The sequence below is a fragment of the Nuphar pumila genome, chromosome 1 (assembly GCF_984573655.1).
Source record: "Nuphar pumila chromosome 1, dmNupPumi1.hap1.1, whole genome shotgun sequence".
Taxonomy (NCBI): Eukaryota; Viridiplantae; Streptophyta; class Magnoliopsida; order Nymphaeales; family Nymphaeaceae; genus Nuphar; species Nuphar pumila.
Window position 1 is genome coordinate 148624397 of NC_143249.1, and position 72089 is coordinate 148696485.

The 72089-nt window shown below is 37.6% G+C and overlaps 1 pseudogene; it reads left to right on the forward strand.

Annotated features, from left to right (window-relative positions):
• Nucleotides 1–261: 261 nt before the first annotated feature.
• Nucleotides 262–44375, forward strand: LOC149849213 (cell division protein FtsZ homolog 1, chloroplastic pseudogene; annotated as a pseudogene).
• The last annotated feature ends 27714 nt before the right edge of the window (nt 44376–72089 follow it).

Here is a 72089-nt window from a genome sequence, read left to right on the forward strand (position 1 = left end):
CTACCATGCTCATAACATTAAACTTATAAAAAAATGATAAAAATTTATCATAGGGTGGTAGAAAAACTGTTTAATGTATGCTATTAGTGAGAGGAGATCTGATCCATAGATTGGATGAATCCTATTCTCTCATATAGCAAAAACATGGAATGTATAGAAAAGTAAACAACCATATAACCATTTTTTTTTCTTTTTCGTTTGATAAGATGGAGAGATCTTACCTTGAGGGTTACTTGGAAGGGCCGATGGAGTGCTGAGGCAATGGGAGTGAAAGTGTTTGAAGGAATGCTGGAGGTAAGCTACAACTGGGCGTCACCAAGGAAGGGGTTGCACTTGCTGTGGCTGAAGGAGAGGAGCTTCACTTGCTGCACCGGCTGGAGCTTGAAGACTGCTTTGATATGGAGGTAGTAGCGGCAGCAAGGAGATGTGGCAGTGATGGTTGGCTGTTGTCCAAGTGAAGGAGGCTGTGTTGCTGCAATGAGAGAGAGAGAGAGAGAGAGAGAGAGAGAGAGAGAGATGGGTTAGGAGGCAGCCGTATGGCCTTCCTCCTTCTTTTCCATAAAATCAAAACTTAGCCTCTCCTGTCCCTCCACTTAGGTCTTAATAGCTTAATGAAAAAAAGAATCTCCCAACAGCCTACGTGAATGGGAAAGGGAAGTGCGTGAATGGCTCTCTTGGGCAGCCATAGGTTTCCTCTTTTTTTGTTTTTTGGACTTAGGGCTTAATAGCCTTTTGCCCTAAGTTTTCTAGGTTTAATTTTTCTAGGAATGAGAGAGTGAAATCATCTTTTACGTGAATGGTTGGCAGCCATACGGCTGTGGAGGGAAATGGCAAGGGAGTAAGGAAGAAAGGGGAAAGAAGGAAAGAAGAGGAAGAAGAAAAAGAAAGAAAAGGGGAAAAAGAAAGGAAAGAAAGAAAAGGAGGGAAAAAGGAAAAGGGAAAGAAAAAATGAGAAAAAAAATGGAAAGTGGGGCTGGAGGCTTGAGTGACCACCTTGTGGGTCCCACCTCCTCTCTAAAAAAAAATAAAAATAAAAAATAAATAAAAATCAATAAAAACAAAAAATAAACAAATAAAAAGAAGCATCTTTTTTTTTTTTTAATAAAATAAAAATGCAAATGAATGGGCCATCTCAGAGCGGGTCCAAATTTTGATTTTTGAAATTCATTTTGAAGATTAGAGGGGTAAAATAGTCTTTTTAGAAAAATTTTAGACGAAACGAGCTATTTTTGGCAGTTTTTGAAATGAGCTCGGATTTTGAAGTTCAATACCTCGTTGCGAAGAAAATTCAATGTAGAATTTGAAAATTTAATTTTGAAAGAAATCCAGATTGTTTTTCTTGAGAAAATATTTCCAAACGAAACGAGCTATTTTTTGCAGTTTTTTGAAACGAGCTCCGATTTTGAAGTTCAATACCCCGTTGCGAAGCAAATCCAATGTAGAATTTAAAAATATAATTTTGAAAGAAATCCAGATTGTTTTTCTTGAGAAAATGCTTCCAAATCTATTTTTAGACAAAACGAGCTATTTTTGGTAGTTTTTGAAATGAGCTCGGATTTTGAAGTTCAATACCCCGTTGCGAAGCAAATCCAATGTAGAATTTAAAAATTTGATTTTGAAAGAAATCCAGATTATTTTTCTTGAGAAAATATTTCCAAATTTAGACTCCTGGGGTGAAAATGTCAATTTTGGAAACCTGAGGTTTGAAATTGATTTCTGAAAACTTTTAAAACTCAATCTGGATTGAAATTTATAAAGCTGGAGTTCTGGACTTCGAAAATGAAATGAAATGTGATGAAATGTTATGAAATGCTGAGAAATGATATGAAATGATGAGAAATGACATGAAATGCTATGCAAAATGCTAACCCTGAATGAAGAATTTTGGATGTTAGACCCCGATTGACACTTGTACCAGTTCAAAAAGTGTTAAAATTGACAAAATTTGCAAAAATGGTTGAAGAAATGATTTTCGAGCTCTGCCAAGCTAGAGTAACGCTGAAAACTAGGGTTTGAGCTGGATTCAACTGAAATGAACTAGATTGAGCTGGGTTTTAGAGTTTTAGAACTCAAATGAACTCAACAAACACTGACTCAACTGACCTTTCCAACTGAATTTTCAAGAAAAGCTGCCATTTTTAGAGAAATGGTATGGAATGGTCATTGGAATGAAGTGAATTACGAACCTGAACTGGGTTTGAGCTAAAACAAAGGTCAGTAATACTGAGATGAACTAAAATCAAGTCTCAAACACTAACTCAACTGACTGAACTCGGCTCAATTTCAGCTGAAAGAGCTGAAATGGACTAAAATGGGCTCCTAGACAATTGGAAATGGTTTTGAACTGAAATTGGAGCACTTGAACTTCTGGTGAGCTCAAGTTAGACTCTGGGGAACATGACTGACTGGGAATGACTGACTTTGAGACAATTGGCTTGGATTCGAGTGAGAAATGAGCTCATTTTTGAAGAAATGATCCCATTTTGGCAGGAATGGTCAGAAATGAAAATGGTCTGTTCATTGTGAGCTCAGATGAGCTTGAGATGACTGATATTCTAACTGTCTTGAACTGACCAATGAGCTTGGTTGACTCCGACTGACTGGGGTCCGGGATGACCTAGGGGTAAAATGGTAATTTTCCTAATGAAAATGGGTAAAATGGTGCTTTTCTGAAACTGACTCGGGGTTTGACTTCTACACTGACCTAACAGGGTTGGCACTGAACAAGGAGGATTGTTTGAGAATGAGTGAGGAAAATTTGGGGTGTTTACAGATGCCCCTCTTTGCTACTAAGCCGGCTTAAAGACGAGCTTAGTGGCAAAGAAAAACACTCCAAATTTGGGCTATAAAAATGCCCCAGTTAGAAGGATCTGACTGGATATGAAGAGATTTAGCCCTGATGAAAAATGGTAGATATGAAATGGAGAATGAAGAGGAAAGAATTTACTTCAAAAGAAGTGATATTCAGGTTTTGCCCTTAATCTAGATGGGACAGGAAATACCTCGTGTAGAAACGAAGCTCAGGTTTGACCCTTAACCTGACCGGGAAATGAAATACCTCATCAAAGGAGGCTCAGGTTTGTACCCTTATCCTGATTGGGCAGAAAATGAAATACCTCATCAAAGGAGGCTCAGGTTTGTACCCTTATCCTGATTGGGTAGAAAATGAAATACCTCATCAAAGGAGGCTCAGGTTTGTACCCTTATCCTGATTGGGTAGAAAATGAAATACCTCATCAAAGGAGGCTCAGGTTTGTACCCTTATCCTGATTGGGTAGAAAATGAAATACCTCATCAAAGGAGGCTCAGGTTTGTACCCTTATCCTGATTGGGCGGAAAATGAAATACCTCATCAAAGGAGGCTCAGGTTTGTACCCTTATCCTGATTGGGTAGAAAATGAAATACCTCATCAAAGGAGGCTCAGGTTTGTACCCTTATCCTGATTGGGTAGAAAATGAAATACCTCATCAAAGGAGGCTCAGGTTTGTACCCTTATCCTGATTGGGTAGAAAATGAAATACCTCATCAAAGGAGGCTCAGGTTTGTACCCTTATTCTGATTGGGCGGAAAATGAAATACCTCATCAAAGGAGGCTCAGGTTTGTACCCTTATCCTGATTGGGTAGAAAATGAAATACCTCATCAAAGGAGGCTCAGGTTTGTACCCTTATCCTGATTGGGTAGAAAATGAAATACCTCATCAAAGGAGGCTCAGGTTTGTACCCTTATCCTGATTAGGCGGAATATGAAATACCTCATCAAAGGAGGCTCAAGTTTGTACCCTTATCCTGATTGGGAAGGAAAATGAAATACCTCATCAAAGGAGGCTCAGGTTTGTACCCTTATCCTGATTGGGCGGAAAATGAAATACCTCATCAAAGGAGGCTCAGGTTTGTACCCTTATCCTGATTGGGCAGAAAATGAAATACCTCATCAAAGGAGGCTCAGGTTTATACCCTTATCCTGATTGGGCAGAAAATGAAATACCTCATCAAATGAGGCTCAGGTTTGTACCCTTATCCTGATTGGGAAGAAAATGGAAATGGTAAGTTGGATGGTGAATAAGACAATTTTCTTGAAGAGGAATAAGGTGACTCTTTCAACAACACGAAAGATGAATTCTTTCGACAACGCGAAAGATAACAAGGCGATCCAAAGGAACAAGGCGATTCTTTCAACAACGCGAAAGATGACAAGGCGATCCAGAGGAGCAAGGCGATCCTTTTGACAACGCAAAAGATGAATTCTTTCGACAACGCGAAAGATGACAAGGCGATCCATAGGAGCAAGGCGATTCTTTCAACAACGCGAAAGCCGACAAGGCGATCCAAAGGAATAAGGCGATTCTTTTGACAACGCAAAAGATGAATTCTTTCGACAACGCGAAAGATGGAAAAAGGTGATCCAAAGGAGCAAGGCGATTCTTTCAACAACGCGAAAGATGATAAGGCGATCCAAAGGAGTAAGGCGATTCTTTTGACAACGCAAAAGATGAATTCTTTTGACAACGCAAAAGATGAAAAAAGGCGATCCAAAGAAACAAGGCGATTCTTTCAACAACGCGAAAGATGACAAGGCGATCCAAAGGAGTAAGGCGATTCTTTTGACAACGCAAAAGATGAATTCTTTCGACAACGCGAAAGATGGAAAAAGGCGATCCAAAGGAACAAGGCGATTCTTTCAACAACGCGAAAGACGACAAGGCGATCCAAAGGAGTAAGGCGATTCTTTTGACAACGTAAAAGATGAATTCTTTCGACAACGCGAAAGATGGAAAAAGGCGATCCAAAGGAGCAAGGCGATTCTTTCAACAACGCGAAAGACGACAAGGCGATCCAAAGGAGTAAGGCGATTCTTTTGACAACGCAAAAGATGAATTTTTTCGACAACGCGAAAGATGGAAAAAGGCAATCCAAAGGAGCAAGGCGATTCTTTCAACAACGCGAAAGATGATAAGTCGATCCAAAGGAGCAAGGCGATTCTTTTGACAACGCAAAAGATGAATTCTTTCGACAACGCGAAAGATGGAAAAAGGCGATCCAAAGGAGCAAGGCGATTCTTTCAACAACGCGAAAGATGACAAGGCGATCCAAAGGAGTAAGGCGATTCTTTTGACAACGCAAAAGATGAATTCTTTCGACAACGCGAAAGATGGAAAAAGGCGATCCAAAGGAACAAGGCGATTCTTTCAACAACGCGAAAGACGACAAGGCGATCCAAAGGAGTAAGGCGATTCTTTTGACAACGCAAAAGATGAATTCTTTCGACAACGCGAAAGATGGAAAAAGGCGATCCAAAGGAACAAGGCGATTCTTTCAACAACGCGAAAGCCGACAAGGCGATCCAAAGGAATAAGGCGATTCTTTTGACAACGCAAAAGATGAATTCTTTCGACAACGCGAAAGATGGAAAAAGGCGATCCAAAGGAGCAAGGCGATTCTTTCAACAACGCGAAAGACGACAAGGCGATCCAAAGGAGTAAGGCGATTCTTTTGACAACGCAAAAGATGAATTTTTTTGACAACGCGAAAGATGGAAAAAGGCAATCCAAAGGAGCAAGGCGATTCTTTCAACAACGCGAAAGATGATAAGGCGATCCAAAGAAGCAAGGCGATTCTTTTGACAACGCAAAAGATGAATTCTTTCAACAACGCGAAAGATGATAAAGGTTACTCTCTCAAGGAGGTAAAAGGTGATATCAGGATGTGTCAAGATAGACATCGAGCTCTTCACTTCATGTGAAGATAGTAAGAAAATATTGCCAAAATGTTAAAAATTGTTTGTTGATTCAAAATGCTTGAAATTGATGTATATTGGTATGAAAATCTTTCCTCTTTTCTACCTGAAGTATTACCTCCGACTGGGCTTAACTCCGTAGAATCAAGATTCGAATTCAAATTGCTTGCAATTGGCTTTCTTTCAAGGAAGCTATCAATTTCCTTGACATGAGCAGAAAAGAGAGTATTCTTGATATTGTGAGAGCAATTGGTGAAAGAATATTGATAATAGAATTTCACAAAATTAAAGAAGATTCTTTGGCAAATTTGGCAGTCTGATATCCTGGGATTCTTTTCTCATGATGATCTTTCTGCCCACTTTTTTTCTTTATTGGCAGAATTAGAGCTCTCTTGGGTTTTTTGGAGATTACATCATCCTTCATTTTGGAGATGTCTTGACTTTTCTCTCTTTTTTTTTTTTTGGAAGGGTACGTCACAAACTCCTTCATCTTGGAGATGTTCCGATCCTTCTTTTTCTCTCAGGGATTATATCGACGGTTATTGGCTCATTGGTTGGAAATCTCTTGATGATAGCGGAAATTAAATATCCTTTAGGGTTTGTCGGGAGGCTCATCGCAGTCGCCTTCATCTTGACGGTGCTCTGAACTTTCCCTGGAAGGATCCGTCACAAACTCCGTCATCTTGGAGATGATTCAAATCTTCTTTGGCCCCGGGGGTCTACTCGCCTAATTCGCCTTCATCTTGACGACAGTTGAGAGATCCCTTTTGCAGATATTTAATTGCAGCTTTAGGTGATTGAGGAGATATAGGGATTGAATGGATTTTCCTGTATCACCCAGGATATTTCGACTGGTTTATTTTCCAAGAATGATCTTTAAAAATGTGCCATTGACTGCGATCAATACCGATCACTTATGGCTTTGCAACAATATTGAATTTCCTTTGCTGGCCATATCGGGGATTTATTCTTCATCCTTTTGGTTGGCCAATAGAAAGAATTTGAATTTTGAATCCTTCTTTGCGAAAGCTTTGTCCTTTCGAAAGTAATACTGAAGGTATTCTGAAGTAATGTTTTTGTACAATAAAAATTTTGAAATCAACAAATATTTAATGACAAATTGGCAAAATGTTCTTGAAATCCTTGGTGAGAGCGAGCATCTGAAGTACAACGCAACGCACCCATGACAAAAAATTTTTCTCCTTTCCCCAAAGGAGAAGATTCAGAAATTGGAAATAGGAATTACTCCTCTCTTCCCTGAAGAGGAGGTGTTTGCAAAACGAACTTTCGAAGAGAAATTAAGCTTTCGTCAAAACTTCCTAACATTAGGCTTCTCTTATGGAAAGGGGGCCAGAATTGGTGAGGTTGGTAAATTGGTCATGAAGGAACGAGTTCATCACACTCTCCCTGAAAAGAGGGTCCTTCATGATGAAATGGCCTAGTTTGAAATTGCGGTCACAAGGAAAGCGAGCTTCCGTCGAAGCTCTCCCTGAATTAAGGGTTCCTTGTATGAAATTGGAAATTTGTTTTGCAAACGGTTCACATAGACACGAGTCCCTTCAAACTCTCCCTGAAAAGGGGCTAGGTGAACAAAGGATAGCATGCGAAAAGAACGAGCTCCCTTGAACTCTCCCTGTACAAAGGGTCTCTCGCAAGAGGAAATGATTGGAATTGGTATAAAATTGGAATTTGGAAAATTTGAAATTTTGAAATTTGAAATTTGAAATTGGAAATTGGAAATTGGAAATTGGAAATTGATAATTGGAAATTGGAAATTAGAAATTGGAAATTGGAAATTGGAAATTGGAAATTGATTGGCTAAAAAGGTCAAAATTGTGAATTGGTTTACTGAGAATGACATGGGTTCTATAGGGATTCCTCCTAAGAACGACATTGGTTTTATTGAGAACGGCATTGGTTTCGCAGGGGTTCGACCTGGGTTCAATAGGGATTCAGCCTAAGAACGACATTGGTTCAATTGAGAACGACATTGGTTCACTAGGAACGACATGGGTTCGATAGGTATTCAGCCTACAAACAACATTGGTTTAATTAAGAACGACATTGGTTCACTAGGAACGACATTGGTTCGATAGGTATTCAGCCTACGAACGACATTGGTTCATTTGGAACACTATCAGTTCAATGAAGAACGACTATCAGTTCACTTGGAACACTATCAGTTCAATGAAGAACGACTATCAGTTCAATGAAGAACGAGGACTATTATATAGACTTGGATTGCTTCTATGAACGGTTTCAGGATTATCCCCTTATCCTGAACGGGGATAGAAATTGGATGACTTGGCGGTCGAAATTGAGAATTTTGGTAATTTGAAAATTGGAAATTGGATGACCCGGAGGTCGAAATTAAAGAATTATGGAAAATGATTCAGGTTTATCCCTTAACCAGAAGGGGAAGTTCAGATTTATCCCTTAACCTGAAAGGGAAATTCAGGTTTATCCCTTAACCTGAAGGGGAAGTGAATTTGATGCAAATGAATGTAAATGGATGCAAATGAATGCATGTAAATGTAAATGAATGCAAATGTATGCAAAATGATGTAAATGAATGCACATGTATGCAAAATGAGAGATTTGTTTGATCCTGCCTGCATACAGAATGTTTTGAAGAAAAATTTTCAAAATAATGCCCCAGTGTAACTGGGAAAGAAGGATTTGACCATTATTGAGGAAAATATATTGAGGAATTACAAAGGATGGAATAGAAGATTTAAGTATAGAAAATTTTCACATGTTGAGCATTGATGGGGTCTGATAATTCCACACCATCGGCATTGATGAGCAGATATGAATTGTGAGGTAATGCTTCCTCGACAATATAGGGCCCTTCCCAATTCGATGACCATTTGCCACCCGGGCGGTGCTTGAGATAGGTCGTTGATCTGATCACTAGATCATTGACTCAGAATTTCCTTTGAATGACAAATTTTGCATATTGCCTGGCTATCTTCTGACGATATGATTGAGCATGCTCTACTGCTCTGAGTCTTCTTTCATTGAGCAAATCAAGTTGTACCAGTCGCTGCTGCTAATACTGATCAAGCGATAACTCCAGCAGTGATGCGAAATTCAAGGTAGGTTTCTGAACATGTAGAGGCAGCACTACTTCAGTTCCGTAGACAAGTTCTGACGGAGTAGCATTAGTTGGAGTACAAATGGTGGTTCTGTATGCCCATAATGCATCATGGATCTTCTCATGCCAATTATGGCCTGTTTCCAAGGTTCGCTCCAGGATTCGAATCAGAATCTTATTGGTGGCCTCTGCCTGACCATTCCTTTGAGGATAATAAGGAGCGGAGAAACGATGCTGAATTCTGAACTTTAAGTCAAATGTCCTCATTCTCTTATTCTTGAAATGACTCTCATTGTCTGACACGATATCGTGCGGTATGCCGAAACAACAATATTCTTGTGGATGAATAAGACCATGTGTCGACCTTCTATTGTGCGTAGAGTGATAGCTTCGACCCATTTAGTAAAATATTCTGTTGCGGCAAGAAAATATTTGTAGCTGTTTGAAGCAGAAGTGATGGGGCCCACAACATCAAAGATCCACATAGAAAACAGCCATGGAGAGATAACAGATTGCAAATATGTTGCTGACGCATGAACGAAAGGTGCATGTATCTGGCATAGAGCACACTTCTTCACAAAATGGTAGTGATCTTGTTGCATAGTCTTCCAATAATATCCTGCCTAGATGATTTGCTTGATAAGAGTTTGGTAGCCGACGTGACCACCGCAAATGCCTTAGTATACCTCATGCGTGACTTCTTTGGCTTCATCTTCGTCTAGGCATTTGGAACATTCAGAACTGAATCCACGATGATAGAGGACATCGGCGAGAATAAAATATCGGGCAGACATGCACTGAATCGCTCGTTGCTCTTACCAGTGATACTCTGAGAGAAGGAGACATATGTCTTCTCCTTGATGGGAGCCTTTCTGAAACTGTCTTCAGCTTGCTCAGACATCATCCTAATCATCATTTTCTTGAACATCTGATATGTAGCAGGATCAATGTCATACCTATCATTCAGACTCTGTCTTCTGGCAGATCTTGGAGAATCCATTTCTTCTTGTCTGCTTCTAAAATCACTGATGCCCTGATACAGTGGTGTCTTCTTGCTTGATTTGATCTGAACCACTTGGGAATACTGATGCTCTCTACAGAATGGATGATTAAATTTTGATGATGAAGATTCAGGATAGAAATGAATATAGAAAAAATATTTGATGAGAATTTGGTAGACAATTGGAAGAACATCCCATTACTAGGAATTGGGTCGCCGCTGGAGTCACGACAATTATGTTGTCATTCTTTGCAAGAAGAACGAACAACTGCAAATATGCCTTGTCACCTAGGTGAGGTCGTCAAACCATGATAGAATGAAAATTGAAGGATTTTTTTTTTTATTGAAGGAAAAATATGATTGCATCAATAGTGGACTTGGGAAAGAGGGGGCGGACAGACAATTTGCCACCACTCCTTATAACTGGCAGAGACACGAGGACCGAAAAAATTGGAAGAGTAACAAAAGAGTCCCAGCCATATCTGGCAGAATGGTATGCTCCGGACCACTATGCTGATGTAAGGTCGAACTCTGGCACGACTCCTGATAACAGCCGCATCTCTATGTGCTTCTGTCTCTGAGAAAATTGTCGAACACACCGCTCCGGATGATAGTAAGCACAGAAGAATAGACCAAGCAACTTGAATCTCTTGCCATATGCATAGGTGTATCTGGGAGGCGATAATTCTCGATCAAAATAGTCCCACACCACTTCTTCTTCTTGCAGATAATCAATCATGAATCGGTACCGCGCAATTGGAAGAAGTTCCTTGCCATTGTATCTGAACGAACTAGCTCTGGCCGGTAGATGCTGAAAGAACCAAGACTAAAGAGCATAAGTACATCCCTCGACTAAGATGGACTCTCCAAGTGTGAAGCGGGTCAGTCCTCTGTATAGAAAAGCAAGCGCGGCCATGGCTATCGAAAGACGGCTGGTCTGTCGACTTCCCCATCTCCTCATAAGCTGAACTATTCTGACATCCATATAGTTTTGTCCGTTTGGAAAGAAAGCAAGTCCCACAGTGCACAAAACCATCGCATGCTGAATTCTCTCTCGAGCTGTTCTGGACAGCGAGCTGGCTTTTGCGAATTCTCCATACTGTCGGTAGATCTCGATCAGGCTCACGTACTCATTCCTGTTTTCTTCAATCAGTGGCCAAGACTTGCGCCCTGTCATGCGAGCTACGACATCTTTGGGGTCCAGACCCTTGACATTGATCAGAAACTGCTGCTCTAACGGATCTCCAGGCTGACCGGCTGGCTCAGGTAGTCCCATAATCTCTGAAAATTCACCCATCAGTAGTGTCATCTCGCCCCACGGGAACCAGAACGTGCAAGTGCACGGATTCCACCGCTCTGCCAGTGCATGAATCAGATTGTCGTTGACTGTCAACTTTCCCACTGCAGATGCCAATTCCAACCCACAATCGCTCAAGTGGTCCGGAAACATACGAGAGAAATTTTTGAACCAGACATAGTACCACCGGGGGAAGAAGGGTCCGGTGCTAAGAGATCGATGCTCAGGAAGACTTTGTCGCACCTCATAGGAGATGTGACCCTCAGGAAAAACAGAATCGAGCTGACTGGATGCCATTGGACTGAAAGACAAGAAGACTGGAATTAGACTTTGGAAAAATATAAGAAACTTGAAAATTGCAGGCAGGATAAAATGAAAGCTGGAAATTCGAAGTCCAGAGGAACGAAAGAATGGAAAATTTCCTGGAGTTTTGAAGGAAAAGGTGGATAATTTAGAAAAATCGTCCAGGGTTTTTGAGAAAAAGGAGATATTTCATAAAAGATGAAAAATGAGGTATTTTGGAAAATTGTTTGGTATTTTGGAAAACTTGGGAAAAATATGAGAAAATAAGGCGAAAATGAATATCATATATTCAATTACAAACAATTATGCACATACAACAATCCCTAGGAAGCCAACTCTAAATGCATTGATTTTGAAAGAGCTTTAGGACCCTAATCCTGACTCTAGGCTTAGATCAACTGTGTCCAATCATGCTATGCCGATATACTCGAGCCAAGGCTCGATGTACGTGGCATAAAACTCATCTCCGGGTCTAGGCTTGTGTTTTCCCAACATCCTTGAGCGCCTGCCGATATACGTTGGACTATGGCCCTTGGTACGTGGCAGGGGGGCGTTAGCCCAAATAAGTGGCCCAGTTGTGAGGCTCTGTCCCGAACTATGGTTCTGGAAGAGATCCCAGCAACGTGAAGACCGGGTAGACATAGGTGGGGTGGTTTTTGAAATATGATCACATGCAGGCAAACAGAGGGCTCTAAGTCCTAAAGAGATAGAATTTTGAAAACTTTTGAAGAAGCAAACATTGTTTTCATACAAGTCCTAGATTGAGGAGTGTTGTATTTCAGACCTAAGTCTATGTGAGCATGCATAATTCTCCTCAATATGGTCCTACCAAACCATGCCTAGTCTATATGCAATCCATGTCAGCTGGGTTCAAGTCTAGGCTCCTAGGTTCACATGATATCAGAAATTAAAAGCTGACATTCCATAGAGCCTAATTTTGATAATTGAGCTAAGTTAAAGCACATACTTGATCAGGCGAAGACAGGTCCCATCACGGTCGCCAAACCTGTTATCATCGCAAAATTTTTCCCCTCCCTTGCGAGAGAGAAACGAATTTCGCGAGTCAAACTCGACCAAAGCTTTGAAATTGGTTTTAAAAATTACTCGCCTCCGTTTTGAAAATTTGCGGGAAAATTCCGTAGAATGGGATCCGCCTGTCGGTACGAGGTTCAACCGTTCCTGGCGCCTTTACCAGGGGTAATTGAACCAAGGATCAATTACGTGCTTTAATTTGACTCAAATAGCTAAATTATGCTCTATTTTCCTAGAATGCACAAAGAATCAGACTTGTGCTATGAAATTTTGATAATAATGCAAGTTTGAGAAAATATGATGTTTGCTTTGGAAAATTGAATTATGCTTGGAAAATAATTGAAAGAGTACTTGAAAATTGAATTCCTGGGAAAATCATTGAAGTTCATTGGAAATCAAAAATTTGCATTGGAAAATGAATACTCAGGAAAACTTGTATTTTGGAAAATCGATTTTGAGATTTAAATTGCTTTTCTGAGAAAATGGATTTGAGAATTCTGAGAAAATCTAAGAAATTCATTGGAAAAGGACTTTTGAAATGGAAAATGAATTCTCAAGAAAACTGGAAAATCTGAGAAAATCGATTTATGAAAACTTGGGATTTTGAAATTTGAGAATGTTAAAGCATAGGAAAATCTTGATTTGAACTTGGCAAATGCTTTGAAATGTCATTTGAAAACTTAGGATTTTGAGAAAATCAGATCCTGAGAAAGACTTGGAAATTCTTGAGAAAATAGATTTTTTTTTAATTGAAATTGGAAAAAGAATTTGAGAATAATGCAATTTGAATAATATGAATGAATGGATATGAATTTGAAAAGGGAATTTCATTAAGGAATTGGGAAATCCTTTTAAAACTTTGAAAAATGCAGTGCATTTTGAAGTTAGCCTAAGTGTGTAGGCTGAATGTGGCTAATACGAAGATCATAAATCTTGGTTTTCTTCGTATTCTGACTATGGCCATAAATACGAATCCCACCGAGTTTATAAACTCCATAAGAGCTTGTGCACGTGCCATTCGTGTAAACCATAGTGAATTTGAAATAATGTGCATGAATCATACATCACATATTGAAATTTGCATAAATTAAACTATATGCAATGCAACCCTATTCTAAGCAGAAATGTAACTCTTATTCCAAATATTACATTGATTTTTACATGGAATTGAAATAAAATAAATAAAATCTAAGTCTTCTTCTTGAATGTTCCTGCAAAACTAGAAAACAAGGTTAGCACAAAAATGTAGGTTTTTCTGAATTTATCCGAAAATATGGGAAATTATCGGATATTATTCAGATATAAACCCAAAATCATACCCCCTTTGATATAAACATGATGAATAATGAATAAATTTCGAAAATAAACTTGAAAATTCGAAATTGGGGTCAAAATGACCAAAATACCCCTGATGACCTTGAAATCAGGGTTTTCTGAAAGAATTTTTGTAAATTTTGGAAATTTGAAAATCAAATGAAATAAATCAAACATAATATGATGAAATATGATGATATGCATGAAATTTTGGGAGAATTAGAAATTGAAATTTCGAAATTTAGGTCAAAATGACCAAAATACCCCCAATAACAAGACTATGGCCTTGAAACCAGGGTTTTCTGAAATAAATTTTGCAAAATTGAAAAATATGAAATGCAAAGGAGATTAAAATTAACCCTAATATGATTCTACATGCTTATGTACATGATAAAAACCTTAAAATGACGAAAATATCCCAAAATATCAAATTTAGCCTGATTTTCGCTTGATTTTCGCTTCTGAATTTAAAGATAAACTAACACATGGAGCAAATGAACTTGAAATTAAACCAAATTTGGCATGGACACCCAAAATAACCCTAAAAACAGAATGAAGCTCGAAAATCTAATTTTTTGTATTTTTAAATATGGAAATTCAAATAAAAACCCTAAATTTCATGATTTTTGCCTAAAATATTGATTCTAAAGGGGATTTAGGATATCAAACTTCCATAAAAATTTCCCAAATTTTATGGGATGACAGATGACAGTAAGTCAAAGATTTTTTCCTTTTACACTTTCTGGTTTTGACCTATGGTCGGAGCTGTACCACTCCGGCAAGTCGGATCGGAATCCGGCGACTCTAGTAAATGAAGGAAACAGACAGGTTTCGGTAGAAAATGTGAGAAAAATGGAATAAGGATGGGAAAATGGCTGAAATTATGGGAAAATGTCCCTGAAAAATAGAGGAATATTTGATATTTTTACAGAATTGGGATTCGGGTTACGGTTTGGAAAAGGGCATGCTGTTATCAGAGACCTAAATCTCTGGAATTTCTGGACATTGGAATCTGTTAGACAGAAAGATAAAGTCCGGGAAAAATAATGAAACAGATCCAAAAATTCCCAAATTTTTGGAAATTGCAGAACATTATGTTAGGAAAAACTTTCATGTTGAAAGTTTTTTCAGACAGGCTATAGATTGAACAGACTCGATGTATTAGGGTATGTCTGTACCCTGACACAGGAAAATCAAAATTTTCCCAGGGGTCTGGGAAATCCGATTTTTGACAGAGGTCAAAACTTATTGGAAAAAGCTCAAAATTTCCAGATCATTAGTAGATTCAATCCTGAATCCACTGTGATTTTTGGAGAGCAATCCAAATCTCCCACAAGGGTGGTGTTGGAGGTTCTTTTCTGCTAAAGCAGAAATTGGAAATTCGGGAGGGTTCAAAAACCCGATCCAGTGTTTTATTTTTTTTATGGGGTTATAAAACCTGAATGAACCTGAGTTTTTTTACTGGGAATCAAAAACACATAGATGCATCTACCAAAAAAATATTCAAGATTTATTGACAAGAATTTAAGCATGAAATAATGAATGGACTAGACATATGACTGAAATTTATAAGATTGATAAAGAAATCTAAATAAACTAGCCTAAGTATGCAAAATGAAATCAACTACCATGCTCATAACATTAAACTTATAAAAAAATGATAAAAATTTATCATAGGGTGGTAGAAAAACTGTTTAATGTATGCTATTAGTGAGAGGGGATCTGATCCATAGATTGGATGAATCCTATTCTCTCATATAGCAAAAACATGGAATGTATAGAAAAGTAAACAACCATATAACCATTTTTTTTCTTTTTCGTTTGATAAGATGGAGAGATCTTACCTTGAGGGTTACTTGGAAGGGCCGATGGAGTGCTGAGGCAATGGGAGTGAAAGTGTTTGAAGGAATGCTGGAGGTAAGCTACAACTGGGCGTCACCAAGGAAGGGGTTGCACTTGCTGTGGCTGAAGGAGAGGAGCTTCACTTGCTGCACCGGCTGGAGCTTGAAGACTGCTTTGATATGGAGGTAGTAGCTGCAGCAAGGAGATGTGGCAGTGATGGTTGGCTGTTGTCCAAGTGAAGGAGGCTGTGTTGCTGCAATGAGAGAGAGAGAGAGAGAGAGAGAGAGAGAGAGAGAGAGATGGGTTAGGAGGCAGCCGTATGGCCTTCCTCCTTCTTTTCCATAAAATCAAAACTTAGCCTCTCCTGTCCCTCCACTTAGGTCTTAATAGCTTAATGAAAAAAAGAATCTCCCAACAGCCTACGTGAATGGGAAAGGGAAGTGCGTGAATGGCTCTCTTGGGCAGCCATAGGTTTCCTCTTTTTTTGTTTTTTGGACTTAGGGCTTAATAGCCTTTTGCCCTAAGTTTTCTAGGTTTAATTTTTCTAGGAATGAGAGAGTGAAATCATCTTTTACGTGAATGGTTGGCAGCCATACGGCTGTGGAGGGAAATGGCAAGGGAGTAAGGAAGAAAGGGGAAAGAAGGAAAGAAGAGGAAGAAGAAAAAGAAAGAAAAGGGGAAAAAGAAAGGAAAGAAAGAAAAGGAGGGAAAAAGGAAAAGGGAAAGAAAAAATGAGAAAAAAAATGGAAAGTGGGGCTGGAGGCTTGAGTGACCACCTTGTGGGTCCCACCTCCTCTCTAAAAAAAAATAAAAATAAAAAATAAATAAAAATCAATAAAAACAAAAAATAAACAAATAAAAAGAAGCATCTTTTTTTTTTTTTAATAAAATAAAAATGCAAATGAATGGGCCATCTCAGAGCGGGTCCAAATTTTGATTTTTGAAATTCATTTTGAAGATTAGAGGGGTAAAATAGTCTTTTTAGAAAAATTTTAGACGAAACGAGCTATTTTTGGCAGTTTTTGAAATGAGCTCGGATTTTGAAGTTCAATACCTCGTTGCGAAGAAAATTCAATGTAGAATTTGAAAATTTAATTTTGAAAGAAATCCAGATTGTTTTTCTTGAGAAAATATTTCCAAACGAAACGAGCTATTTTTTGCAGTTTTTTGAAACGAGCTCCGATTTTGAAGTTCAATACCCCGTTGCGAAGCAAATCCAATGTAGAATTTAAAAATATAATTTTGAAAGAAATCCAGATTGTTTTTCTTGAGAAAATGCTTCCAAATCTATTTTTAGACAAAACGAGCTATTTTTGGTAGTTTTTGAAATGAGCTCGGATTTTGAAGTTCAATACCCCGTTGCGAAGCAAATCCAATGTAGAATTTAAAATTTTGATTTTGAAAGAAATCCAGATTATTTTTCTTGAGAAAATATTTCCAAATTTAGACTCCTGGGGTGAAAATGTCAATTTTGGAAACCTGAGGTTTGAAATTGATTTCTGAAAACTTTTAAAACTCAATCTGGATTGAAATTTATAAAGCTGGAGTTCTGGACTTCGAAAATGAAATGAAATGTGATGAAATGTTATGAAATGCTGAGAAATGATATGAAATGATGAGAAATGACATGAAATGCTATGCAAAATGCTAACCCTGAATGAAGAATTTTGGATGTTAGACCCCGATTGACACTTGTACCAGTTCAAAAAGTGTTAAAATTGACAAAATTTGCAAAAATGGTTGAAGAAATGATTTTCGAGCTCTGCCAAGCTAGAGTAACGCTGAAAACTAGGGTTTGAGCTGGATTCAACTGAAATGAACTAGATTGAGCTGGGTTTTAGAGTTTTAGAACTCAAATGAACTCAACAAACACTGACTCAACTGACCTTTCCAACTGAATTTTCAAGAAAAGCTGCCATTTTTAGAGAAATGGTATGGAATGGTCATTGGAATGAAGTGAATTACGAACCTGAACTGGGTTTGAGCTAAAACAAAGGTCAGTAATACTGAGATGAACTAAAATCAAGTCTCAAACACTAACTCAACTGACTGAACTCGGCTCAATTTCAGCTGAAAGAGCTGAAATGGACTAAAATGGGCTCCTAGACAATTGGAAATGGTTTTGAATTGAAATTGGAGCACTTGAACTTCTGGTGAGCTCAAGTTAGACTCTGGGGAACATGACTGACTGGGAATGACTGACTTTGAGACAATTGGCTTGGATTCGAGTGAGAAATGAGCTCATTTTTGAAGAAATGATCCCATTTTGGCAGGAATGGTCAGAAATGAAAATGGTCTGTTCATTGTGAGCTCAGATGAGCTTGAGATGACTGATATTCTAACTGTCTTGAACTGACCAATGAGCTTGGTTGACTCCGACTGACTGGGGTCCGGGATGACCTAGGGGTAAAATGGTAATTTTCCTAATGAAAATGGGTAAAATGGTGCTTTTCTGAAACTGACTCGGGGTTTGACTCCTACACTGACCTAACAGGGTTGGCACTGAACAAGGAGGATTGTTTGAGAATGAGTGAGGAAAATTTGGGGTGTTTACAACTGCCTTGGTGCAGGCACAACTAGTTTTGGCTTGGGCGGTACTTCCGCTCTCTCAAGCGAATCTTGTGGATAAATCAGTGATGTCGGTCCACTTGCCCATTCAGTATCATTATGACTCGGGGAGTCCGAGATCATAACGGGATAATAGGAGTTGTATCCCTCTCCTTGGCCATTCAGGCTCGGCGTTTGTGAAGTCGCTCTGTTCCCCCATATAATAGCACTATGATTTGAGGAATCCGAAATCATAATGGGATTATAGAAGGAGTTGTTGCATCCCTCATCCCGACAGTGCAAGTTAGGCGTACATGATGCCTGTTGATAGCCTTGCGATTGACCAAATTCCTCAAGGAAGTTTAAGTCAAATTCTACCAGAGATGGTAGTTCATCTGAAGTTGCTGGGGTACGGCTACTCCCCCTACTCGAGTAATGTGGTCCACTAACACGCGAGGTCTCATCTCTAAGACCTAGTGATCCCCGTCGACCTATATCGGCGGTATGTTTCATTTGGCATTCGTTGGTGGAATGCCCCTCTTTGCCACAAAACTGACAGTCTTGTACCTCATATGAGCACACCCACTCATCGTGCATAATCCCGCAATGATAGCAGTAGCCTCGTGAGGCGTGAGTTGCCATCTATACAAAGATGCACTCAAATCAGTAACTTTTATGAAGAATTATACTTACAATGTGATACAGTGAACAAGACGGATCTCAAACCAGGTTTCTCAGATTCTTGCTCTGATACCAATTCTGTAACGCCCCGGATTTCCAAAACAAAGTTAAGTTACAGTTTTCATGATTTTTTTTTTCTTTGCAGCGGAACTTACAAAAGCTTTTAGCAGCGGAATCAGACAATAATGAGTCGTCGGTTTTAGAAAACTTCGAGCACGTTGCAGGTATGTGGCCAAACAACTCATTGACCACCAAAGTGTTCCATTTTATCGAAAACCACATGTTTATTACAACACTACTGCGACAAGCTCAAGATCATAGGTTGGATAGTTTTTCTCATGAATTCTCAACTGACGGGATGCATAGGTGATTACTTTCCCATGCTGCATCAACACGCAACCCAGACCTGTTCCCGAGGCATCGGTATAAGCAACGAAGCCTCATTGGCCAGAGGGTAAGGTAAGGACAGGGGTAGTGGTAAGCCTCTGTTTGAGAACCTCAAAGCACTCCATACACTGGTCAGTCCATTCGAACTTGACTCCCTTTTTCAACAATTTCGTCATCGGTATGGCGATTCGGGAGAAGTCTTGTATGAACTTCCGATAATATCCAGCAAGTCCAAGGAAGCTGCGGACCTCAGTGATATTTTCTTGCTGCTTCCAGTCTATCACAGCTTTGACCTTCACAGGATTTACTACGATTCCATCTTTTGAGATCACATGACCAAGGAACATTACTTTGTCTAGCCAGAATTTACATTTTGAAAACTTGGCATAAAGCTGATTATCTTGAAGGGTTTTCAAGACGATTCTCAAGTGCTCCTTGTGTTGTTCCTTATTCTCTGAATATACGATAATGTCATCGATGAAGACGATGACAAAAGTGTCTAAGTATGGCTTGAACACTCGGTTCATCAGGTCCATAAAGACAACAGGCGCATTAGTAAGTCTGAAGGGCATTACTACGAACTCATAATGGTCATATCTCGTTCTGAAGGCAGTCCTAGGTATATCCTCTTCCTTAACTCTGAGCTGATGGTACCCAGACCTAAGGTCGATCTTAGAGAACACTCTCGTCGTTCTGAGCTGATCAAATAAGTCCTCAATCCGAGGCAACAAATACTTATTTTTAACGGTTGTCTGGTTAAGCATCCGATAATCGATGCATAACCGAAGGGATCCATCCTTCTTCTTTACAAACAGCACCGGGGCTCCCCAAGGTGACATTCTTGGTCGGATGAACCCTTGTTCCATCAGTTCTTCTAACTGACACTTCAACTCACTGATTTCAGCTGACGCCATACAATAAGGGGCTTTGGATATTGGTGCAGTCCTAGGTAAGGATTGAATTCCAAATTCAACCTCACGAAGTGGTGGAAGTCCTGGCAATTCCTCAGGAAACACTTCGGGAAACTCCCGAACCACTTTCAAACTCTCAAGGGATGGGATATTTGTACCTTCAGCTGAAAGGCTAAGTAGTAAGGCTACACATCCCTTCCTAAGGTATTTCTGTACCTTAAGAGCTGATATAAGCTGCTTTTGTGGAACTAACTTGGATATCTTGTATTCTATCTTAGGCATTCCCGGTCGTGATAGAATCACCCTGCCCTCTCGGCATAAGACTCTGGCATGGTTTTGGGCTAACCAATTCATTCCCAGAATAACAACATATTGTACCATATCAATTAAGATGGCATTAGTAGGCAAGTGTTGCCCAGCTATCTCTATATCCAAATTTTGATGCAATGGATACATTTGGTGCGTGAACCCAACGGGTTGTATACTTCGATCATTTTATCCACCGGTTGTACCGAAGCGTGGAGTTGTTCGGTAAAATCATCGAAGATAAAGGTATGAGTAGCACCATAATCAAACAAGACGTAAGTAGCATGTCCATTAAAAGGTACGGTGCCTTCAATGAGGTCACCGATTTTGACTTGTTCAGTCGTTACACCGTATACACGACCTGCAACAGGCCTTTGTTCTACTCTAGGTGGGGGTCGTTGGACTTGCGTTTGTTGTGGTATTTGTTGAGAGGGTTCGGCAGATCCGGCATTCCTCCTTTGCTCATCAGCAAGCTTCTTTCTGCACTGTCTTGCATTGTGGCCCACTTTGCCACAGTAGAAGCAACCACCTGTGTCACGTGGACATGGTCCTCTAACGTGATTTACATGGTAGTTTGGGCAGTTTGGGTTGGACTGCAAATTATTTGGAGCCATGTTCTGCCTTGGCCTCACGACCTGTTGAGTAACATTCCCACCTTGGAACCTTTTCTTTTTAAAGGGTTGTCGTGAACTCTGGCCACTTGGGAACGTTCTCTTCTTGTTCCCACCATCAACTACGGGCCTCTTTGCTATGATCACTTTTGATCGTTCTCAATCCACTTGAATTTTTGAAGCTGCTGCCACAACAGTTTGAAAAGTTTGGGGCATGCTGGTGATAACCCGTGATCTTAGCCCTTCTCGCAGTCCGTTGATGTACTTGTCGGCCCTTTCTTGGTCGGTCTCAAATAACCGAGAGCAGTACCGCTCAAGATTTTAAAATTTGGTGGTATAGTCAATCAAACTCATGCCACCTTGCTCCAATTCCAGAAACTCCATTTTCTTCTTGTTTCTGGAGTGTAACGGGAAGTAATTATCCATGAAAGCTCTCCAGAAGTCAGTTCAAGGAATGACTTCAACTTCCGAGAACTGGATAATCTTACTGGTATCCCACCACTTCCGTGCATTGTCTTTCAGCCTGTATGTGCCAAAGTTAGTCTTCTTTTCTTCTGGTACTCCCAGTACCAGAAAGGCACGTTCTATCTGACAGTGTACTAGGATCGAGGCAACGAGCACTAGAGGGGGGGTGAATAGTGCTTTTAAAAAAAAATCTGCGGAATATTAAAGGATTTTGCAATTTGAAAAGCAATCACACAAAGAACACAAGATTTTATCCTGGTTCGGTCTATCCCGACCTACATCCAGTCCCCAAGCAAAACCCGCTTGAGATTTCCACTATCAACCTTGTTAACTACAAGATCACACAGACTAAAACCGATCTCACTTTCAGTAACAATCCTACTGAAAGCAAACAACTCCTTTAAACCAAGGAGTCATTCTTTTTACAGAAAATAAGTAACAACTTACTATACAACCTATGAGCCTTTCTTTTGAATGCAAATGAGATGCAATTGGCTTTTGAGGTTGTTGAAATACTCTACTCACGAGTTCACTATCTCTCAAAGGGATTTGAGTGAAAAATTGAAGTGAAAATATCAAGTGAGTGAGAAAACAAATACTTGAATGAATAGGAGTGAAAAGCAAAAAGTAAATGATTCAAATCTATTGAATTCTTATTCTTTTGAGTGTAAAATGCACTCATATTTATAGTTAAAAAAATTCCATACGTTGAGAGTATGAAAGGGTGTCAAAACAGTCCATTTTAAACGATCAAAACGTTTGAAAAATGAAAAAGACAAGCCTTTTTGAAGTTTCAGGAAAACGACAAAATTAGTCGACTGAAACAGTAGTTAGTCGACTAATAGTTAGTTATTAGTAGACTGACAGTTTTCGTCGGTCGACTGATCTGTTAATCGAGCCATTTGAAAATCTGAACTTTTGAAACTTAGTCGACTAGAGAAAAATTAGTCGACTGATAATATCATCAGTAGACTGAAAAACCTTTCAGTCGACTACTGCTAAAATCTTCTGAAAAATAAACATTTTGTCCGGTCGACTGATAAAAGCATTAGTTGACTACTGCTAATTTTTCCAGAAAACACATGTTCTGTTCAGTCGACTGATAAAACCATTAGTCGACTGCTGCTAATTTTCCACAAAACAGACATTCTGTCCAGTCGACTGATAAAACCTTCGGTCAACTAATTTGACAAAAATGACTTTTTAGAAAATATGGCGCGAAAGGATTAGTCGACTGGTAAGTCTATTGGTCGACTAATAAACACAAAAATTTAAGAAAAGAATTTTCTAAAAAGTTTTTCATGAGGGGTTCTTTTAGAAAAGTTTTTCTAAAGACTTTTAGGTAAAATGCAACCTAAATATGCACTCTAAGTAAGGCTCTTACAAGAATCTAAGATTTTTTAATGAATTAAACATTTGCACACTAGTCTTCAAAGATTCTTCATCGAATTCTTTAATTTCTTCATAGCCTTAGCTGAAATGCAGTTGATTCCACTTGCTCATCATCAAAACCTTGTACTTGAACTATCATGTATGGGTTTATTGTCGTAACAATCTCCCCCTTTTTGATGATGACAAACTTAATCAAAGATGAAACATTTAGATGCATAGATGGAGATTTTACTCCCCCTATCAATATGCTGCAAAACATTAAAAGTTAGTACTTTCAAAGCACATATATCACATATTGATTGGTTTGCATTTCCATTCATCATTACTTCATGCCTTCATTCAAAGCTTACTTTTTCTCTTAATTTCGCATTTCTTTTGCAAGATCTCCTGCAATTTCAATTTAATGCTATCTTTTATCTTTTTCTCCCCCTTTGTCAGAATAAAAAAGAGTAAGGGCAAAAATAGCATAGGCAAAATAGAGATACAAGTTTAAAATATTACAACTCATAAAGTATGAAAGTTTAGACAACAAAGATCAGAAAAGTGAGTTGAGCAAATCCTTGATTGAAGTAATCTCTTTCTGAATCGAAGATAGTTGTTGAGTCACATCTTCACGAAAAGTGTGTTGATGCAGCTCCAAAGCTTCCAGTCTCTGCATAACTTCATCATTGTCTTGACTTGTAGAAAATTTCTTTCTTTTTGCTTGAGATGAAGGTGTCACAAAAGATGGTGAGGGTTCAGAAATTGATGGTTCAGTAGGATCAGATGGTTCAGTTTGATCAACATTTAAAGGAGGCAGATATTTAATTTTCATTCTTTTAAAAATTGTTTGATCAAAGAACTCCTTTTGCTCAATATATTTTTCATTTGTTAAAGGAACTTTGAAATGTCTGAAAATACGAGTTAGAAGACAACCATAAAGAAGAAATGGTTTTTGTTTCCACAAATTTGTAAAATACACATTGGCCTAATTTACAGAAATATTTCTAAATAAAACATAAAGAGCCGTAGATAGATCTGTGGAATAGTAATCAAAAGAACCAGTTTTAGGTAGAACATTGTGGGCAAGGATTCGTCCAGCAATGCGTGCACGAGTTTGAAGATTAGTATTTTTGAAAGGAGGGCAGTGAGGTGCACCTGGAAGAAGAACTTGTTCAAAAATTCTTTCATCATTTACTTCAACAATGTTGAAAAGAGTGTCTGAAGGTGGAATTTCTAGAATTTCTCCAAGCACTTTAGAATCAAACTCGATTTCAACATCACGAACAAGAGAAAAAAGAACTCCAGTTTCATGATTAATTTGTAAATTCGTGTAAAACAAGTGAATCAGAAAAGGATAGTGAAGGGTATCTGCACACGCATAAAAAAGATGTGAAATTCCAGGAAATAATTCTCTTATGTTGTAACGAGAAAATAGGTGAAACAGTACATTTCGGCCTGGTAAAATAGGTAGTATAGAAATTGATCCAAAAGTATCATATAAGAAAGGATTTGGGAGTAATCTGAGTGAAAAACCATGTCTTGAAGAAGGTGTAGGAGGAGGAGAACCTAAACCTTTTGCAGATGCATACTTCGTATGAGGCATGATTAAAAACAGATTTACCAAAAAAATGTCGGCTTCCAAATGACGTCCGGTCAGAGGAAAATGCTGTCCGGCGTTCAGAAACGAAGGAAGATACGGTGGCTGACGGCGAGTGTGAAGGCTGCCACAAGGGGATTCCGGCAATGGCTGAAGATACATCGTCACGACAAGAGTGTTCCAGCATTTTTTGAAGATGCGCCAGTTACTGCAAGAGGATTCCGACGTTTTAAGATCACGACCAGAAGATTCCAGCGTCTCCTTGTCACGGCGAGAAAATCCTGGCGAAGATTGAACGTCACTCTGAGGGTTTTTCGGAAGAGAGAGAGAAAAGAGACCAAAAAGGGGTTTTCATTTTAAGGGTTTTGTTCCTTTAAAATAAAAAACAAAAAGGTGTGAAAATGAAACGATGCCTATTTTTTTTTAAAAAAAATGGGTGTTAAAAAAAATCCAAGGGGTATCGAGTCCCTTCATTTAAAATAAAAATAAATAAATAAATTTTAGTCGACTAAAACTTTATCGGTTGACTAAGAATGTGCGACTCATTATAAAAACATCAGTCGACTAGAAATATATCGGTTGACTAATATGGTGCGATACATTCTGAAAATTTTAAAGCATCGGTCGACTAAATTTTTATCGGTCGACTAATATAGTGCGATTTTGAGATATTGTTCAAAAATTAGCATTTTTATAAATCCAAAAACGAGCAAATACCTAGTTCTCTCCTAATTCTCATAAAATCTTCATTTTTAAGAGGTTTAGTGAAAATATCGGCATGTTGTTCTTTAGTGGAAATAAAATTTAATGAAATATCTCCTTTTAACACATGATCTCTTAAGAAATGATGTCTAACTTCAATATGCTTAGTTCTTGAGTGTTGAACAGGATTTTTTGAAAGACTTATAACACTAGTGTTATCACAATAAATAGTTGTTGTGGAGTAATTCAAACCAAAATCTTTTAAGGTTTGTTTCATCCATAGTACTTGTGAATACTCTAAACTAGCTGCTATATATTCTGCTTCAGTTGTTGAGAGTGACACTGAATTTTGCTTTTTACTAAACCAAGAGACTAAAGAATTTCGTAAGAAATGACAAGTTCCACTAGTACTCTTGCGATCATATTTACTTCCTGCAAAATCTGCATCACTATATGAAACTAAATCAAAGGAAGATGATTTTGGGTAAAACAAACCGAAATCTGAAGTATCTTTCAAATAACGAAGAATTTGTTTTACGGCATTTAAATAAGATTCCTTTGGATTATCTTGAAATCTTTCACACATACAAACACTAAACATAATATCAGGTCGACTAGCAGTTAAGTATAATAGAGATCTGATCATACCTCTGTAGAGCTTAGTATCTACACTTTTACCATTTTCATCTTTATCAAGAGAAGTAGTTGTACTCATAGGATTCCTTCTTGATTTCGATTAGTCCATCCCAAATCTCTTGAGAAGTTCTTTTGTATACTTAGCCTGATTGATGAAGATTCCTTCTTCAGTTTGCTTTATTTGAAGTCCAAGGAAGTAGTTTAATTCGCCCATCAAGCTCATTTCAAACTCTTCCTGCATAGATTTAGCAAATTCTTTACAAAGAGAATCATTAGTAGAACCAAATATTATGTCATCAACATAAATTTGCACAATAAGAATATCTGAGTTAAGATTTTTAATAAATAAAGTGGAGTCTACCCGACCAATGGAAAAACCAGATTGTTCTAGAAAATTTCAGTCTTTCATACCATGCTCTTGGTGCTTGTTTGAGTCCATACAAAGCTCTTTTCAATTTGTAGACTTTTTCTGGATATTTCTCATTTTCAAAGCATGGAGGTTGCTCTATATAAACTTCTTCATTGATGTGTCCATTTAAGAATGCACTCTTAACATCAATTTGATATAACTTGAAGTTCATGTAACTAGCAAAAGCAAGCATCATTCGAATTGACTCTAATCGAGCCACTGGTGCATAGGTTTCATCAAAATCTATGCCTTCTTCTTGATTATAGCCTTGTGCTACTAGCCTTGCTTTGTTACGAATGACTTCACCATTTTCGTCCAACTTATTTCGGAAGACCCATCTTGTTCCAATTACTGGATGATCCTTTGGTCTATCAACTAGATCCCAAACATCATTCATAGTAAATTGGTTAAGTTCGTCAGACATGGCCAAAAGCCAAAATTCATCATCACAAGCCTCATTGATATTCTTTGGTTCTAATTTAGATATGAAAGCAACATTTGCAATATATTTTTCTAATTGCCTTCTAGTTTGGACACCACTCTTTATTTCACCAATAACTTGTTCATGTGGATGATTAGGAATTTCTTTCCAAACCGGTTGAAGAGGAATATTTTCTTGAGAAGTACTCTCTATCAAGGGTTCTTCTTGAAGTATTACTTCTTCTCCTTCGCTTAGAGGTATAATCTGCTCACAATTCTCATCAAATGCAACATGTAAAGATTCTTCAATATAAGATGTTCTTTTATTGAAAATACGATAAGCTTTACTTCTAGAAGAATATCCAAGAAATATTGATTCATCTGATTTTGAATCAAACTTATCAAGATTATCTTTGGTATTTAACAAGAAACATTTACTACCAAAATTTTTGAAATATGAGATCTTTGGTATACGATCATAATACAATTCAAAACATGTTTTATGTAAAATTGGTCTAATAAGAACACGGTTCAAAACATAACATGTTGTATTTATTGCTTCAGCCCAAAAGTATTTTGGTAAATTTTTATCTTGAAGCATGGTTCTAGCACATTCTTGCAAAGTTCTATTCTTTCTTTCAACAACTCCATTTTGTGGAGCCGCTCTAGGAAAAGCAGAGTTGTGAGATATACCATGTAAATCACAAAACTTTAGAAAAGATTCATTTTCAAATTCACCACCATGATCACTATGAATTTTAATTATAGATGTAAATTTTTCATTTGTAATTCTTTTACAAAGTTTAGAAAATTCCGAAAAAGCATCATTTTTTCTTTTTAGAAAAATCACCCATGTAAACCGAGAATAATCATCTACTATAACAAAAGCATACTTGCTACCATTCAAACTTTGAATTCTAGATGGTCCAAATAGATCTAAATGTAAAAGTTCAAGAGGACGTTTTGTTGAAACTATATCTTTTGCTTTAAAAGAACTCTTGATTTGTTTACCCCTTTGGCAAGCATCACATAAGTGAGCTTTCTTATATGGTATTCTAGGTAGGCCTCTAACAAGATCATTCTTGGATAACTTTGAAATAATTTTAAAGTTAACATGTCCAAGTCTCTTGTGCCATAACCATTGAATTTCATTTGAAACAATAAGACATTTTTCATTAAAAGTGGGTAATTCATCTAGATATAGTTCATACACATTGTTCCTTCTTTTACCTTTAAAAATGATCTTTTTAGATTGAAAAACAGAAATTAAGCATAAATCATTTTCAAAAGAAACATGAAAACCTTTATCACATAATTGACTAATAGATAATAAATTATGCATTAAACCATCTACTAAAAGAACATTTTCTATCAAGGGAAATTTTGGATTACCAATATTACCAATACCTATTACTTATCCCTTGTCATTGTCACCAAAGGTGACGGTTCCTCCATCCTTATTTTGAAGGGTGGAAAACAACTCCGACCTTCCAGTCATATGTTTGGAACAACCGTTGTCCAATATCCATTTGCTCCTTATGTTGTGTACCTACAACAAAATTAGAAAACAGAGCATTTGACCCATTTCTATTTTCGGGTCCATGAGAGTTAGTCTTAGGAACCCATATCCATTTGGATTTTGGTTTTCTTTGATAATAAATATTCTTTCTATAAAAGAATTTATCATGTCTAGAATAATCATGTCTAGGCTTATAAGTATTATAGTTTCCATGTTTAGATGCATTTCTATTAGAACTAGAAAGTTTAGTTCTACTAACAAATGGTTGAGAATAATGTCTTTGATTTTTCACCACATAGTTTGGTCTATTTTGAGTATCAAAGAAGCTATATCCCAATCCTGTTTTATTAACCGAGCATCTTTGAGAACCAAGAAGTTTTTCTAGATTCTTTTGACCATTTGTGAATTTGGTCACTATGGAAAGAAGATCATTTGAATTTTCTTTTAGACTATATTTCTTTATGTAAGAGATTGGTTCTAACTCCAATTTCTTTTATCTCAAATGCTTGGCAAGAGTTTTCCTTCTTGAGATCTTCTATCTCTTGAAGTAACACTTTATTTTGAGAGTCAAGAGTTAAATTTTCAGTTTTTAACTCTTTATTTTTAGAACTTAGACTCTTAAATTTATCATATAAATCATTGAATGCTTCTAACAAGTCATCATAGTCAATTTGACTTACCGAATCTTTTTGTGCTACAAAGCACATGTTGGAGACTTCTTCATTTGATTCTTCATCGGAAGAAGAGTCACTATCATCCCAACATGCTTGAAATGCCTTTTTCTTCTTGAATTAGTCCTTGGGCTTGATTTTGAGAAGAGGACAATCTTTCTTGATGTGTCCTGCCTTTTTGCAGTTAAAGCACTTGACTTCATTGGGATTGGAAGAATCTGCTTTCTTTATCTTTCTTTGAAATCTTCCCTTTTTGATGAATCTTATGAATTGACTTGTGATGAGGGCAATATCTTCATCTTCATCTTCTTCTGAATTTTCTGAGTCAGAAGTAACCTTAAAAGCAAGAGATTTCGTCTTAGGCTCTTCTTCTTGTCTGTCTTGAAGTTAGACTTCATATGCCATAAGGTTACCAACCAAATCTTCAAGAGTGAGAGTGTTAAGATCATTTGCTTCTTCAATAGCAGTGGTTTTTCTATTCCATTCAGGAGTTAAACACCTTAGAATCTTTCTGACTAAATCCACTTGTGAATATTCTTTTCCAAGGGATTTCAAAGTGTTAGTTATATCGGTCATTCTAGTTACCATGTCCGATATAGATTTATTTTGCTTCATTTTGAACAATTCAAATTTATGAACTAAAGAAGCAATTTTAGATTCCTTTACCTTTGACCTACCTTCGTGAGTCACAAGAAGAGTATGCCAGATTTCATTTGCTGTAGAGCATTGAGAGATGTGATTGAACTCTACCTTGTCAATGGCACAATATAATGCATTCATCGCCTTGGCATTCAGTGAAGCGGTTTTCTTTTCTTCATCGGTCCATCGACTGAAATCAGTTGATGGATTTTGGTACTTATCTGAAACAACTCTCCAAATATCGAGATCCATGGATTGCAAGAATATTGTCATTCTCACTTTCCAATATCCATAGTTTGTTCCGTCAAAGAGAGGAGGACGAACAGAGGAGCATCCTTCTTTGTGCTGAGATGTTGTAGTTGCCATGCTAGATGATGATTAAATCAGAATAATAGCAAACCTGCTCTGATACAAAATAAAAGTGTACTAGGATCGAGGCAACGAGCACTAGAGGGGGGGTGAATAGTGCTTTTAAAAAAAATCTGCGGAATATTAAAGGATTTTGCAATTTGAAAAGCAATCACACAAAGAACACAAGATTTTATCCTGGTTCGGTCTATCCCGACCTACATCCAGTCCCCAAGCAAAACCCGCTTGAGATTTCCACTATCAACCTTGTTAACTACAAGATCACACAGACTAAAACCGATCTCACTTTCAGTAACAATCCTACTGAAAGCAAACAACTCCTTTAAACCAAGGAGTCATTCTTTTTACAGAAAATAAGTAACAACTTACTATACAACCTATGAGCCTTTCTTTTGAATGCAAATGAGATGCAATTGGCTTTTGAGGTTGTTGAAATACTCTACTCACGAATTCACTATCTCTCAAAGGGATTTGAGTGAAAAATTGAAGTGAAAATATCAAGTGAGTGAGAAAACAAATACTTGAATGAATAGGAGTGAAAAGCAAAAAGTAAATGATTCAAATCTATTGAATTCTTATTCTTTTGAGTGTAAAATGCACTCATATTTATAGTTAAAAAAATTCCATACGTTGAGAGTATGAAAGGGTGTCAAAACAGTCCATTTTGAACGATCAAAACGTTTGAAAAATGAAAAAGACAAGCCTTTTTGAAGTTTCAGGAAAACGACAAAATTAGTCGACTGAAACAGTAGTTAGTCGACTAATAGTTAGTTATTAGTAGACTGACAGTTTTCGTCGGTCGACTGATCTGTTAATCGAGCCGTTTGAAAATTTGAACTTTTGAAACTTAGTCGACTAGAGAAAAATTAGTCGACTGATAATATCATCAGTAGACTGAAAAACCTTTCAGTCGACTACTGCTAAAATCTTCTGAAAAACAAACATTTTGTCCGGTCGACTGATAAAAGCATTAGTTGACTACTGCTAATTTTTCCAGAAAACACATGTTCTGTTCAGTCGACTGATAAAACCATTAGTCGAATGCTGCTAATTTTCCACAAAACAGACATTCTGTCCAGTCGACTGATAAAACCTTTGGTCGACTAATTTGACAAAAATGACTTTTTAGAAAATATGGCGCGAAAGGATTAGTCGACTGGTAAGTCTATTGGTCGACTAATAAACACGAAAATTTAAGAAAAGAATTTTCTAAAAAGTTTTTCATGAGGGGTTCTTTTAGAAAAGTTTTTCTAAAGACTTTTAGGTAAAATGCAACCTAAATATGCACTCTAAGTAAGGCTCTTACAAGAATCTAAGATTTTTTAATGAATTAAACATTTGCACACTAGTCTTCAAAGATTCTTCATCGAATTCTTTAATTTCTTCATAGCCTTAGCTGAAATGCAGTTGATTCCACTTGCTCATCATCAAAACCTTGTACTTGAACTATCATGTATGGGTTTATTGTCGTAACACTATCTCTTCGACCCAACTCTCTGCCAGTTCAGGATCGGCTCTACCGGCGAAGACTGGTGGATCGAGCTTGAGGAATTTTTCATAGGTTATTCTTCCAAGGTTCTCGTTTCGAGATACGACTGGTTCTGACCTTGTTTCACGGATGGCAGTAACCAGATTGTTGAGCGTTTCTAGCAGGAATCCTTGAGTATGGGACTCCTCGCTCGGCATGGTTCTCCTCGTCGTAGGAGCCATTTATCTATCACATACAAGCAACGTGATTTAGTTTCTCAATGTATATACTTAAGCAAAGCTTTATTTACTTAATATACATTATATTTACACAAGCATCGCCTTAAACAAAACGTCATGTCGCACTGGCAGACTTTAGGCGTTTGAGAAACTATATACATGAGTCTATTGACTCAAAAAACATTATCAGTCTCTCATAAGAATTGAATTTCTTTCTTGACCCAAACAACCTGAAGTATCGTTTACTTCCACACTCCCTTGGTGCAGGCACACCTAGTTTTGGCTTGGGCGGTACTTCCGCACTCTCAAGCGAATCTTGTGGATAAATCAGTGATGTCGGTCCACTTGCCCATTCAGTATCATTATGACTCGAGGAGTCTGAGATCATAACGGGATAATAGGAGTTGTATCCCTCTCCTTGGCCATTCAGGCTCGGCGTTTGTGAAGCCACTCCGTTTCCCCGTATAATAGCACTATGATTCAAGGAATCCAAAATCTTAATGGGATTATAGAAGAAGTTGTTGCATCCCTCATCCCGACTGTGCAAGTTAGGCGTACATGATGCCTGTTGATAGCCTTGCGATTGACCGAATCCCTGAAGGAAGTTCAAGTCAAATTCTACCAGAGATGGTAGTTCATCTGAAGTTGCTGGGGTACGGCTACTCCCCGTACTGGAGTAATGTGGTCCACTAACACGCGAGGTCTCATCTCTAAGACCAAGCGAGCCCCGCCGACCCATATCGACGGTATGTTTCATTTGGCATTCGTTGGTGGAATGCCCCTCTTTGCCACAAAACTGACAGTCTTGAACCTCATATGAGCACACCCACTCATCGTGCATAATCCCGCAATGATAGCAGTAGCCTCGTGAGTCGTGAGTTTCCATCTATACAAAGATGCACTCAAATCAGTAACTTTTATGAAGAATTATACTTACAGTGCAATACAGTGAACAAGACGGATCTCGAACCAGGTTTCTCAGACTCTTGCTCTAATACCAATTCTGTAACGCCCCAGATTTCTAAAACAAAGCTAAGTTACAATTTTCATGAATTTCTTTTTTTTTTCTTTACAGCAGAACTTACAAAAGCTTTTAGCATCGGAATCAGACGATAATGAGTCGTCGGTTTTAGAAAACTCCGAGCATGTTGCAGGTATGTGGCCAAACAACTCATTGACCACCAAAGTGTTCCATTTTATCGAAAATCACATGTTTATTACAACATCACTGCTTAGAAAAGCAGTATAGGTTCAATAAAAGGAAGCAGTACAACTCTATCTAGAGAAACCCTGGAACTCGATGCCGCCTTGCTCCGCATATCGCCACGCAGGTACAACACCTGAAATCCCCATTAAACGGGGTCAGAACCACTGATGGTCTGGTAAGCAAGCAAACATACGTCCATTCAACCCAAGCACATACAATGACCACTTAGGGTCGCAGTTCGTAATAACGACGCTCAAGCCTCCAAGACTTAGCGTCTATCGCAAGAGCCTCCTTAGGGCTATGAGTTGAACGTCCACGCGAGTCTTCATGACTTCGCATAAGCCTCTTCAGGGTTGTGAGTTGGAATAACCACTCAAGTCTCTACGACTTAGCCTTGACCTCTTCAAGGTCACGAATGGATGTCTAGCTCAAGCCTTTCTGCTTGGCACATCCGTATCCTACGAATCTAAGGACAGCTCTCCGAGCTTCGCTTAGTCGTACAGATATCATTTGTGTTCTTTCCCAATCGGTCCAGTAGTATATCGACCATGACACCTTCACAAAGGTTATGCAGGACTGACTCAACAACGTCCATACATGCATACATTCAAAGTATCGTTGTACCTAAGCTAATGCTTTGTTTCGATAATTGCACCTCCCCATGGGCTTAGGGGACTTATATCTGGGCGACAACGTGACGATCTGGGAGTTGATGATTTTATGTATTTTAGATACCCCAGAGGCCTGTTGACCCCATCCCCTTAGTAGGACGGTACAACATACCAGAAGAGATCTTTACTAGGTATTCAAATGCATTCTGCCATTGTAGTAGTTCGCTTCAATCCTTAGATAATTAAGGATAACCACGACCTCCATACCTCTGAGTGACAGAGGCCATCAATGAACTCTATCAGGTTCGGGTGAAATATATGTCACTGAAGGCTGCGCCATCACCGTCTTCATCGGTGAGAAATTCTGAAAGGGGTTTGCCGGTCTTACAATTACTTGACGAACATTGCATGCCTATATGGCAGCCTTTGAGAAGTATGTACCCGACCCGAATCAACCACACGGCTTTCACCGTGGAACAAAGGTTTTATTCATATGCATGCTTAACTCTGCTCTCGACACTTCGGCCTTGACGAGCACTTCACATCTTTCGGTGAAAACAACACACTCCGGCTCAGCGGCCCTTACGAGTCTGGTTGTCTGATAATTCTCAATGAGCATGCACATGACTCGATCTCTACGGATCAGCTACTCGGCGTATCTTTACGCAATGAGCTCAGGACCTCGTTAAGGTGCTACCACTACTTTGGCGCAACGACTCTTACAAGTATGGTGCCCTTACAGGTATCTGGGAGACGAGTCATTCTGACATCGTTCCAACAAACGACATCGTTATGCCACTTAACTGGTTCTGGTAGCTCTTCTGGCAACCATTCTGTCAGCACCTCCTCTGCTCTAAGGGCAGTGGTGTGATGATCCTTTCTACATTGTAGAAGGCGTTCCATGAACTGGGTAGCACTTCTGCTACGTTCTTTCTGAGCTATTCTTAGCTCCTTCAAGAATTTCAGCAGCACTTTCTCTCTTTAACGGGGAAAGCGTGCGTTTCTTTTATCCATTTCAACGCCATCTCCCCTCTTTGGTGGGAAATCGCTACGCTTAACTCGGGAAATGGATGTGCATCGTTGTGCGTACTTTGCATCCATCAAGGTTGCAAGAACCCTGGGTCATAGCCAGGCCATACGTAATTGACTTAGTCTTTACGTAAAGAGCATTTTGCCAAAAAGCGAAGCCTTTCCAATAGGGGCTTCATTCGTCAAGCAGAATCTTGAACGAGGAGCGGTAAGGGGATCGCATTGGCGATTTGGAGTGGATCTCCATTTGAACGCTCATTTACGCGCCATATATTTAGTATAAGCAGAAGCCTATGCTTTATACAACGGCGGCGTAAAGAAATGCATATACTATTGTTCAGGGTGTGTAACTGAATGAAATATTCTACATATATATTTGCACAAAGCAGGAGCCTTGGTGTGATTCAACATGACGGCGTAAGTAAATGCATAATCGGAAGTGCAGTAATTGGAAATTGCAGAAAGCAGGGAGCCTTGGCATCATACGACACGACGACAAAGGTAAATTACATAGCCTGTGCGATATAGGACGCGTCGGCAAAACCAGTAGATATACACCTAGATCTGTATCCAACAATAGTTACGAGGCGAGCGAGTGAACACCGAAGTGTCCTACAGGGCTCAACCAAGAACTAGGGCGAGATACTATTTTGAAGAACGCATATACTGCGCATTTGAACATATATATTCGACGATAGTTACGAGGCGAGCGCGTGAACACCGAAGCGTCCTAGAGGGCTCAACCAGGAACTAAAGCAAGATACTACTTCAGAAAGTATATGCTATATACAAACAATCAAATACTTGAGAGAGAGGGATTAATAAAGCGAACTTACTTCAATTCGTGGAAGAAACGACTCCGGAATGCTTTGATGCTTCGAACGAGGCTCGACTTTGAAAAGGATCAACTTTGAACTTCAGACAAAAAAGGACTTGGACTTTGACTTTGAACCAAACTAGGTTCAAGTCAAGTCAACTAGGTTTGGACTTAGGTCAGGTAGGTTCAGACCTAGGTCAGGTGGGTTAGGACTAGGTCAGGCAGGCTCAGGCTAAGTCAGGCAGACTCAGACCAAGTGGGCTAGGTAGGGGAGGTTTGGAAAAAGGAGAAGAGAGAGAAGGTAAAGGGGGGGTTGGCGATTTTTTCTAAAGGGGGGGCTCCTCCATTTATAAGGGAGGTTGCTTAGGGGCTAAGCAACCCATTTGACCCTTTTGCCCTTTGGCTTTTTCAGAAATCCAGCTTGATCTTATCCATTTGACTGTTTGATCTTATCCAGAAGGAATATTCCCTGGAAGGTGCTAGAAGGTCCTGGGATATTCTAAAATATTCTAGAATATTTTCTGAGAAATATTTTTGTGGGTCCCACCAATATTTTCGCGGGTTCTGCAAAAAACTTGAGTTTTTGGCATTTTTTTTCGAAAATTTCTGAGTAGGCCATTATCTTCGTATTAATGTAACTAGAAAGTTGGCTCGTAGAAATCTTTTGATTTCGATCAGGTAGGAAGTTATGACCTCCAGAGTGTTTGAGCATATATTCGTGAAGATACGAATATCCTAAGTATATTTGGATCGCAGGAATCGGTTCAATTCGCTTTACGGTAAAAACATTTTTTTTCACTGGAAAAATGCCTCAAGAATTTATTCAGAGTTGAACTAAAAAATTGCGGGTCTTACACATCTTTTAAAAGTTTCAAGAAAAATGATAAAATTAGTAGACTGGAACAGTAGTTAGTCGACTGATAATTAACTATTAGTAGACTGACAGTTATCGTCGGTCAACTAATGTGTTTATCAAGCTGTTTAAAAATCTGAAGTTTTGAAACTTAGTCGACTAGAGAAAAAAATAGTTGACTGGTAATATCATCAGTAGACTGAAAAACCTTTCAGTCGACTGCTGCTAAATTTTTCTGAAAATACATGTTTTGTCCGGTCGACTGATAAAATCATTAGTCGACTGCTGCTAAATTTTCAGAAAACAGACATTCTGTCTGGTCGACTGATAAAACCTTCGGTTGACTAATTTGACAAAAATGACATTTTGTTTAGAAAATTTGGCATGAAACGATTAGTCGACTGGTGAGTCTATTGGTCGACTAATAAACACGAAAAATTAAATAAAGAGTTTTTTAAAAAGATTTTTATGAAGGGTTCTTTTAGAAAAGTTTTTCTAAAGACTTTTTAGGTGAAATGCAACCGAAATATGCACTCTAAGTAAGGCTCTTACAAGAATCTAAGACTTTTAATGAATTTAACATTTGCACACTAGTCTTCAAAGATTCTTCATCGAATTCTTCAATTCTTGTCATCTTTCTTCATTGCCTTAGCTGAAATGCAGTTGATTCACTTGTTCATCATCAAAACCTTGTACTTGAAGTATCATGTACGACTTCATTGTCGTAACAAAATACCCTAATTAGAAGAATTTGATTGGGTATGAAAGAATTTGCTCTGATGATAATGGTAGATATGAAATGGAGAATGGAAAGAAAATTCACCTCATCGAGATGAGGCTCAGGCTTAGCCCTTACCCTGGATGGGATGAAAAATACCTCACGGAAGAACGAAGCTCAGGTTTGACCCTTAACCTGAAGGGGGCGAAAAATGCCTCATGAAAGAATGAGGTTCAGGTTTGACCCTTATCCTGAGAGGGGGAAAAATACCTTGTGGAAGAACGAGGTTCAGGTTTGACCCTTTTCCTGAGAGGGAGACAAAAACAAAATCCTCAAATGAAGAAACCATGATGGAACCTTCGAATTTTGCATAATAAATCCGAGAAGGGTTTTCAAGAGGAAGAAAATGGGGTTCCCTAAAGCTTGAAAAGGGGTTGATCTTGGGTGTCTCATTGTTGAGACTAAATGACTTTTAAAACAGATGACCTTTTGCAAAAATGATTCAGGTTTAACCCTTACCCTGAACAAGAATTGTCTATGGTGGGACAATGGGGATACACAGGGAAGTGTGTGAATCTGAGAGCCCAGGCGCTCAAATCAAAACAAGAAGGAAAGGATATTGAGAACTCCCGTTATCAAGTCCTAAATAGGGATAACAACAACGTCAGGATATATCAAAATAGACATCAAGCTCTCACTTCATATCAGGATAGCTTGAAAATATTGCCAATATAATAAAATTTGTAGTTGATTGAAAATAATTGAAATGTAAGCACATTTGTTTAAAAGATATTCCCTCTTCTACCTAGAGTATTGCCCCCAACTGGGTGTTAACTCTGTAGAATCCAGAATCAAAATCAAATTTATTGCTGTTGAGTTTCTTCAAGGAAGCTATCCATTTTCTTGATATGAAAAGAAAGGAATTTATTCTCAATATCATAAAAGCGACTTATGAAAGGATATTGATAAAAGAATTTCACATAAATAAAGACAATTCTTGGCAGATTTGGCAATTTGATATCTGGGGTTTACCCATGATGATCTTTTTGCACCATTTTGAAACATAGAAATTGAGCTTTCCTGAGGTTTGGCAAGAATTTCATCCCATCAACCTTCAACTTGGTAATATTCTGATTTTCTCTGAAAGAACACGTCACATACTCCTTCAACTTGGAGATGATTTGAGTCTTCTTTGGTCTAAGGAATTATATTAATGTTGTCTCTTTAATTGAAATCTCTTGATGATCTTTTAAACTCTTTTGAGACATGAAAAGTAAGTTCTCTTGGGATTTAACAAGAATTTCATCACATCAGCCTTCATCTTGGCAATGTTGTGATTTTTCCTGGAAGAGCGCATCACATACTCCTTCAACTCGGAGATGATTCGAGTCTTCTTTAGTCCCAATAATTATATTGATAAAATTGTCTCATTGGATTAAAAATATCTTTATGATAAAATTGATCAAATATCGTTAAGGGATTGTCGGGAGGTTTATCGCATCAGCCTTCAACTTGACGATGATTTAAACTTTTCCTTGAAGGGCGCATCACATACTCCTTCAACTTGGAGATGATCCGAGTCTCCTTTGGCCCTGAGGATCTAACTCATCCATCAGTCTTCAACTTGACAATGACTGAGAGATCCCTTTTGCAGATAGTTGATTGTAGCTTGATTAATTGGAAAGATATTGAAATTGAGATTGAATGAATTCTTTTATATAGCCCAAGATATTTTCATTGCCTTATCACCAGAAGAATAGTCTTTGAAAATGTGTCATAGCTATGATCAATATCAGTTCATTTATTGCTTTTCAATGTCATTGAATTTTTCATGACAAATTGGCAAAATATTCTTGAAATCCTTGGTAAAAGAAATTGTTTGATGTCTAAATGACACATCTGTGGCTAGATTCTCCTCTTCTTTCCCCAAAGGAGAGACTCAGGCTTGACCCTTACCAGAACGGGTAAAAAGAAATACTCCTCTCTTCCTAGAAGAGGAGGTATTTGCAAAATAAACTTTCGAAGAGAAATAAAGTTTTTGTCAAAACTCCCTATCTCTAGGCTTCTTTTATAGAAAGGTGGTTGATAACAAAGGTCGAGGAAAATATCATAGAGGAGCGAATCCATCACACTCTCTTTGAAAAAGGTCCCTCGATGACGGGATGGCCTAGCAAAAAATATTAGGGGGCCAAAAGGAGAACGAGCTTCTGTCGAAGCTCTCCCTAGAAAAAGGGGGTTCCTTGTATGATAATAAAAAATGCTTTGCAAACTGTTCGCAAAACACAAGTCCCTTCAAACTCTCCCTAAAAAGGGGTTCAACGAACCAACAAAAGTTGCATGCGAAAAGAACGATCTCCCTCAAACTCTTCCTGGAAAAAGGGTCCCTCGCAAGAGAAATAATTAATAATTGATTTTGAGCCAATTGACAGGCAATTTCGACACAAAGGTCGAATCTTGAAAGACCATGATTGGCTGATGCAACCCGAAGGTTGGAAAATAATGATTGACTTTTATAGAATTGATAACCCAAAGGTTTGCTTGATAAAAATTGATGACCAGAGGTCTGACTGACAAAATGATGAAATGGGCAACTTGCAGGTCTGATTGATAAAAAATGATGATAAAAATTGATTGATAAAAATTTGGTTGATAAAAATTGATTGACTCGAAGGTCTAAAAATGATTGATTTTGACAAAATTGGTGACCATAGGTTTGATTGATAGACTGGTGTGAACACCCCAAATTTTTCAAAATCTTTTAAATATCCCCCTTTTGCCCCTGATTTCATTTTCTGAGCAATTGAGTCACTTTTTAATCTAAATTCTATTTTATTTCTCAAGTTTTCTGAAATTAAATCTCTTACACAATTTCAGATCCGGATCCAGATAAAAGATCCAAACCTGAGCTTCGTCGTCCAAATTTTAAATTTAATTCTCGAAATTACCAGAATAACTTTTTGAAAAGCTCTGACAAGTTCGTCCGGAATCCGTTTGGATCCATCGTGTTATATTCCTCGATTCGAGGTTTAAAACTCGAATAATTTCGCAAAACTTGGGTCCAAACCCATTTTTCTGAAGAAATTTTCTCAAAATAGCCTTGAAAACCTTCTCTTTGTAAATATTTCTCAAAAATACAAAAAAAATAGTTTTAATTCTTGTTTTTCCATAAATTTTAGGATTTTTCCAAAAATACAAAAAAATGTAGAAATACCGAGAAAAGAACAAAGAAAAAAATTGAATCAAAATAATGAAGGAAATTACAAAAAAATAGTTTTCTAAAAAAAACCCGTTTTTAGGAAAAAATCTTTAAGAAGCCCCTTTTTGAAAATTTTACCCTGAATGTTTTTAAAAGGGCGAGTTAGGGTTTCAAGGGTCGGGAATCACCCCTCTTTCACGAAGCTTCCACCGCACTCTCGAACCACCATGGCCGACCCCCCCATGTGCAACCGCTCCAATCCTCTCCTTCCATCATTGATTTCCAACGGCCCCTTCCTCAACCCTCAATCTGCAACCGAAACTCCCTTTCTCCTCTTTAAGAGAAGCACGAAGGGGAAGGATTCGGGGACCGCCTCTCACCCCCACACCTTCCTTCACCTTCAGCGATCCGTTATCACCCCACCATCCTTCTATGTATACACTTTCCTTTTCTTCTTCTTCTCCTCCACTTTCCCATTCCTCTGTCGTCCCCTGTTATTGTGCAAAGAAATCCAATCTTGCGATAGCAATATCCGGAGAGAAGACCCCTCCCATCTCAACCATTGCCGATCAATGGTAAGTGATCCCCTTTCTCCTTTTTTTCTGTTAAATTTCTTTGTATTGTTTTTTTACTCCATTGACGCGCCCTTGGGTTGTGTTGGGTTGCTTACAGCAACACCAACTCTTCTCTTGTGCTACAGTAAACGGAATCTACATTCCGATATATTTTGTTTTTGTTTCTTTCTCCTGTGCAACGTATTCTAATTTACAACTTATTTTACTTCATTTATGATGTTTTTCTTTTTTTATGTGTTGTTGTTTTGATTTTCTGTTTTGCTCTGATTTCATGTTTAACTTCTTATTTTGGATGGCGTTCTGATATCTCATCTTCCGATGACTCGACATTCAGTGTCTGTGTTATTACTATTTCTCATTTTACAGCATTCCGGTACAAATTTTCTTTTTTTGATGCTCATGTTACATAATTGGTTTCTGTCTACCATGATTTGAAAAGTATGCATGCAGTAGAGGCTGGTCTGCTTCACAGGAAAATAAGATCATATAAACAATCATAATTTTCTCTGATCCACGATTTGTGTTAAAAAAAAAGAAGAAGAGAAGATAAATTTAATGGTCGTGAAATCTGAGGGACTCCACTTTCTGGGAATTTTGTTGTGAATGCTCATCCCCCACCGTGAGGGCCAAGTCGTTTGACATCCAAGATAGCCCTATCAAATTGAACATATTTTGTACAAAGTCGCCCTGTCCCTCAGCACACCCAGTCTACCTTACCATTGCAGAAGTCCTCCATTGATCCCACATCTCCCTACATATGTAGTATTGGCTTGAGGTATGTATACTGAATGTGCTATCATCGTGCCTAATTCTTTATGACAAATATATGTTAATTCTACATGCATGATTGCAGTGGCCACACATTCCTTGTTAATTCATTCTAAGGATGGCTTGTTGATGTCCCTCATAGCATCTGTGCCGATTCAATGATAACAAAGAACTCCGTATATTTCCAGATTGAATAAAAAAATGCTTTCTATTTAGTACTTATCAGTTTTTGGGCATGAATCTTTTTAGGACAGTAAATGGCGTGCCTCTTTTGGATGCTGGGCACATAACCAATTTTGTTTTGAAGGAATCTAAAATTTGAATAGGAATGATTGCATGATTATCTCTTGTTGTTTCATTTCAGTTTATTGAATATCTTTCCTTTGTTATTCTAAGGTAAGAAGCTGGATTTTATCAGTAATGATCATAAACTATTCACAACTTTCTACTAGGACATACACTCTTTCCCTGTAACACTATCTTTGGTCACTAACTCAATAAATTGCAGCAGGTTATCTATAGTGCAGTGGGTAGAAGATGTTGCCTACAGGTCGATTACGATATATTTACTATTTCTAGCATACCATTAGGTCAATATATTTTGATATTCTTTATTTACATTACACCACTCCCACTTATTTGGCATCCCTGGTAACCCATCCACTGATGTTATTATTTTACTGGGCGTTCCTCCCAACCATGTGACTGTTATTACATGTTAGCTGCTTCCTCATTCATCTTAAGAATAACTGTTTGTTGCAAGAAATAATCAGGATCGATTTGGTCCCACGGGTGGTTCATCGTACATTGGTTAAAGCCCTCATAACATGCTCACCATATCTTTTGGAAGATGGCTAAAGCTTAAAAAGGCTATAATTGTTGATGCTATTGGAGGATCTGATCTTGCAAAAAAAATGTCAGGCTCACTCAGCAAGACAGTAACTATAGAGCTTGGGAATTCAATAAATCATATTCACAATGACCCTACTTGGATACGACGTATGTTTCAATTACTGTGGTTGATAAATTGTATTCCAGCAATGGTGCTCGTGTTCATGGTTCTGACAGCATTCATGGCTCCCTCTCTTGTTCAGTCCGGTTTCCACAGTCATTGCATGCCAAGAGTTTGAATCATCTCTTGGAGAAGATAAGCTCAAAATAGATGTTTCATGTTATTCAACTATCTACCTTTTGAAAACCTTCAATAGTAATTCATATGTTTGATTTTATTGATTTGTTCAGCAATTTATCAGTTTCACCTTTCATTACATGACATACTTAGATACTTCAATAAGGGATATAAAAGATTATTTTTCTCAGCATCAAGAAATTAGGAACTGCTAATACCAACTGCTTCATTTTTCTGTCATTGGGGAGTTTTAGATGGAATATGGCTTCCACTGGGCCCCTTTCATAATTTAATGACTTTATGATTTGCTTCTAAGTGGCTCTGGTGTGTGAGTCAAAAGATAAACCCCGCCAAAAAGGAAATGACAACAGAGAGTGTTGGGTTCATGAATATGTTATTTCTGGATATCTGAATTTAACCATTTCATGTTATTGCATATTGCAGAGAAACCTTCATAGGATTCAGAAGTGGGATGCTCAATGTATCACCTATCGGGAGAATTTGAAATCAAGAGAAAAGAGTAGATCAAAAGGAGCATCCATCCGTTGTTGGTAACCCAAGCCTTCATCTGTATGAGATGGACATTCCAGCCAACCCTTCTAGCCCTTTGCCAAACCATGAAGTTTCTTGAAAAGCCTGCTATTGAGAGAGCTCTCCTGTATCCTTTATTTGTTAACATTCCTTGCCCAGTGTGCGATTGTTAAATACATTGAAGAAGATCCAAATTTCCATATTATTAAAAAGAACATTTGTTTGGTGATATTACATTTCAGGTTTTCGTATGGAATTATTGTTGAAATCAGTGTTATACCTGCAGAAGAGCATGCTTCTGCAAGAAATGTTGTTGGGAGCTTTGATTTCTTCCCTGTGGCTCGGACTGATACTAAGGCTGAATATGCTAAAAATAGGTTGTCGGAGTCCATATAACGAGCTAACCTGTACATAAAGAAAACTAGGACATTGAATCACTTCTGCTTCATCAAACATAGCAAAAGTTACAGCAAATAAGAAGGTTCGACAACCAGTGAGAAGCATCATGAAAGTTGAAATATCAGGAGAGGAATCCTACTGACAAAGAGGAAGAAAACCTTGCAAAACCGAAGCTGCCCAGCAGTTTGAAGGGATATGATAAATTAGTGTTGTTGTAAGGGTGTCGAGCTCTTTGCGATTAATACAGATGCTCAAGCGCTTAAGCATTCAGCTGCCGAGAATCCACTGCAAATTAAACAAATGTTGACTCGTGAACTAGGTACTGGAAGAAATCCATTACTTGGAGAGCAAGCTGCAGAGGAATCCAAAGAAGCGATTTTGGATGCCCTCAAAGATTCTGATCTTGTGTTTATTGCTGCTAGTATGGGTGGGGGTACTGGTTCAGGTGTTGCACCTGTTGTAGCACAAATATCAAAGGATGATGGTTATTTGACTGTTGGTGTGGTTACTTATCCCTTTAGTTTTGAAGGTCGTAAAAGGTCTTTGCAGGCACTAGAGGCAATTGAAAAAACATCAAAAGTCTTTTGATACACTTATTATCATTCTAAATGATCGATTATTGGATGTTGTTTAAGAACAACCCCCCTCCCCCCCTTTACAGGATGCTTTCCTTCTTGCACACGATGTTCTTCATCAAGGTGTGCAAGGAATTTCAGACATAATCACTATACATGGATTGGTAAATGTGGACTTTGCAGATGTCAAGGCTGTTATGAAAAACTCAGGAACTGCAATACTTGGGATTGGTGTTTCTTCTAGCAAGAATCATGCTGAAGAAGCTGCTGAGCCAACAACTTTTGCACCTCTGATTGGATCGCCTATTGAATCTGCTACTGGTGTTGTGTACAACATCACTGGAGGAAAGAACATTACCCTGCAAGAAGTCAATAGAGTCTCTCAAGTGCTCTAAATAACTTGCTTTTTATTTCCTCAGTTGAATCTCTTAAGCATCTGATTTGTTTCTTGAATAATTTTCTTCTTTTTCTTTTGGTTTGTGTTTCAACTGTATCATTAGTATTATTTCACGATTTCAAAGTGCTTATTTTTTTTTGTTGCACCTTTTGAAGTTGCATCTTCGATTCTATGATATAAAGCTGCTGATCTTCATTTTTGGTAATAATTTAGCACAGTAAATAGGGCAGACCATATTCAGTATTATGTACTGCATTCCATTTGGATTTAGTCGTGTCTTTTTTCAAATCTGACTTGCATTCAGCCCACCTAAACAACCACTCTACCACCTGTACCATATCCATTTGTATACATGCTGTCACACTTTGCCTAGTTTTTAAACTCCTGCATTCCCCTGTATATGGTGCATCACCACATATTACCCACTGCCACATCAAATCCACTATGCACTTATTTGCATTTATACATTAAGCATCATTTTTTATAGCACATGTTGTAGAGCCTATTACAGTGTTACTACCCATTGCATTTACAACAATGCACCTGCTGTTATCATTATGTATTATATATAACACAATGCACTGCTGTTAAGTCTACCCTTTATTCATCATAGTATCATTCATGTCATCAATCACTTATGCCCAACAATTACAGTCAACAATCTTGCTGCACCCACACTCTATAAATTGCGTATTAGCATTGATATTTCAACTTGGGAAAATTTTCAGTCATGCATGGATGTTTCATTTTATATATGTCTTCCGTCCTTGTAGGCATTGATATACTTTCTTGTCTAGGCATTTATATCTAGTTTAGACCAGGCTTACATGCATATACTCCTTTAGTCACGTACATATAGATTTGGATATGATATTTTTTCACTATTGTTCTTTAGGTTGCATCTTTGCTCCACTAACTCTGTTTCATAGGAGAAATGCAATATGGTAAGTTTTCTTTCTAGATTAAGACTCTGTCATTTTAATTTAAGATTCAATAACTAGATATTAATGAAAACTTTACATTCCCAGTTCTAGATTAGGATGAATGAGCATTGTAAATACCATAAATTACTCATTCTTATATCCTTTTACTCTTTATTCCAAAAATTCATGAATGGAAACACGAATGACACATGCACCATTTTATAAAAGGCAATTAATCCTAAGTTGATGATTTACATCAATGGCCATAGTCAGGATGTAAACAAAACTTAGGATTTTTCTTCTTTTATGAAATAACATTGGATCCACACTGGATCTCTTTCTAAAAATCATCATATTTTTAAATATTTTCTTCTTTTATTAGAGTTTAGTCTAAAAATTGATTCAATATATATACCAATGGCCATAGTCAGGGTATATTGAGAGTTAATTTCATTTTAAATTCTATAAAAGCACCAAAAATGTGTTTTATTCTTCACTTGAATTTAAATGTTGTTATTATATAATATATTCAATGACCATAGTCAGGGATGTATCATATCTTCAATCTCATTTTTAATTCATTTAAAGAATGGAATAGCTTTTCAAAATCCAATCTCAAGATTCTTTAAATTCATTCATCATTTAAGATAGAATTGCATCATATTTTCAAAATTCTTTTTCATAGATCCAAGTGATTTCTTTCAGATATCCTCTTCACTTCTCAAATCAAATTTTCAACTCTTGTAAATTCAAAATATCATTTTCAGATTCTAACTTTAAATTCGAAGTCCCATTTTGACTTTGAAATTCATTTGTATATCAGAAATTCAAATTCTAAATACAAATCAAAGTTCAAATTTCAAATTTAACTTTGAAATTTTGTATTCATCTTCTGATTCCCAATTCAAACTTTAAATTCGAAGCCCAATTTGACTTTAAAATTCATTTGTATGCTCAAAATTCAATTTTCAAATCAAATTCCAAAATCATTGTCAAATTCAAATTCATATTCAATTTGAAATCTCAAAATTCCATTTTTTAAAGTTCAAATTAACTTTGAAACTTTTGATTCATCTTCTCATTTCAAGTTCAAAATCAAGTTTATTTTCTTATCCTAAAAATCCAAGTTTTGAGATTGGTTCTGAATCCCAAGATTCAAGTCTTTTTCTAAATTTTAAATTCAATCTGGGTTTTTAAAAGACCCAGATCCATCTTCAAAGTCCCATTTGGACTTTCAAAATCCAAAATCCAAAGTTAGAATTCAATCTCAATCCATTTTTATGATCAAGAATTCAACTTCCATCTTAGATCTCAGGCTTCAGATCCAAATCCATCTTAGGGTCCAGAGTCCAACTCTATTTCGGATCTCAGATTTCAAATCCGAAATCCATTTTAAGATCCAGAACCCATTTTAGGATTCAGAATCCAATTCCATTCCCAATTCTAGATTTAAAAACCAATTCCATCTTCAGATCTCATCTGAACTTCCTAAATCCATTTCTATTTTTTTTTTAAATACCATTTGATTTTCTCAAATCCATCCTGACTTCAAATTTTTAAATCTAGAATTCAATATCACTTCAGATTTTATCTCCTTCTCTTAAATCCTTGTTTAAATTTAAATTCAAAGTCCATTTCTGATTTTGAAGCTTCATTTTCTTTATCACTCATCTTCAAATCATTCTTTTTAAATTCAGAGATTTACCTTCCCAACTCTGATTATTTCAAAGACTTAGAACTTCTCTGATCTATCTCAAGTTCTAAGTTAAATTCTACTATTCAAAAACCATCTCTTCACTCCATTATCGAGTTTATCTCAGAACACTCGGAAATTTTCCAAACATTTTTCAAAAAAAGCATACATCCTTGCATTGCACAAGCATGATTCTTTGTACATTTAGACTTAGAATAAATTCTTAGATAATATTTAGGAAAAGCAAAAAGGCATAGATTCGATCCTTGGTTCGATTACCCCTGGTAAAGGCGCTAGGAACGGTCGAACCTCGTAGCGGCAAGCGAATCCTGTCTCTCCATTTTCCCGCAATATATTTCAAAACGGAGGTGAGTAATTTTCTTAAATATTTTAAAATTAAGGTCAAGTGAGACCCCGCAAAAGAGTTCCTCTTCTCTCTTCTTTCATTTCATTTCTCTTCTCTCTTCTTTTTCTATCTTTTATTTTTCTCCCTTCAAAAATGAGGAAAATAAGAGGTTAGAAAAGGAAAAGAGAAGGAAGAGAGAGAAGATACAAGAGAGAAATTTTTTTGCGATGATCACAACTGGTGTGACCCGAAGGTCTGATAAAGATTGTTTGGCTCACAGATCTGAAGATTGGCATTGAACCTGAATCCTAATGCAAGACTAATGTTTGGATTGCAACCAGTATGAAAACAGGATTTTGAAGAAGCACCGACATGAACATTAGGTTTTTGAAAAAAAATACCAGCATGAACACTGAGTTTCAAAAATAAAGTACCAGCACAAGCACTGGGTTTCAAAAACAAAGTACTAGCATGAACACTGGGTTTTGAAAATGAAGTACCAGCACTGGGTTTTGAAAAAGTACCAGCACGAACACTAGGTTTTGAAAACAAAGTACCAGCATAAGTACTGGGTTTTAAAAAAGTACCAGCACAAACACTGGGTTTTGAAAAAGTACCAGCACGAACACTGGGTTTTGAAAAAGTACTAGCACGGACACTGGATTTTAAAAGAGTACCCGTTGATTATGATGAGAGATTTTCAATCTTCACCCTCACGATTACTTGGACAACTGTCGGGAGTCTCAAGATTATCCCTTTTCCTAAATGGGTAAAAATCCTATGGATGCAAATGAATGCAAAATATAGATGAATGCAAATAGAGCCAAATGAATGCAAATAGACGCAAATGAATAATGAAAGATTTTGTTTGATCATGCCGTCATACAGGGTATTCCAAATAAAAAGCAAGTTTTCATAACAAAAGATGCCCTAGTGTATTCTGGGAGGAAGATGTTTGGATAAAAGAATAATTGATCATTATTTAAAGGAAATTTACTGAGGAATACAAAAGATAGAATACAAGTTTTCTAAGTATAGAATTTCTTCAAATGTCGGGCATTAATAGGATCGGGTAATTCTATCCCGTCTGCATTAATCAGACGATATAAATAGAGTGATAATGCTTCTTTGACCACGTAGGGACCTTCCCAATTTGGTGACCATTTGCCACGAGGGTGGTGCTTAAGATGAACCGTTGATCTAAGGACTAGATCGTTAACTCAAAATCTTCTTTTGATGGCTGACTTGGCATATTGCCTAGCTATCCTCTGACGATAAGATTGAGCGTGCTCCACCGTCTTGAGTCTTCTTTCATCGAGTAGATCAAGATGTACCAACCTCTGTTGCTGATACTGATCGAGTGGTAACTCTAGTAAAGATGCGAATTTAAGAGTGGGCTTATGAACATGAAGAGGCAGTACCACCTTGGTTCCATAAACAAGCTCTGAAGGAGTTGTGTTGGTTGGGGTCCAAATGGTGGTTCGATATGCCCAGAGTGCATCATGGATTTTCTAGTGCCAGTCATGATCCGTCCCAACAGTTCTTTCCAAGATGCGAATCAGAATTTTATTTGTAGCTTTCGTATGACCGTTCCCTTGAGGATAATAGGGAGCTGAAAATGATGATGAATTCTGAATTTTGAACAAAAGATCTTCATTCTCTCGTTCTTGAAATGAGTGCCATTATCGAAAATGATATCATGTGGTATGCCAAAATGGCAGAGGATATTCTTGTGGATGAATGAAACTATATGTTGGCCTTCCACTATACGCAAAGTAACAACTTCAACTCATTTGATAAAGTATTCTGTTGCGACGAAAAAATACTTATGGCCATTGGAAGAAGAATGAGTAATTGGGCCTACCACATCGAAAGCCCACATAGAGAATGGCCATTGAGATACAACTGATTGTAAATATGTGGATGGTGCATGAATGAAAGGTGCATGTATCTGACATTGAACACACTTCTTCATGAAATGATAGCAGTCTTGTTGCATGGTTTTTCAGTAATACTCTACTCGAATGATCTGCTTAACAAGAGTTTGGTAGCCGACATGACCACTACAAATGCTTTCATGCACTTCTCAAATGACTTCCTTGGATTCTTTCTCGTCCAAGCATCTGAAATACTCGGCACTGAACCCATAACGATAAAGTACACCGACAAGAATAAAATATCGGGTAGACATACATTGAATCACTTTTTGCTCCGTCTTTGACAATTCTGTGGAAGCTCACCAGTTTCAATAAAGTTCTTGATATCTTGGTACCAAGGCTTCTTCTTTTGCTCAGCCTGATTAATTTACATAACTAGAATAAAAGCAGGCTAATCGAGTCTGCCAATTTTAAAAGAGCGACAAAATTCCCCGTCTCTGAAAGACATAATGGAGCCTAGTGTTATCGTCACAAAAATTTCTTCCCTTCCCTGCGGAAGAGAGGGGAAAATCTTTCCGCGAGTCAAACTTGACCAGATTTTTGAAAATTATTTTTTTGAAATACTCGCCTCCATTTTTTAAAATAGCAAGAAAATCCATAGGATGGGGCTTGACCTGTCGGTATGAGGTTCGACCGTTCCTGCTGCCTTTAACAGGGGTAATCGAACCAAGGACCAAATGTGTGCTTGACTTAACTAAATTGTCAAAATAGTGTCATATCCTAAATGCATAGAGAATTCAGGCATGTGCTATGCAATTTTTGTAAAATGCAAGTTGGAAAACATGATGTATGCTTAAACAACATTTTGGAGTTGGAAAAGTCTTTCTCAGGCAAAAGATGAAAATCAGTTTCTCAGAAAACTCTGATAAAAAAATTTGAAATCTGAAGAAAGTTTTAAAGATTTGGGAAAATCATGTATGAATGGGAATCCTGGGAAAATAGAAATAATTCTTGAGAAAACACTTGAAGAGGAGCTATTAGTCGGGGAAGATTCAACTTTGGAAAATGATTGAAATTCATTGGAAAACTCTTTGGAGAAGGAAAATCAAAACTCAGGAAACTGAAATTCTAATAATCTTAGCCTTGAAATATTTGAAAATCGATTTTTGATTCTTGAGAATGATGAGAAACTCCTTTTGAAAATGAATCTTAAGAAAAGAACATTTTTCAGGAAAAATTGTGGAAAAACTTGTCTAGGGAAATCTAACTTTGAAGATTCTCTGAGTTTCTTGAGGAATCGATTTCCTTGTAGTGAAATTTTCTTGAGAAAAGTTTGAGAAATGCAAGTGATTTCATGATGCAAATGACTTGAATGGATGGATGTCCTTTTGTAAAAACATCTTTTCAAGAAAATATGCAATTTTAAAATTAAACTAAGTAGAATTATCACATATTCCGACTATGGTCGTAAATATGTTTATAATTTACTTAGTTAACAATAAAATATTTTGTAAAATTGAAAATATGCAGTGAATTTTGGAAGATAGCCTAAGAGTGTAGGCTCGGTGTGACTAGTAGAAAGATGCTGAATCTGAATTTCGTCCATATTTCGACTAGGGTCGTAAATATGGACTCCCCCTAGTTCATCAACTCCCTAAGAGTTGGTGCCCGTGCCATTCGTGTACATCCATAGTGATTTTGAGATACAATGCATGAAGCACACAGTCAGGATATTAAAGAAATCAAACTACATGATATGCATCCTAATCTAAGCAATAAAAGTAAATATTATTCCAAATTTACACTTAACTATTACATTGTTGACATAAAACAAAATAATAAATAGAAAAAAATGGAGGGCCAAAAGAATCAGCATCTTCCAGGTTTTCCTGCAAAAGTGGGTTAGTACAAGAAATGGAAATACAAGATACACAAGGAAATAGATATATATATGCATGCACAATGAAGATATATATATATATATATATATATATATATATATATATATATATATATATATACATTCCTATAATCGAAAATATATGTGATGGTCAAATTTGCACCCAAATACAACAATGCAATGTACAATAATACATAGGAATACAGAGGGCTGGGAATACGCAAGTGTGCTATGGAATGCACGGATGACTACATCAAGGTGGCAGTAAGTGCATCAAGACTGTGGAGGAAGGTACAATTCATTCTCAATGGCTTCAGTAGATGAACTGTACTGTGGCAAAGAGTGATGATCATATGCTATAGACATATCGCAGATAAACTGTATGTATATGTTATTGATAACATGAGACAAAATATCAATATACAAGTGTAACAACAGCTATATAGCCTACAAAGGGGAGATCAAGCTGACTCACTAATGCTACGGGTGGATTAAACAATATGATGCTATGAGATCTAACCTAATACACATATGCAAGGGGTTGTTATATTATGGGGAATTGGAGATGGCTGTAAGTCTAAATGTAAAAGCCTGTATCCAGCCTTCAGCACAAAAAACAGGAACCAATAATGGTGATAAGTTGTTGAACATGAGGGTAAACAACATGAAATTGTTGATGCTTCAATGTGATAAATGGCAATATGAACAGATGAGGGTAAACATGCTGCAAACGCGTGGGGGTATTGGGATGACTCATGTGGTAGCTACTATATGTAATGAATTTCATATACAAATGTAGAGTCTGGACTAATGTGCAGGTGTATAGACACTATTACATATATGTATATATATATGATGTAGGAACAATGTACAGGAGGGAGTGCTAATGTGGTGTAGTGAAGACGTCAATGCTGAAATTTTGCAATAAATGACAGGTAAATGTGTAATGATAAACTTATTAGTCATTGTGGAATGTATGGGTGGCTACTGGGCACAATTCACATGAACTACCACCTATGAATTGGTTCCTGTTTGTAATTTTGCAGGTTACAATGCAGACCTCTGTTCCTATTTACAATACGTGCATTTCTATATGCAGCATAATCTCTTGGCTTTTAGCAGCTACGAACAAAGATTTAGTAACGTAATGACAGGTAATGGGAATGCAATGGTTCGATGAAACAGAAATAGGAATATGATGAAGTATGCAACACGCAGATGCTATGCCTTATATGAGGATTAACAAGTGAAAGACAGTAAAAAAATGATACAAAACTATCTTGACTGGGTAACTATAAATGCTTAACATCTAGATATTAGTATATTGCCTAAATGTTCACACAGAAAGGTTTGAATGTTATATCATGACTGAAAGTTCCACCCATCTGAGCAAACATAGATACTATTTTGCCTAAATAATCATCTTCAATGGGTCAAACTCCCACAACAAACATTACAGTAACACAATTTCATACAGCAGAGGTTCAAACAATAACAACCCCATTCATCCAAAGTTTTGCAGAAATAATTGTATCTAATGCTGCAATTGATCTGATAAAAAAAATGGCTATGGAAATTGCCAACAACAAAATAAAATTATTCTTCATATAGCTGATAACGACGTGCCTGCGCCACACTAGTTACTAGTGAAAGCTGGAAACAGTACCCCTTTATATATCCCTATGAGAACAGCAAGAACAGGGGCTGCACAAAAGGTAAAAGATAACATTATATATAAAATAAAAGTGAAAGGCGTAAATATATAACAGGGTACTCCACCATAAAGAAAATAGGACATGATGCTACAGGTAATAGGACTTAATAGGGGTAAAAAAAAACAAAAAAAAAATCCTGATAAGCTAATATATACAAAACATAAGCTGAGTAAAAGAAAAATGTAAAAATGCAGAGGTTATGCCTAAGCTGACAATACATGCATATTAGATGGTATATCATCAGATAGTTTAATGAACCTAGATTATGAAGCTCATCCAATGTATATACAGATATCAACACTGATATGATATTATGAGAAACCAAACTCAAGATTGGCACTGAAATTATATATAGTGCCCTGGTTAAGAACATTGTTCATTGTATGATAAGCCTTGTTGGCTATCATTTTACTCCATTACATGCAGACATTTTCAACGAAAACCATATAAATCTGTGAAAACTAATAACATACCGAAGGTTTTAAAACTAACTTTAAGTAAGACAGTCATCTGGTGATGAGAAGGTTATCACAGCTAACACCTGAAGTCTTAGTTTTTGCACTTACAAAAGACTGAAAAACTGAAATTTATTCTAAAAAAAAATCTTCTTAAATAAGGATAAATCATGGGTGTGTAAAAAGATGAGTTAGATATGCATATGAAAATCTTGAATTGAAGTGAAGAGGTTACTTTGAAATATTCATGATGCCATGATGAATCATAGAATAGTCTTGAAGGAAAATAAGGATTCGATGAAACCATGCTCTTCAAACTGAATTGAGAATGCCATTGAGAGGCATTATCACTTCTTGACACATTGACTAAACCGAGATGTAAACCACACCAGCCATTGAAACGGGTTTGCAAGGCATATGACATGAACATGATGTCTAATTCCTATAGATGCAGAGTAAAACAAAAAAGGGGGCCTTTACCTTGGCTCAATGGAGGTTGACGATGGCGTCTCTTTCGGGGGTGGGTCAGGCCTCAAAAAGGGGAAGGAGGACCACAAACTCCTCAGTTATCCTTTGGATCTTCCTTTTGCTGGCTGATGGAAGAAGCCGACTATCCCCAATAAGAAGAATGGAGGGCTCCTTTAATCCCTGCTGAAGAAGAGAGTTAAAAGGGGAATATACAGGAGGATTCAGAGAGACTTGATAGGGAGAGAAGAAGTCAGCATTCAAAATCCGCCCCTTTTGGTGATCGAAGGGGCCTCTTTTTAAAGATCCGGAAGGCTTTCACCCGAAAGATCGACAATTTTGAAGCTTTTCAACCTAATCTTTTGAAAGCATTTGAAAATTTTCAAACAAATTTTTGAAAAATTTTGAAACTCGTCAATCCTTGAAGAAAAAGGGGACGACTGGCTTATTTTGAAGAAGGATTCTGGGTTCACTTTACCTAAAACTTAGGTAAAGTGAAAAATTTGGGTAGGGTTTCACGGTGGCTCCTTTTGGGGTTAAAAAGAGGAAAGAAAGTGAGTAAAGCGATTTCTTTTTTTTTTTTTTTTTAAGGTGGTGCCACCTCAGTCGGCCTAAGAAAGCCTTTTTAAAAAAAAAAATCTTTTGTCTGATTTTCTTTGCAGGGAATTTTAGTGAGGTGCCACCTATGTGTGGGCCCACTGATTATTTTATTAAAATAAATAGAATTAAAAATTAAAGAAAGGGTTTCATAAAGTGGTGCCACCTCAGGGTGGGCACTGCCTGAAAATAAGAGAAATACTTGAGAAGTTGAGTGTGACGCTACTTCAAGGCGGGTCCCACATCATTTATTTGAAACAAAAGTAAAAATAAATTCTTTTTGGGATTTTATAATAGTAGGCTAGTTAGAAAATACGAAGTAAGAATGGGCTTGGTTTCAAAAAAAAAATGGTCCTTCAGGGCAAAATAAAGGATGCAGAGGTTTTATAAAGAAGTTCAGAGCCCTTTTGCAAAAGTTTGAGATAAAGTCTTCTAGATTTAAAGTTGCATCCCCTTCTTTCCAACTGGCGAGATTTGAAAATCAATATCAACACTATGCAGATTGTTTTCTTGAGAAAACTTTTGTAATTCCGAGTCCTGGGGGTTAAGACGAGGGAAACTGACTATTTTAAAAAAACCCAGGGATTTGAAATCAATTTTGAAATATTTAAAACTCGAATCTGGATTGATAATTTTGAAAATCAGGGGTTCTGGATCTCAAAATGACATGTTGTGCAGTGAAATGATATGGAATGCTTATGCGATGATATGCAAAGACATGTCTCCTGAAATGCCACTCTGAATTAGGAATTGGAAATTCTAGCTTCTTGTCAAGAATAGGATTTTGAAAATTTCCAGTTTGAAGACATTTCTGAGCCTAAATGGAGAAATTTTGAGAATTGAGAATGAATTTCGGACTTTCTGCAAGATCCAATCTCAGAAAATGACCATTTTGCACTTCAGTGATCTCAAAGAACCAAAATGTGATGATTGGTGGAGATGTCAGGAAGATGAGTGAAAATTTGGGGTGTTTACATCTGGGCTGGCTATGCTGTCAGCTATCTGATTGAATTCTCTCTTGATATGAAAAAGCTGGAATTCATCGAAGCTATCAATGAGAGCTAGAACAATCTTTTGATAAGGAAGTAGCTTCTAATCTTTTACCTGCCATTTGGCTTTGACTTGGTTGATAACGAGCAGTGAGTCACCAAAGGCATGCACTCTCTTGACATTGAAGTATTGCAGAATTCTTAAACCTTGTATTAAAGCTTCATACTCAGTTATATTATGAGTGCATAGAAAATCAAGTTTGAGGGAGAAAGAAATCATCTCCTTCTCAGGCGTGATCAACAAGATCCTGATCCCTATGCCAGCCATATTCTTGGAACCATCGAAGAATAAACTCCACACTGGAGATTGCTGAATGTTATGGATGCGCTCATCAGAGAAATCATCATCGGTCTTTACATCTTCTGATAAAGGAAAATCAGCTAGTTGGCCGGTGATGGTCTAGCTTTTAATTGACTTCTGAGAAACATACTCTAAGTTATATTGTATTAACAGAACTTGCCACTTGGCGATCCGTCCACTGAGAAATGGTTGTTCAAGAATATACTTAAGAGAATTAAGCTTTGATAAAATCTTGACTTTTGATGCTAACAAGTAATGCCTCAATTTCTAATACATCCAGACAAATGCTAGGCATGTCTTCTCTATTTGAGAATACTTTTTCTCGTAATCAATGAAAGTCTTGCTCACATAGTAAATGACATGCTCTACTCGACTGCCTTCCTTATACTCTGCCAAGAATCCGCCACAAGCGGTTTGATTGACTGAGACATATAACAAAAGAGGCTTTCTCAATTCTGGCAGCTTCTGAACGGGAGGGTTGAGGAGATACTTCTTAATGCGCTCGAACGACTGCTGACACTCTGGCCCCCATTCAAACTTAACTCTCTTTCTGAGTAGATGATTGAAAGGTTCACACCTCATGGTCAAATTGGATATGAATCATCAGATTGACTGCATACGTTTCTGAAGACTACACAACTTTTTGAGATTGGTCAGAGATGGCATATCAATAATAGCCTTTGCTTTAGCGGGATCTACCTCTATCTCCCTTTTGCTGACCATGAAACCAAGTAACTTGCCTGACTCTACCCCAAAAACACATTTGTGAGGATTGAGTCTCAACTTGAATAAAATGAGTCGCTTGAAGATTTGACCAAGAGCATCAATGTGGTCTTCCTCCTCCTTAGATTTGACCAGGATATCATCGACATATGCATCCATAATCTTATGCATCTGGTCATAGAAAATGACAATCATTGCACGCTGATAGGTTGCCCTAGCATTCTTAAGCCCAAATGTCATGACTATGTAACAGAAAGTGCCCTACGGTGTGGTGAAGGGAATCTTGGACTGGTCACGAGTGGCCAACTTGATTTGGTTATATCCAGAGTATCCATCCATAAAGAAGAACATGGCATGACCAGTCGTGTTGTCGATCAGGAGATTGATGTTGAGGAGCGGATAGTCATGCTTTGGAGTAGCTTTGTTGAGATCACGAAAGTCAATGCAAATTTGAACTTTACCGTTTTTTTGAGAACTTTGACAATATTTGCTAACCAATCCGGATAATTTATTGCTCGAATGAACCCAGCTTTGAGCAAATTCTCAAGTTCTTCCTTGACCTGTTGCTCGATTCGAGTATCCATTTTCCTTAACTTCTGCTTAACCAGTTTAACCTCAGGCTTTAGAATGAGGTGATGCTCAACCAATTTGGGATCTAAACCTGGCATATCCTCATAAGTCCATGCAAACACTTCTTGATATTGCTTGAGAAAATCGATGAGCCTTTCCTTCTCATCTGTGCTCAGACTAGTACCGATCTTGAGAATCTTCGGATTGTCCTCTGAACCAATATTAATGTCTTCAGTTGGATCCTGAACTAGGAATGATGGCTCATCTTACTTCTGAATCGCTGTAAATTCTGGAAATTCTTGAAGAGATGAATCAAATTCTGTGAGTTCTTCTGACTGCTTCGTTGTCATATTGTCCTTCATTCTTGCCTTAACCCGATAGATCTTTGCGGACTTCAACATGATTGAAGGATTGACCACGAGTTTCCTTATTGACTGGGAAGACATTCTGAAATTTTGTGAAAAAAGTAGTATTCAGAGAAATTCGCCCATTATAAAACAGATTGCACCAAATAGAAAAAATAATGACAACGAATTTCAAAGACAAATTGTAGAGAGAGAAGAGAAAGATGGCATCCAGACAAATGAGAAAAATTGATAGCTTTATTGAAGACTTGAATGAAATGATATCAATAGAGGAAATGAAATGAAATAAAATGGGACATTGTTCGTATAAAATATAGAAATCAAAAGAATAAAGTGAAAAAGAATGACGGTAGATGCTTTTAATGGATCCCTGTTATCATCGCAAAATTTTTCCTCCCTCTTGCAAGAGAGAAACTATTTCGCGAGTCAAACTTGACCAAAGTTTTAAAAATTGGTTTTGAAAATTTACTCGTCTCTGTTTTAAAAATTTGCGGGAAATTTCTGTAGAATGGGATCCGCCTGTCGGTACGAGGTTCAACCGTTCCTGGCGCCTTTACCAAGGGCAATTGAACCAAGGATCAATTATGTGCTTTAACTTGACTCAAATATCTAAATTATGCTCTATTTTTTCTAGAATGCACAAAGAATCAGGCATGTGCTATGAAATTTTGAAAATAATGCAGGTTTGAGAAATATGATGTTTGCTTTAGAAAATTGAATTATGCTTGGAAAAATGGTTGGAAAAGTGCTTGAAAATAGAATTCCTGAGAAAATCATTGAATTTCATTTGGAAATCAGAAATTGGATTGAAAAATAAATTCTTAGGAAAGCTTGAATCTTGGGAAAATCGATTTTTGAGATTTGGGATTGCTTTTTCTGAGAAAATGGATTTGAGAATCTTGAGAAAATTAGGAAATTCATTGGAAAATGATTTTTTGAAATGGAAAATGGATTCTCAGGAAAATGGGAACTCTGAGAAAATTGAATTCTGAAAACTTGGGATTTTGAAATTTGAGAATGTTAAAACATTAGAAAATCTTGATTTAAACTTGGGAAATGCATTGAAATGTCATTTGAAAACTCAGAATTCTGAGAAAATCCAATCCTGAGAAAGACTTGGTAAATCCTTGAGAAAATTGATTTTTATGAAATTGAAATCGGAAAATGAATTTGAAAATAATGCAATTTGAATGTTATGAATGAATGAATATGAATTTGAAAGGGAATTTTATTGATAAATTGGAAAATCCTTTTGAAACTTTGAGAAATGCAGTGCATTTATGAAGTTAGCCTAAGAGTGTAGGTTGAATGTGGCTAATATAAAGATCATAAATCTTGGTTTTCTTCGTATTCTGACTATGGCCATAAATATGAATCTCACTGAGTTTATAAACTCCATAAGAGCTTGTGCACGTGCCACTCGTGTCAATCATAGTGAATTTGAAATAAAGGTGCATGAATCATACATCAAATATTGAAATTTGCATAAATTAAACTATATGCAATGTAACCCTATTCTAAGCAGAAATGTAACTCTTATTCCAAATATTACATTGATATTTACATTGAATTGAACAAAATAAAGAAATAAAATAACTAAGACTTCTTCTTGAATGTTTTTGCAAAACTAGAAAACAATGTTAGCAAAGAAATGTAGGTTTTTCTGAATTTATCTGAAAATATTAGAAATTATCAGATATTATTCAGATATAAACCCAAATTCATACCCCCTTTGATATAAACATGATAAATAATGAATAAATTTTGAAAATAAACTTGGAAATTCGAAATTGGGGTCAAAATGACCAAAATACCCCTGATGACCTTGAAATCAGGGTTTTCAGAAAGAAATTTTGGAAATTTGGAAATCAAATGAAATAAATCAAACACAATATGATAAAATATGATGATATGCATGAAAATTTATGAAATTATAAATTAGAATTTTGAAATTTAGGTCAAAATGACCAAAATACCCCTGATAACAAGACTATGGTCTTGAAACCAGGGTTTTCTGAAATAAATTTTTCAAAAATGGAAAATTGAAATGCAAATGATATTAAAATTAACCCTAATATGATATGAAATTCTTATTTACAAGAATGAAACCCTAAAATGGCGAAAATATCATAAAATATCCATTTTAACTTGATTTTCGCCTGATTTTCGCTTCTGAATTTAAAGATAAACTAACATGTAAATCAAATGAACTTGGAATTAAGCCAAAGTTGTCATGGACACCTAAAATAACCTTAAAAACAGAATGGAGCTCAAAAATATATTTTTTTTATATTTTCTTAATATGGAAAATAGTTAAAATCCTAAGAAAATCAAAATTTTGCCTGAAATGCTGATTCTAAAGAGGATTTTGGATATCAAACTTCCATAAAAATTTCCCACATTTTATGGGGTGATAGAGAACAATAAGACAAAGATTTTTTCCTTTTACACTTTCTGGTTTTGACCTATAGTCGGAGCTGTACTGCTCCAGCAAGTCGGATCGGAATCCGGCGACTCTAGGATTTAGGAGAAACAGACAGGTTTTGGTAGAAGATATGGGAAAAATAGCAGACAGATGGGAAAAAGTCTGAAATTGTGAGAAAATGTTTCTAAGAGACAGAGTAAAAATTGATATTTTTACACCATTGGGATTCGGGTAACGGTTTAGAAAAGAGCACACTGTTATCAGAGTCCTAAATCTCTGAAATTTCTGGATATTGGAATCTGTCAGATAGAAAAAACAATTTCAAGAAAAATACTGAAACAATTACAAAAATTTCTAAATTTTGGGAAATGACAGGAAAATATGTTAGGAACAACGTTTGTGTTGAACGTTTTTGCATACAGGCTACGGGTGGAGCGGACTTGGTGCATTAGGGTCTGTCTATACCCTGACAAAGGAAAATCGAGATTTTCCCATGGGTCTAGGAAAACTGATTTTTGAAAGAGGTCAAAACTACTTGGAAAAACCTCAAAATTTCCAGATCAGAAGTAGATTTTATTATGAATCCACTGTGATTTTTTAAGGATGATTCGAATCTCCCACATGGGTGATGCCGAAGGTTAAAGTCTACTAAAGCAGAAACTGGAAGTTCAGAGAGACAGAAAACCCGATTTAGGGTTTGATAGGTTTAGATGGGTTCCAAAACCTGAATGAACCTGGGTTTTTTACTGGGAATTACTAACACATAGACGCATCTACCACAAAAGATTCAAAATTTATTGGCAAGAATTTAAGCATGAAATGACAACTGGACTATGCACATAGACTAAAACACTAGAAAACATCAAATAAAACTATATTACATAAGTAAAATGACTATGAAATAATGCAACTAACTTAATGCAACATTTAAACATGGAAGCTACGTGAAACATGAAAATGAAACAAGAATCAACAGGGGCATTATGTATTTTGATATTGGCTATTGCAAGGAGGGATCTGATCCATCCATTGGACGGATCACCTCACTCGCACGGCCTTTTCATGAAAGATCATGATTTTATATCATGACAAATTAAAGAATAGAATCCCCAAGACATATGAATCCAGTTTTAAATGGGATTCATAGGCTAGGTTCAAAAGAAAAACTCAAGGAAGGGAGTTTTACCTTGGGAAGGGAGCTTGGATCGGTTGAAGGGCTGGAACAAAGTGTAGCACCAGTTGGATGAAGTAGCGGTAATGGCTGGAACAATGAAGAAGGCTGGGCATCAACTGATGGTGCTGGAGATGATGCTACTGTGGTGATGGCTGTCACCGTTTGGAGGAGAAAAGTTGTTGCTGGGCTGGAATAGCTGCTGAAGGTTAGTGATGAAGGTTGCACCTTGCTGGACTGTTAATGAAGATGGAGATGAACCGGCAGGCTGAAAGGGTAGCAGGCTGCTATAGTTGGTGATGCTGCTGGAGGGAGGCAGCTTTGGTCACCAATGGAGGAGTGACTAAAAAAGTGATTGCTGGACGGCTTGGAGGTTGAAGGATGGACTGGGGCAGCAGCAACAAGTGGTGGCTGGAAATAGTGTTGGCTAGAGTGTTGATGTTGGTGCACCGGCTGGAACTACGGCTTGAGGAAGTGGCTGCCGACTGGTGCTTCAAGGTGGAGCAATGGCTGCCACAAAGGGAAGAGTTTTTGTGGGTGTAGCAGCAAAGGAGAGAGGGAGATAGCTAAAGGGAGAGAGAGAGAGAGAGAGGCGTGAAGAGATGGGAGGCAGCTGTATGGCTCTCCTTTATTGAGAACTTAGGTTTTGATCAAATCAAAACCTAAGTTTCCAATAATGTGGGGATGAGCCATATGTGAAAATGGCTGGAGCCCTTTTGCCTTTGAAAAAAGATGGAAAGGAGGTAAGGAAGAAAGGGGAAAGAAGAAAGGGAAGGAAAAGGAAAGAAGAGGGGAAGAAGGAAAAGGAAAGAAAGGGGAAGAAAGGAGAAGGAAAGAATAAGGAGGCTGGAAAAATACCATACGTGAGTGGAGGGAGAGGAAAGAAAGAAAGAAAGAAGAGAAGAGAAGAAGGAAGAAGAAAAGAAAGAAAGAAGAAAAAGAAGAAAGAAAGAGAGAAAGAAAGGAAGGAGGAAAAGGAAAGGAGAGGAGGAGAGAAAGGAAATGGAGAGGAAAGAGGGCTAGGGTGGTCGACCCCCCCCTCTTGTGGGTCCCACCTTAGGAAAAACCAAAAAATAAATAAATAAATAAATAAAATGAAGAAAATGAGGAAAAAGGGTAATTTTTTTTATAAATTAAAACAGAAAATGCAAATGGATTGACCATCTCAAAGCGGGTCCAAATTCCTCTTTTGAAATTCATTTTGATGATTAGAGGGGTAAAATAGTCTTTTTAGAAAATTTCCAAACCAAACAAGCTATTTTTTGCAGTTTTTGAAACAACCTCGGATTTTGAAGTTCAATACCTCGTTGCGAAGCAAATCTAGTGTAGAATTTGAAAATTTAATTTTGAAAGAAATCCAAATTATTTTTTTCTTAAGAAAATATTTCCAAATTTAGACTCCCGGGGGTAAAAATGTCAATTTTGGAAACCCAGGGTTTGAAATTGATTTCTGAAAACTTTTTAAAACTCAATCTGGATTGAAATTTATAAAATTGGAGTTCTGTACTTTGAAAATGGAATGAAATGCAATAAAATGCTGAGAAATGATATAAAATTATGAGAAATGACATGCGAAATGCAGACCCTGAATGAAGAATTTTGGATGTTAGACGCCGATTGGCAGCTGTACCAGTTCAAAAAGCATTAAAATTGATAAAATTTGCAAAATGGTTGAAGAAATGGTTTTTTGGACTCTACTGGATTAGAGTGACACTGAAAATCAGGGTTTGAGCTTAAATGAGTTGGATTGAGCTGGGTTCTAGAGTTTTAGAACTCAACTGGACTGACAAGGTACTGACTCAACTGGACTCTCCGACTAAATTTTCAAGAAATACTGCCATTTTTAGAGAAATGGTACGGAATGGTCACTGGAGTGAAGTGAATTACGAATCTGAGCTGGGTTAAAGGTCAGTAATACTGACATGAACTAAAATCGAAGCTCAAACACTAGCTCAATTGACTGAACTCAGCTCAATTTCAGCTGAAAGAGATGAAATGGACTAAAATGGGTTCCTGGACACTTAAAAATGGTTTTGAACTAAAACTAGAACACTCCAACTCCTGGTGAACTCAAGTTAGACTAGAGAATATGACTGACTGTGAATGACTGATTCAGAGACAATTGGCTTAGATTTGAGTGAGGAATGAGCTCATTTATGAAGAAATGATCCCATTTTGGCAAGAATTGTCAGAAATGAAAATGACTTTCTCACCGTGATCTCAAATGAGCTTGAGATGACTGATATTCTAAGTGTTCTGAACTGACCAACAAGCTTGGTTGACTCCAAATGACTAGGGTCCGGGATGACCTAAGGGTAAAATGGTAATTTTTCTAGTGAAAATGGGTAAAATGGTGATTTTCTGAAACAGACTCGAGGTTTGACTCCTATACTGACCTAACAGGATTGGCACTGCTCGATGAGGGTTGTTTGAGAATGGATGATGAAAATTTGGGGTGTTTACAGATGCCCCTCTTTGCTACTAAGTCGGCTTAAAGGCAAGCTTAGTGGCAAAGAAAAACACACCAAATTGGGCTATAAAAATGCCCCAGTTAGAAGGATCTGACTGATATGAAGATATTAGCCCTGATGAAAATGGTAGATATGAAATGGAGAATGAAGAAGAAAAATTTTACTTCAAAAGAAGTGAGATTCATGTTTTGCCCTTAACCTGGATGGGACGGGAAATACCTCGTGTAGAAACGAAGCTCAGGTTTGACCCTTAACCTGATCGGCAGAAATGAAATACCTCATCAAAATGAGGCTCAGGTTTAACCCTTAACCTGATCAGGAAATGAAATACCTCATCAGAATGAGGCTCAGGTTTAACCCTTAACCTGACCGGGAAAATGAAATACCTCATCAAAATGAGGCTCAGGTTTAACCCTTAACTTGACCGGGAAATGAAATACCTCATCAAAATGAGGCTCAGGTTTAACCCTTAACCTGATCGGAAAAATGAAATACCTCATCAAAATGAGGCTCAGGTTTAACCCTTAACCTGACTGAGAAAATGAAATACCTCATCAAAATGAGGCTCAGGTTTAACCCTTAACCTAACCAGGAAATGAAAATGATGAGATTCTCGAAAAAAGAACTCATGATGGAACCTTCAGACTTTCGCACAATGAATCCGATAGGGGTTTTGCAAAAGGATGAAATTGGGGTCCCTAAAGCTTGAAAAGGGGTTTGATTTTGGGTGCCTCATTGCTGAGACTAAATAACTTTTGAAATTGATGACCTTTTGCGAGAAAATGATTGGTGGCTTAACCTCAAGCCGAAATTGGACTGTCTATGGTGGGATAGTGAGGACACAGGGAAGTGTGCGAATCTGAGAGCCCAGGTGCTCAGATTATACCAACAAAAAGGAAGGAATCTTGAAAACTTTCGTTATCAAGTCCTAAAAGAGATAACAACTGATGTCAGGATGCGCCAAAGATGAACTTCAAACTCTTGCTTCACGTCAGGATGGCTAGAAAATATTGTCAAAATGTTGAAAAATTGTTGTTGATTCAAAATAATTGGAAATGATGCACATTGGTTTGAAAGTATAACCTCTTTTCTACCTGAAGTATTACCTCCGACTGGGCTTAACTCCATAGAATCAAGATTCGAATTCAAATTGCTTACGATTGACTTTCTTTCAAAGAAGCTATCAATTTCCTTGATATGAACAAAAAAGAGAGTATTCTTGATATTATGAAAGCAATTGGTGAAAGAATATTGATAGTAGAATTTCACAAAATTAAAGAGGATTCTTTGGCAAATTCAGCAGTCTGATATCCTGGGATTCTTTTCTCATGATGATCTTTCTGCACTTTTTTTTTTTTGCAGAATTGGAGCTCTCTTAGGTTTTTTTAGGGATTACATCATCCTTCATTTTGGAGATGTTCTGACTTTTCTCTCTTTTTTTTTTGAGGGGTACGTCACAAACTTCTTCATCTTGGAGATGCTTCGATCCTTCTTTCTCTCAGAGATTATCTTGATGGTATTGTCTCATTGGTTGGAAATCTCTTGATGATAGCAGAAATTAAATATCTTTTAGGGTTTGTCGGGAGGCTCATCGCAGTCGCCTTCATCTTGACGGTGCTTTGAACTTTCCTTGGAAGGATCTGTCACAAACTCTTTCATCTTGGAGATGATTCAAATCTTCTTTGGCCTCGGGAATCTAACTCGCATAATTCGTCTTCATCTTGACGACAATTGAGAGATCCCTTTTGCAGATATTTAATTGCAGCTTAAACAATTGAGGAAATATGGAAATTGAATAGATTTTTTTGTGTCTCCCAGGATATTTCGACTGCTTTATTTTCCAAGAATGATCTTTAAAAATGTGTCATTGACTGCGATCAATACCGATCACTTATGGCTTTGCAATAACATTGAATTTTCTTTGCTGGCCATATCGGGGATTTATTCTTCATCCTTTTGGTTGGCCAGTAGAAACATTCTGAATTTTAAATCCTTTTTCGCGAAAGCTTTGTCCTTTTGGAAGTAATACTGAAGGTATTTTGAGGCAATGTTTTTGTGCAATAAAGATTTTGAAATCAACAAATATTTAATGACAAATTGGCAAAATTTTCTTAAAATCCTTGGTGAAAGAAATTGCTTGAGATTTAATTGACACATCTCTAACTAAATTGAGTCCTGAAAAGACTCAGTAAAAGATCAACTCGAAAGTTGGGTTTTGTTTTGACTAACCAGCTCGAAAGCAGAATTTGTTGACCGACCAGCTCGAAAGCAGGATTTGTTGACCGACCAGCTCGAAAGCAGGATTTGGGTTGACCGACCAGCTTAAAAGCAGGATTTGTTGACCGACCAGCTCAAAAGCAGGATTTGGATTGACCGACCAGCTCGAAAGCAGGATTTGTTGACCGACCAGCTCAAAAGCAAGATTTGTTGACCGACCAGCTCGAAAGCAGGATTTGTTGACCGACCAGCTAGAAAGCAGGATTTGTTGATCGATCAGCTAGAAAGCTGGATTTGCTGACCGACCAGCTAGAAAGCTGGATTTACTGACCGACCAGCTCGAAAGCAGGATTTGTTGACCGACCAGCTCGAAAGCAGGATTTGTTGACCGACCAGCTCGAAAGCAAGATTTGTTGACCGACCAGCTCGAAAGCAGAATTTTGATTGAAAGATTGAATTTGATGATTTGAAATTGATTGACATTGATGAAGTTGTAACCTGAAGGCTTAGAAAGTGATAGATATTGATAAAGTTGTAACCCGAAGGCAAAAAAATGACTGATGTTGGTAAGATTGTAACTTGAAAGCTTGAAATTGGAAATTGATTAACTCGAAGGTCGAAATTAGTTCACTGGGAACGACATGGGTTCAATTGAGAACAACATGGGTTCACTGGGAACGGCGTGGGTTCAATAGGGATTCAACCTAAGAACAACATTGGTTCAATTAAGAACAACATGGGTTCAATAGGGATTCAGCCTAAAAACTTGGATTAGGAGGACTTCAACCTACAAATCACATTTCTAAAAAATACCAATCCAAAAGGGGTTCGACCTAAGGACTATAAAGAATATTGGATCAGGAGGACTTCAACCTACAGATCAAATTTTTGAAAGTGAGATTAGTTCTAAAGGGGTTCAACCTAAGAACCGTGGATCAGTAGGAATTCAACCTACAGATTGAATTTTTGAGAATGAGATTGGTTCGAAAGGGGTTCAACCTAAGAACCACTGGGTTGAGGACTTTTGGTTCACAAAGGGGTTCAACCTATGAGTCACATTGGTTTGACAAGCATTCAACCTACAAATCACATTGGTTTCGCAGGGGTTCGACCTACGAGCTATCAATTCCACAGGGATTTAACCTAAGGCCCACATTGGTTTCGCAGAAGTTTGACCTACGAACTATCAATTCCATAGGGATTTAACCTAGGGATTACATCGGTTCTGCAGGGATTCGACCTACAAACTATCGATTCTATAGGGATTTAACTTAAGGATCACATCGGTTTCGCAGGAGTTCGACCTACGAACTATCAATTCCATAGGGATTTAACCTAGGGATTACATCAGTTCTGCAGGGGTTCGACCTACAAACTATCAATTCCATAGGGATTGACCTAGGGATTACATCAGTTCTGCAGGGGTTCGACCTACAAACTATCAATTCCATAGGGATTTAACCTAGGGATTACATCGGTTCTGCAGAGGTTCGACCTACAAACTATCAATTCCATAGGGATTTAACCTAGGGATTATATCGGTTCTGCAGGGGTTCGCCTTACAAACTATCAATTCCATAGGGATTTAACCTAAGGATCACATTGGTTCCGTAGGGATTCGACCTACGAACTATCAATTCCACAAGGATTTAACCTAAGGACCACATTGGTTTCACAGGAGTTCGACCTACGAACTATCAATTCCATAGGGATTTAACCTAAGGACCACATTGGTTCCGCAGGAGTTCGACCTACGAACTATCAATTCCATAGGGATTTAACCTAGGGATTACATCGGTTCTGCAGGGGTTCGACCTATAAACTATCAATTCCATAGGGATTTAACCTAAGGATCACATCGGTTCCGTAAAGATTCGACTTACGAACTATCAATTCCACAGGGATTTAACCTAAGGATCATAGTTTAAGAAGGAAGGATTCAACTTGTGAGCTTTGAATGGACCAGGTGCTAAACTGGGTTTTGAGGGAAGATTAGAATCAAAAATCAAATCTTCAAGGAAAAACTAAATGAATTCGGTTTTGAAAGAAAATTCGAGTAGGAACTTGGATCTTCTACACCAATTACTAAATTGCAGAAAAGTTTGAGTAGGAGTTCAAACCTTCAAAGGAAAGCTAAACAAATCGGATTTGAGAGAAAATTCAAGTCAGAACTCTAATTTTTTAGACTGATTCTAGACATTTGAATTGGATTTGAAAGAAAATTCGAGTCGAAACTCTATTTTTCTAAACCAATTCAGAAGGAAAAGAAAACTCGGGTCGAAACTCGAATCTTCGAAGGAAAACTAGATCCATTGTGGAAGGAAAAGAAATTCGAGTCGAAACTAAAATCCTGAAGGAAAAGTAGATCAATTTGGAAGGAAAAGAAATTCGAGTCAGAACTCGAATCCTGAAGGAAAAGTAGATAAATTTGGAAGGAAAAGAAATTCGAGTCGGAACTCGAATCCTGAAGGAAAGGTAGATCAATTAGAAGGAAAGAAAATTCGAGTCGGAACTCGAATCCCGAAGGAAAACTAGATCAATTAGAATGAAAGAAAATTTGAGTCGAAACTCGAATCCCGAAGGAAAACTAGATTAATTAGAAGGAAAGAAAAATCGAGTCACAACTTGAATCCCGAAGGAAAACTAGATTAATTAGAATGAAAGAAAATTCGAGTCAGAACTCGAATCCCGAAGGAAAACTAGATTAATTAGAAGGAAAGAAAATTTGAGTCGGAACTCGAATCCTGAAGGAAAACCAGACCAATTAGAAGGAAAGGAAATTCAAGTCGGAACTCGAATCTCGAAGGAAAACTAGATCGGTTAGAAGAAAAGGAAATTCGAGTCGAAACTCAAATCCCGTAGGAAAACTAAACCAATTGGAAGAAAAGAAAATTCGAGTCAGAACTTGAATTCCAAAGAAAAACTAGACAAAAAGAAGGACAGAAGATTTGAGTCGGAACTCGAATCCCTAAGGAAAACTACACCAATGTGTACACTGAATTTTCAAGTGTACCAATGTGAATACCGGATTTTGAAAGTGAACAGTAGAAGCATTATGTTTTGAAAAATTACCAGTACGAATACTGGGTTTTGGAAAATTTACCAGCACGAACACTGGATTTTTTTTAAAAAAAATTCCAGCACGAACTTTGAATTTTTTTGAAAAATTACCAGCACAAACACTGGGTTTTGGAAATTTTACCAGCACGAACATTGGATTTTTTAAAAAATTACCAGCACGAACATTGGGTTTTTGAAAAATTACCAACACGAACACTGGATTTTTTGAAAATTTACCAGCATGTACACTGGGTTTTGAAAATTTACCAGCACGAACACTGAATTTTTGAAATTTTACCAGTACGAACATTGGGTTTTGAAATTTTACCAGCACAAACACTGGGTTTTTAAAATTTTACCAGCACGAACACTGGATTTTTGAAAAATTACCAATTGATTTTGATAGAAGATTTTCAATCTTCACCCTCAGGATGACTTGGACAACTGTGGGGGTCTTAGGATTTATCCCTTATCCTGAATGGGTAGTTCAGGTTTATCCCTTAACCTGAAGGGGAAGTTTGATGCAAATGCAAATTGATGCAGATGAATGCAGATGAATGCGAATGAATGCATGCAAATGCATATGAATGCAAATGCTGTAAATGGGTGCACATGCATGCAAAATGAGAGATTTGTGTGATCATGCCTGCATACATAACGTTTTGAAGACAATTTTCAAAATAATGCCCCAGTGTAATAGGGGAAGAAGAATTTGACCATTATTGAAGAAAATATATTGAGGAATTACAAAGGATGGAATAGATGATTTAAGTATAGAATTTTTTCAAATGTTGAGCATTGATAGGGTCTGATAATTTCACACCATCGGCATTGATGAGCAGATATGAATTGCAGGGTAATGCTTCCTCGACAACATAGGGCCCTTCTCAATTCGGTGACCATTTGCCACCCGGGCGGTGCTTGAGATAGGTCGTTGATCTGAGCACTAGATCATTGACTCAGAATTTCCTTTCAATGACAAATTTTGCATATTGTTTGGCTACCCTCTGCCGATATGATTGAGCGTGCTCTGCTGCTCAGAGCCTTCTTTCATTGAGCAAATCAAGTTGTACCAGTCGCTTCTGTTGATACTGATCAAGCGATAACTCCAGTAGTGATGCGAACTTCAAGGTAGGTTGCTGAACATGTAGAGGCAGTACTACTTCAGTTTCGTAGACAAGTTCTGACAAAGTAGCATTAGTTGGAGTTCGAATGGTGGTTCTGTATACCCACAATGCATCATGGATCTTCTCATGCCAATCACGACTTGTTTCCAAGGTTCGCTCCAGGATTCAAATCAGAATCTTATTGGTGAGCTCTGCTTGACCATTCCCTTGAGGATAATAAGGAGCGGAAAAATGATGATGGATTCTGAACTTTGAGCAGAATGTCCTTATTCTCTCATTCTTGAAATGACTGTCATTATCTAACACAATATCATGCGGCATGCCGAAACGACATAGGATATTCTTGTGGATGAATGAGACCACATGTCGACCTTCTACTGTGCGTAGAGTGACTGTTTCTACCCATTTGGTGAAATATTCTGTTGCGGCAAGAAAATATTTGTGGCCATTTGAAGCAGAAGGAGTGATAGGGCATACCACATCAAATGCCCACATAGAAAATAACCATGGAGAGATGGCGGTTTGGAAATATGTTACTAGCGCATGAATAGAAGGTGCATGTATCTGGCATAGAGCACACTTCTTTACAAAATGGTAGCAATCTTGCTGTATAGTCTTCCAATAATATCCTGCCCAGATGATTTGCTTGATAAGAGTTTGGTAGCCGACGTGACCACCGCAAATGCCTTCGTGTGCCTCCCGCACAACTTCTTTGGCTTCATCTTCATCTAGGCATCTGGCGTATTCAAAACTGAATCCACGATGATAGAGGACATCGACGAGAATAAAATATCGGGCAGACACGCGCTGAATCACTTGTTGCTCTTGCCAGTGATATTCTGAGAGAACGAGACAGATGTCTTCTCCTTGATGAGAGTCTTTCTGAGTCTGTCTTCAGCTTGCTCAGACATCATCCTAATCATCATTTTCTTGAACATCTGATATGTTGCAGGATCAATGTCATCCCTATCATTCAGACTCTGTCTTCTGGCAGATCTTGGAGAATCTATTTCTTCTTGCCTGCTTCTAAAATCACTGATGCACTGACATAGTGGTGTCTTCTTGCTTGATCTGATCTGAACCACTTGGAAATACCGATATTCTCTGCAGAATGAGATGGATGATTAAATTTCGATGATGAAGATTCAGGATAGAAATGAATATAGGAAAAATATTTGATGAGAATTTGGTAGATAATTGGAAGAACATCCCATTACTAGGGATTGGGTCGCCGCTGGAGTCACGACAATTGTGTTGCGATTCTTTGCGAGGAGAAGAAACAACTGCAAATATGCCTTGTCACCTAGACGAGGTCGTCAAACCATGATAGAATGAAAATTGAAGGAAAAATTTGATTGCATTAATAGTAGACTTGAGAAAGAGGGGGCATATAAATAGTCTGCCACCACTCTTAACGATCAACAGAGACACGAGGGCTGGGGAAAAGAGTGAGAATGATAAAAGAATCTCAGTCATATCTGGCAGAATGGTATGTTCCAGACCACTGCTCTGATGCAAGGTTGAATTCTGGCATGACCCCTGATAGTAGCGGAGCTTCTATGCGCTTCTGTCTCCAAGAAAAATGCCTGACGCATCACTCTGGATAGTAGTAGGTACAGGAAAATGGGCCAAGTAGCTTGAACGACTTGCCATACACATATGTATATCTGGGAAGAAAGCGATCACTTCAGTGCATACGACTATCACATACTGAATTCTTTCTCGATCTGTTCTGGATAATGAGCTGACTTCTGCAAATGCCCCATACTGTTGACAGATCTCGAAAAGTTTCACATATTCATTTCCATTTTCCTCAATCAGTGGCCAAGACTTATGCTCTGTCATGCGAGCTAAAGCTGCGACGCCCCCAGAATTCCTGACTTGTAAAATTTTTTGGATTTTTGGGTAAACTTTTTTTTTTCTGGAAACCAAAAGCGCAAGTGCGGAAGAAACCAAAAAGGAAAACAAGCGGCGAAGTCTGGGGCGGATCGCAGGAGTGAAACAACAAGGTTTGAAACAACTTTTATTATCATTTTACAAAATGTACAACCATTCCCTTTTACAAAACCAACAATCTGCCAAGATCTCGGAAAGGGTCCAGAAGTGTGGGTTCAGAGTCCGTTGCAGCACACCGAGCTCCATCGCACACCTAACAAACACCTGTATGCCCATAAAACGGGGTCAGTACTCTTTCGAGCTGGTGAGACAAACCAAACACAATATACCAATGTGTGGAAAATGAGGGCATAGTTTAACAAGAAC